The 72,089-nt window shown below is 33.2% G+C and overlaps 2 protein-coding genes and 1 long non-coding RNA gene across 4 annotated transcripts; all 3 read left to right on the top strand.

Moving 5' to 3' along the window:
- Positions 1 to 39,288: 39,288 nt before the first annotated feature.
- Positions 39,289 to 41,371, top strand: LOC105341935 (uncharacterized). The gene is made up of 7 exons (XM_066087824.1): positions 39,289 to 39,335; positions 39,733 to 39,846; positions 40,058 to 40,180; positions 40,286 to 40,333; positions 40,613 to 40,738; positions 40,886 to 41,011; positions 41,223 to 41,371. Exons 3-7 carry the CDS (start codon positions 40,141 to 40,143, stop codon positions 41,315 to 41,317), a joined length of 435 nt encoding a protein of 144 aa, XP_065943896.1. The 5' UTR covers positions 39,289 to 39,335; positions 39,733 to 39,846; positions 40,058 to 40,140; the 3' UTR covers positions 41,318 to 41,371.
- Positions 41,372 to 43,004: 1,633 nt separating this feature from the next.
- On the top strand, positions 43,005 to 64,395 carry LOC136276266 (uncharacterized). Of its 2 annotated transcripts, none has more exons than XR_010714731.1 (4): positions 43,005 to 43,208; positions 49,939 to 50,056; positions 51,323 to 51,473; positions 63,305 to 64,395. It is a non-coding gene; the product is annotated as an uncharacterized lncRNA (long non-coding RNA). The 2 variants fall into 2 exon arrangements; XR_010714730.1 differs by lacking the exon at positions 43,005 to 43,208 and adding an exon at positions 43,630 to 43,814.
- Positions 54,340 to 57,063, top strand: LOC136276084 (piggyBac transposable element-derived protein 4-like). Its single transcript, XM_066086977.1, has one exon. The coding sequence runs from the start codon at positions 55,690 to 55,692 to the stop codon at positions 57,061 to 57,063; it is 1,374 nt and encodes a 457-aa protein (XP_065943049.1). The 5' UTR covers positions 54,340 to 55,689.
- Positions 64,396 to 72,089: the final 7,694 nt, after the last annotated feature.

Raw genomic sequence — 72,089 nt, 5'->3', positions numbered from 1 at the left:
TTTTACTACAATGATATGATTATGCATTTAGAAGTCGGTGCAACCTGAATGCCTCGATCGGAAAGCAACCGATTGTAACTTTCTCAACCGGTATATATACCCCAGTGGCAGTAGAGGAGCGATCGAAAGAAATATGCTTTTATGAATTCATGTCAGCTTTAAGAAAGTTTCAGGGGCAATTACTGCTATTAAGGGACATCGGATCTTTTGAATATTAATAAATTGAATGGGATTCTTATAAGTAAACTAAAAAAATTGGTTAAAGTTTCAAGCCTCAAACTCTTATAATTTCAGAGAAGTATCAATGACAAGTATTTCATAATCTGTGGGTTATCAGGTAAAGGGTGTGATAACCTTTAATGGTCAATTACACAAAAAAATGCTTCAATATATATATGGATACCTGCGAAATACTTTCAAAGAATAAATATTTTTTTGTATTTCATTGATTGTTGTTTCCTTAATTCTTTTATTACAAACATTTTACTACAATGATATGATTATGCATTTAGAAGTCGGTGCAACCTGAATGCCTCGATCGGAAAGCAACCGATTGTAACTTTCTCAACCGGTATATATACCCCAGTGGCAGTAGAGGAGCGATCGAAAGAAATATGCTTTTATGAATTCATGTCAGCTTTAAGAAAGTTTCAGGGGCAATTACTGCTATTAAGGGACATCGGATCTTTTGAATATTAATAAATTGAATGGGATTCTTATAAGTAAACTAAAAAAATTGGTTAAAGTTTCAAGCCTCAAACTCTTATAATTTCAGAGAAGTATCAATGACAAGTATTTCATAATCTGTGGGTTATCAGGTAAAGGGTGTGATAACCCTTAATGGTCAATTACACAAAAAAATGCTTCAATATATATATGGATACCTGCGAAATACTTTCAAAGAATAAATATTTTTTTGTATTTCATTGATTGTTGTTTCCTTAATTCTTTTATTACAAACATTTTACTACAATGATATGATTATGCATTTAGAAGTCGGTGCAACCTGAATGCCTCGATCGGAAAGCAACCGATTGTAACTTTCTCAACCGGTATATATACCCCAGTGGCAGTAGAGGAGCGATCGAAAGAAATATGCTTTTATGAATTCATGTCAGCTTTAAGAAAGTTTCAGGGGCAATTACTGCTATTAAGGGACATCGGATCTTTTGAATATTAATAAATTGAATGGGATTCTTATAAGTAAACTAAAAAAATTGGTTAAAGTTTCAAGCCTCAAACTCTTATAATTTCAGAGAAGTATCAATGACAAGTATTTCATAATCTGTGGGTTATCAGGTAAAGGGTGTAATAACCTTTAATGATCAATTACACAAAAAAATGCTTCAATATATTTAATAATAAAAAAGCTGTCCCGAGAAAAAAAGAGAAGAAAAAAATTAAAAAAATGAAGAATACAAAATGTATTTTACCTGCAAGGTGGAAAGACCTAAATAAACAAAACATGAATTGATGAACAAACAAACAAATCACTTAAGACATTGAGAACTTAGCTGCCGAACACAGTCTTTTCATTTGGGCTCTGTTTCGTCTTTAACAAATTTGAGAATTTTTTTTATTTCATCGACACCCATCAGGCATTCTGCAAGCTGTTTCCTCGTATAATCATCAAGTCGTTCCTTTAATTTCTCTTTTAGTAATTTTAAAGCTTGTTTTTTATATTCAGAAGTAACGGGATGACCTGTCGTACTTTGACTTGTTAAGCTAAGAACGTCGTTAATTTCTGAAAAATTGTCAGAACTTAGAATCGCATCTTCCAATGCACCACTTCTCCAAACAAATGTTTTTCGATCGGTTTCCAACCTCTTTAAATAATCTTCAAAATCATTTTTATGATTTTTCCAGAATTCTCCTGGTGCAGTATTTTTAAACTTTTCTTTCAAAGAATCGATATACAATTGAAAACTTTTTTCCTTTTTTCTCTTTTCCCAGAAGCTTGCTATCTTTCTTAAATTTTCTTTTTCTAATTCAGTTGCACTGTCTCCTTTTTTTGATTCGAAAACTCTTGTATATTCTTGTAGAGGTTTATTACGTAAATCAGAAATATTTTCAATCGAGAAGTCTGTTTCCAAGCCCTCAATATAATTTTTTAAGTCTTCATCTTTCTTTTCTTTTTGCCTAAAACTTATAATTTCATTTATTTTGGATTTTTTTCTTGCACTTGTTGACTTCTTCTTTTTTGACTTTAATGTCTCTATATATGTTTCAAAACATATCTCCTTAGTACGAAATTTAGCCGACTCTGTACAACGTATTTCGTCCTCCAACTTCTCTATATCTTCAGTATTCTTGCGTTTTCCCAAGAATGTTGTTTTCCTGTCTTTTTCACTTCCTAAAGCTTTGTCACGATCTAATAAACATAAACATGGTAGATCGATATATTCGCAAAATGCCTGTACTTTTTCTATGTTATCACAGCCCCCGATTGGAATAATTTGAATGGCAGTCATGTTCTCTGTTAAGTTATCTTCTTCGCTTTCCTTACTATTGCTAATTTCTAATTCAGTGCATTTTTCTTGGGTCAAAATAGCTTGCATTACATCTCTGTCAGTTGGCCCTTCCACTAAAAAAACCTTTGTTGCAAACAATAAGATTCTTAGGGTTTCAATATCAGACACTTTTGAGAGATCTGAATTATCTCCAACATTTAATACGGAACAAACATACGGTTTATGCAATTTATTTCGAATAAAGACATGTGTTTTATGAATACTAATGGTGTCAACGAAATATGGACTGTGTGTCACGACAATAATTGTCTTGTCGTGTCGGGCATTCTTGTACAAAACTGTTTTTAATCGTTCTATCATTTGAGGATGCATCCCTCTATCAGGATCCTCTAAACAAAGAGTTTGAATGCCTTTGTGCGCAAGTAACAAAGATACTACTTTGGCCTCAATTATTCCTTCTGATGTTTTCAACAAATCAAATTGAGGTCCATTATGTTGAACCATGATTTTTTCACCATCTTTCTCAAATTTGAATACTTCTGGATAAGTAAGGAAATTAAAAATGTTTGTCTCATCTTCTTTATTAATATTTTTCTCATATGTTTTGTCCGATAATAGTGTCGATATAATTTCGGCTCGTTTGCTGGCCTCTAGGTAGTTTTTTGCTTTGTGTTCTTTCCCAATTTTTTTACTTTTGGTCCACTGCACACTTCCTATCCCTCTCAGAGGAAAAGTAGCGATGAATTTTTCTTCAAGCAATTTCCAGTCTGGCTCATTCGAGGTTGACACATTGTTTGCTCCATTATTTTGCTTTATCTTCTTTAGAATTTCATCTATATTAGTTTGATCATCATTTGTGTTTAGAATTGATTCGATAACTTGCTTACCTTCCTGATTTTCAAAAGAAAATGTTTGCGTTTGGATTGTATCTGTGTCTGTCAATTTTGAGCGCATCAATGTGTAGTCTTTGTAAATTAAAACCTTGTACATTTTTGTATTCATTTCTGGGTCTTTTATGATCCCAGAAATAATCTCTCCGTGTTGAGGCAAATCAAATTGACAAAATGCATATGCAACTGTTTTTTCGTCATAAGACCTTGTGATCGACACATTTATATCATCCGTCATGCATCTTCTTATCAACTCTATTACGGTACTTTTCCCACAAAAATTAGCTCCTACAAAAATATTCAGACCATTACTATGCATATGTTTTGAAGACGTTGCATTTTCAGCAGAATTTGGCAGTTGCTCTTCTCTTTGCTCTTTTTGTGAAGCATTTGAAGCATTACTTTCTATAGGCGTTTCATTTTTAGCAGCATTTGTTGATTGCTTTTCTGTTTGCTCTTCTTGTGAATCATTTAAAGCTTTACTTTCTATAGGCGTTGTATTTTCAGCTGAATTTGGCGATTGCTCTTCTGTTTGCTCTTTTTGTGAATTATTTAGAACAATAACTATTTTCTCTTTGAAATGGACGAAGTTTTTCAACACAATTGATTTAAGCATCTGAAAAATAAATCGCTTTATTTATGAGAAAATTTAACATCATATACCTTTAGGAGAAAAAAATGCGTGATTAATTACACAGTTTGTCTTTGTTTCGTTCTATTTATAGTCGTATATAAGATTAAATGTTGCTCTAAAGAAAAAAATACCCATTTTCTCTTTTACCAAAATATTTTATATTTTATTATTGATTAAAATAAAGAAGCAATCATTATTTAAGGTTTTGTTCACTCACTCTACGGTTATCTCTCTCGATTATGTGTGATATATATTGATATCTTCATAATATGATGATACTTTAACATTACATGATGGTACTTCAACATTACATACTGATATTCCAACATTACATGATGGTACTTTAACATTACGTGATGGTACTTTAATATTACATTATCGTACTTTAACATTACGTGCTGATACTTTAACATTACATGCTGATACTTTAAGATTACATGATGGTACTTTAACATTACGTGCTGATACTTCAACATTACATGCTGATACTTCATTATATGATGGTACTTCACTATGCGGTGGTTCTAAAAATAAGGAAGTTTTAACATTGGACTGTTTCTCTGTTTCAGAGATTGATCATATAGGACTAAGGTCCACTGAGACTAGTTTGGATCATGTAAAAAAGCTGGAACTACAAATAATAAAAAACGGGATTTTGCTTGAAAAATATAATATGTTATTGAAAAACTGTAGATACTCATATTATGAAAAACACTGGCAAACAATTTGTGAGAAATTATAACAAGTTTTATGACATATGTGATTGCTTAAAGTATTCTTTTTTTTATTAATTATATTGACTTGTGAACAAATATTTTGATACATGTACCCCCTTTTCTATTGTATTTTTTTTAAATCTTCTATATTTCCCTTTTCATTTACTGCTATTATTTATTTATTTATTTTTTATTTTATTTTTTTGCAAGAAAACACGTTTTCACTCTACACGGATAATCTATTTCCTTTAGATTAATAAGATATTACAATATGTAGAATCTTGAAATGTATGAAATATGTCTGAAATATGTGTGTATGTGGATTTATGTGTTTAAAAAAAAAAAAAGCTGGAACTGAAGAAGTACACAATACACTACAGCTCATACTGAATAAAAATATTGTCGAAACATACGATTTGTTTTGGTGCAATGTATTTAGGCAAACGACAATCACACATGCAACTTATAAGATCATGCAAAGAGTAAAGCATTGCATTGCTGTTGAATCTGATTTTAGCAGTAACTTTACTGTTGAACAAATCAGTGCTTTCATTGCCCACTCTTTCACGTGGATCTCCAGGGAGAACCCATTAATCCCCATAAGTCCAATCTACATGTAACATGAATGACAGAAGTCTTTGTTTATGTGCTTTTAAAAAAAAATTAGCTGTCCCCTCTGACTAAGCGCCAAAAGATTGGGTTCTTAATGCACATTTTTGTACCAAAATTCCCTGAAGGACTTTTCGTACCCCCTGATTTTCATGCGCTGAGCCCCAATGGACTCACAATGCAGCCATTCTTTAAAATTTAAAATGACCCATTTAAAAGACAACACTTAATCAAATAGTAGCATTTGTTGAGTATCTCGATCTAAACTAGTTTTAGTGGACTTTAGTCCAATCTGATCAATCTCTGAAACAGAGAAACACCCCAGTGTTAAAAACTTTACAGGCATCCACGTGTTCTGAGTTTTAGGGTATTTCGATTCCTAAGCGACGCTTCCCTATTTTTAGAACCACCGCATTGTGAAGTACCATCATATAATGAAGTATCAGCATGTAATGTTAAAGTATCAGCATGTAATGTTGAAGTATCAGCACGTAATGTTAAAGTACCATCATGTAATGTTAAAGTATCAGCATGTAATGTTGAAGTATCAGCACGTAATGTTAAAGTACCATCACGTAATGTTAAAGTATCAGCATGTAATGTTGAAGTATCAGCACGTAATGTTAAAGTACCATCACGTAATGTTAAAGTATCAGCATGTAATGTTGAAGTATAAGCATATTATGAAGATTATCTACATAAGGCAGTTGAGGCGTTCCATATAATTGCATCTTTTTTTTATAATGTATCAATATAATGTTCAAATTTTAACTCTTCCTTATAAATTCTAAAATTAGAGCTTTTGGGGAGGATTGATAGATGGCCAATTTTATTTGAATTGGTCTATCAACGTGAGTTTTATTTTTGCCTTTAGCCATTGTGAGTTATGTATATATGTAGTTTGATTAATCCATATATTAGATAAACCGCAGTTATTTAGAATATGTTTGATGTTTTCATACCAAGGAATTTTCCCCTCAAATTCGTGGTTCATGGAAATTCCTAGATCATATATTAACTTTGCAATTTCTGTATCTTTTCCGGTAAGTATTCTTGACAAATAAGAAATAATGCGTGTTTTGATTTAAATTTTAAGTGGGTATCGACCAAGTTCACCATATATCATGAAATCTGGAGTTGATTGTTTTAAATGGAGCAGAAATTTGAGATGAATTCTTTCTATAACTGCAATATTTGAAAAACCCCAGACTTCACATCCATATCAAAGGCGTCGGAACCGGGGGGTGGGGGTGGGGGGCTAGAGCGACACCCCCCCCCTTTTTTTGCAAAGTTACATGTAGGCCTAACCATTAGGCACATAACATAGAGGGTTCAGCCCCCCCCCCCTTTTTCTTGCAGGAAAAATAATTGTTCCTAAATTTACTTTGTAAAGATGGAAATATGGAGATGTTGGAGTCATAGGTATACTAGGTAATAGGTATCCCCCCCCCCCCGGATTAGGATTCTCATGATTTTGGGAAATAGGTTTTTTTTTTTGCTTGTCAAGATTTCTGAGGATCAGTCTAGCCCCCCCCCCCACTTTCAATTTGCTTCCGACGCCACTGCATATAACAGTCTAAGATGGACAATTTTGTCAAATAAATCTAGTTGACACTGTACGGATAGGTTAATATGAAATCTCCCCTTTTTTAGCACTTCAGCACTTCAGCAAGGTCATATATTCTAAATCGATCTGTATTAAGAATTGTTTACTGAAGTCAAGTACTTTGTGGTAACCAGACGATGATAATCTCATTTCATGCAGCTGCTTATTAAGCAATTAACACCAGACTATCAATCGCGCTGTTTAACATGAAGTGCCCATTCCAGTCACCCCGTCATGTAATACTTTCAAATTGCTAAAAACAAAATCTGCATTGCATCAATTGCAATTGGCTTAAACAATATTAAAATGTTTTAAATACATTTACATTAAAAAAAACAAGTTGTTTGCTGATGTCAAATCTATAAGATAAAGACCTAGTTCATTTCCACTAGTTCACTCATAACATATAATGTTACATGAGGTGAATTATATACAAAAGTATAAGAAAAGCAGGATTTGCAAAAGAAAAACAATAAAGTAAACAATGAATTTATTATAGTTGTTGCGTAGGATGACCGACCAAATCAAATGTTTTTCTAATTAAAGTACACATTTTCGTAAGAATTACATGGTTTGAAGATGACATTAGTGTTCTAAATTCTAAGGTATTTGATTTTTTAAGACAATAATTACTAAACAATTTTTTTCTTACATGTGACAATGCACTACATACTAAAACATAATGAAATTCATCGCCAATTTGATTGACTTTACATAAGCCGCACTTGCGGTCTTCACGTGGAGTATTGTTCCACCTACCAATTTCTATAGGGAGGTGATGGTTTGTAGTTCTATATTAAACAAACAAGTTTCTTAATTTTCGTCGCAGACCTAAACCAAAGATATTAAAGTTTCATCCGTTGGTATTTAAAACAAATTAATTTGGCGGAAATACGTCGAAACACGGTTTTAGAATAACTCATTATAACTGTGACTTAAACAATGTTAGATAATTATAAAACCCAAACTTACATTCTGTTAGAATTCTATATCCAATATACTTTGCTATAACTATTTTATTTTAATTTATACATAGAAGATTAAAAAAACTAATTATCAACAATAGTTCGAAATAACCTATAAAGTTTGTCAATGTCTGTTAGTGACTATGTCTTTTAAACATATAGAGAGTTTATTAAAACTTCATTTTAATTAAATTCCTTCTTTTTTTTCAAAGAAAACAATTACGCTCATTTTGATAAACAATGATTACAAATAGCTTTTGGTTATTGAAATGATTTCGCCTATCTAGGACAAACTTGACAAGAAGAAATGACTCTTGTATACAGCATATTTCCGTCTTTTTTGCTTCAATCGCCTCTCGGCTTTGGCTCGAGTGTTACTTTTGTCATTATGTTATCGAATTTCGTTCTTAATTTCTCTTGTATTCAACTGGAAGGATGATACAGATAATACAAACTACAAGCAGAATGTAGACTGTTTGGAGGACATTTTTCATTTACCTTCTTTCAGCATATTGGAAATATAGTGTATCAGGGCAATTCATCAAGTGCATAAGTGTAAGTATATGTTTTACATTTAACAAATAATCTAATTACTACCTAGGTATTCATGCCTGCATTCATCAGAAAACATTTTTTGTATTTCATTTACTACTTTGAATCTGTACAATAATCTAGATAACTGGTAAAGAACAAATAAAGTGTACGATGCAGAGTGTGATACATTTTCGATTGTTTTTCTAATTGTGTCCATAAAAAGTAGAATTTCTTTTCTTATGTGACGCGACTTTGAACTCTGATTTGCTTTTGTATATATCATATAAACATATTTTCGTTAGTTCATCTCCAATGTTAATCAGTGACCCGTGGGAGATACTTTCTTTCACGCCGAAATATATTCTGTTGACAACGGTAATACAATCTTATAATACATTTAAGTATGCATACACGTATCTCTTGATCCAACTATGTGGTGATTATTTTATTGACAGATTATCTGTGGAATGGTAATTGACTTCTCGGAGAAAAATCTCAGATAAAATGTTTGATATAACAATGTCAAATGATTGATATAATGCAATACGAATGGAGCTAACGGGATATGACTGAGCTGAGGATGTTACAAGAATATTGTAGAGGAAAACAGATCACCAGTCAACAGAAAAAGAAAGTAAAATGGTCGTGATTTAAAAAAAAAATCAAAACATGGTTTCGCGATTGAAGACTTACCAAACCTCATAATCATCCATTAATTTTAGTTTATTCTGTCACATGAAAGTACAGATATGATATTACATGTTGTTATACTTTCATGTTAAATACTGAAATCTGATTGGTTAAGACGAAGTTAATAATATTTTATATTACCCTCAGCGTTAGCAACGCACTTGGCAACGGGTAACATTAAAAAATGTTACATGCGCGAAAATTATGCGCGTACGGTTCGCTGTAGAATTCACGATATTCCTATATAAAAGCAGTAAAATTTTCTTAAAAATTTTAAAAAAGACATTCAGTATAACAAAATAAATAGTGCCTGTTTGGGAGGATAACAGTTGAAATTGACACCCCTCGAAAAACATTGTCAACCTCCGCTTCGCGTCGGTTGACAATGGTTTTCACGGGGTGTCAATTTCAACTGTTACCCTCCCAAACAGGCACTATTTATATAATATTACATGACACGGTGTTAAATGTTACATGTAAATTAATTACAACGCTTTTGTTAATGTCCATTGAAGAAAGCTGCCTTGTCAATACATGTAATTCTCAACAGTAATGCTAATGTAACTAGTTTTCATGTTCCATGTATAAAATATGTTTTATTACAATAAAGTATTTATGAAATATCAAAGGGTATTGTTACGTCTAAATTTCATCGTAACCTGCATACGGACCGCTTGAAAATAAGTTTATATCAAGTGAATCCATAGTAGAACATTGTTGTGAGAAAAATTCTACAATAAAAATACAAACCTTAAAAATGTTGATGAAGCGATCGGGTTGTCCACGAGAGAAACTCAAGTTTTCGACACAGAATCAGAATGTCAGTTCCTTGAGATGTATTTCACAATTTTGTTGATGCTCTCTAGTAGGATATTGAACCTCAGAACTCCATAAATCTAAATCATAACCAAGCTCACAGGGAGCATGCGCAAGTCAAATGATTTTTTCTAACTACGAACAGTTTAGAATCTTCGCTAATTCTTTACGTTGTCTAAGGGACAACGTTGCGTGTAACTATAAACGTTTTGTTAATCAAACATTGTTTAATACAATTATGTAATAGGTTCCAATTATCAATTGCAGATCATCGATTGGAGCGGAATTCAGAGGCATGTAAATGGGTGTACAATGCACACATTAATTCACATTTTTTTTTAATTCAAATGCGTATCGATCGCAAATTATCAATCAGGATTCAATGCAGACAACGGATTTTTGACCGGCTTTATAATACACTTGGATTACCTTTGAATTTTCTTTGTATCATATTCTTCAATATTTGTAAAAAAAAAAAAAGCGCATTGCAAATACATATGTTACATGTAGGAATGTACATCCTTCAAGTATGATCCCCTCTCTTTTTCTTACGGAAATTGATTGCTAATGCAAAGCTGTGTTGAAACTGGCAATGACTTAAATCTACTCGCCCCGTTTATCGATTGGTTGAAACCTAATTAAGCAACCTTGGAAATTTTATGGATTGCATGAAATATTCATGTTGATATCAGATTCCAGTCCCCACAGAGGACGATTTGGCTGGGGTTTTTTATCCGACATACATTAACAATAAATTAGTCAATTTTTTTTACTTTTTACGATCAATTTCTCTCTCTCTCTCGATTGGAGTCGATTGTTGAGGTGGTCACACGAAACGGTTTGACAATCGATTTTGTATTCATAAAAACAATTCTACTGATGATAATGAAAAACTATCTATTGTGTGTTATAGACCATTTATGGTAGTGTTATTTTTCACTTTCACAAAAGTAGGTCTTAGACCTACTTTTTGAGTTAATGGCGAAATGCCATATTTAAAAAAAATAACAATAAGATTGAGATTTTCTTAATTGGGAAAATAATACAAATAAATTTAATGAATGTCAGATCGAGACACCAAATAGGTACAAAGCATTAAATGCCAAATAAAGATATTTATAGTTATTAGATCTTCATGAAACTTCATAACTTTAATCTTCTGACAAATATAAGTATAAATCCATAAAAATCTGGAATTGTGAAAAAAATGCCATAAGAAGGGCCCTTTTCTCATGGGCGCAATCACCCAGATTGTTTAGCTTGTTTTTAAACCCAATTCGTCAGAGATTCAGAGGCTTTAGATAAAAATGGTAGACCAACATGAAGTTAAAGTCGGCGGCGCGAGTAAACAGATGCTGACAGGCGGATCAACAAGTTATAATCGGCACCGAAAATGTAGTCGTGAATTTAATGATTTCTGATTAACCGGTAATTCTAAGATCAGTGGCGTAGCTAGACCAGAAACGAAGTGCATGCTTAAAATTGCAGGGGGTGTGGGGGCCGCCATAAGGCCCCCAGTGGGTCCAGGGTGAATGCTTGTGGGGGCCCAGGGGGCGAAGGCCCCGGAAGCTCATGGATTTTGACGATTTTTAACACTAAAAATCATCGCAGAAATTGAAAGGAATGCTCTATATTTAAGCATATTTTTAGGCAGTTAAAATTGTTTTGTTATAGTTTAGGCATAAAATAAAATCACAAAACTTATTAAGCTAAAATAAGAAAAAACTTTAGACGTTTGTTTTTGACCCACTCAAAGCTTTTATTTCTTTAGTTCATTTTCTTCTAGTTTAATATGGTAATGAATGTCTCAATAAGGTTGTGGTATTCTATGGGGGAAATTTAAAATGATGTGTAAAACTAAGTTCAAATGCAAAATAAATCTTTGTTTTATTAGGTAAATGTAGATGCAATGTGTACTTATGTACTTTATGTGTTTAACATAAATATACAGAAGACACTGTATTGAGTGTATATAAACATACATATATACATGTATACTAATTAAATGTTCATGTCTGTCCTAGCTCTTTCAATCATCCAACTCTTTCCCTGTGTTGTATGTACAATCTTCATGTTGGCCCTTGAGGGCCCTTAATCGGTAAATATAAAAAATTGAAATTGAAATTGAATTTGTACTGTTTCTTTAATATGGTACTGAAGACCACATTGCGTGTCATATTTGGTACTTAAGACGTCTTTGTTTAGCATTGATTCCGGATAAAGTAGGACCGGGTGGCGGAAACGGGTTGCTGGAATAACTAAGTATGGATCTTTTATACTTGAATTTTTTTTTAAATTTTTTTTTTCTTTATTTTTTTTTTTACTGAGTTTCTTCCTTTCCCCCCCTAAATGATGTGCATGCTCAGGCATATGAGCATACATGGTAGCCACGCCACTGAAGATTAATTTATTTTCAAAAGATTCAATATCAGATTCAGTACCGCTAGTTAATCCACGGAATGTAAATTGTTCAATCGTGTTATTCTTTCCAATATGTAGTACAAGTTTTTTTTATGCGGATGATCAAGAGTTGTCTTTTGTTCGTATCAAACAAGCACGGAATATACATTTGATAGTGAGTTATGAGTAAAAAAAAATATGTTCATTTCATTTGTTATAACAGATACTGCAGTGTGGGGACTTGCTATTAAACACGTTTCAGCATTAAGACGAATGTTCATAAACAAAGTAACAAAGGACTATGTGCGGTTTTATGCATTTTTTTGCCCCCCAAAATCAAAGTTTTAGAAAGAGCTTTAAAAAAAGGTGAAAGATAGTTTAAAAACTCATATTGGAAATAAAAGTGTAAAAGGTTATCACCACAGTGACGTCATATTGTAGAAATGACGTCATGAAGATTGCATTATTTTGATAAATTGACATTTTGTGGCAAAATATGGGTGTTTTCCGATGGTTTTTCGACTGGGAAACATCGAGCGCAGGCTTGCTCAAGTACCATTTTTTAGTATAATGTTTATAACTATATGAAGAAAAACATAAAATTATCTTAAAATCGCACTTGAGCAGACCTGCACTCTATACTTCTGAATGCAAAATATAGAGTAAAAATGAGAATTTGTTTGCAAATTTGCAGAAATTAGGTCATTTAGGTGACGTAATAGATAGACAGCGAATGAGCAATGATTTAAGAAATGAAGATAATAATTTTTCTATTGATCGACGTATCAAAGAAAAATTGACCGGAAAACTTCATCAATGCGCGTAGGTGCATTGATGAAAAAGTTTTCCGGTCAATTTTTTCTTTGATACGTCGATCAATAGAACAATTATTATCTTCATTTCTTATCATTTAATAAAACATTTTCAAATAAAAAAATGTGAAGTATCATTGATCAAAAATGTAAATAATGTAAATGAAGCGGCGCGCATGAATACAAAACAACAACAGCAACAATATTCAAAATGGATTCGCCTTCAGCTGATGCAGAGCTACTGGGCTGAATTTATTGGATTAAACACAACTAGTGAGTTAAAATCTGAACCGGCTAAATTGAAAACGAAAGGAAAATACATGCGATAGCTTGTGATATCATTCACTGTGCAGAAAAACTCGTATTAAAACTAGTTTTCATGTGAGATCGCTGGAATATGCAACTGGACATAACCATCCAAGGAAAAGCGATCGTGGACGAAAATAGCTGATATGTCGACAAAGAATAGTATGTATAAGCGACTTTTGTAAACTTTGTGGTAACTAGATAGCCAGTTATGTACTTAAATGGTATATATCTGCCGCTTGGAATTCACCGAAGAAGTTGATGCATTACTCATAGCTTTTGTTTACGACGCTTATTTTGATGAGCGATCATCTACGTGTGTAAATTTAAAAATTATCGTTACCAAATTTGAACAGCAGTGAAAGTTTATATGCCTAGGCTATTTGTTCGTTATAATATTGAAATCCTTAAAAGGAACAGCCAGCCTCGCTGTAATTGTAAATAAATATTCTGTCAGTTCTTAAAATCCTAGTCATTTTTTATTCAATTTTACAATAGATTGAATGATGATAATACTAGAACATTTATTATATTTAACTTAGTTTATTGACCTTTTTTTCTGCTGGCATAAAATTTATATGACTTTAATGATCAACATTTTGATATATGGTGTATTTTTAGCGTTTTTAAGCATTTTATATATATATTTTTTAGCATGTGAATTACAATTATCTATATAAAAAAGTTAGATAAAACCAACAAAAAATATGCAAAATTATGTAAACTAACAAATAAAATCTTAATTTTAAAAAATAAAGAACATGTACTTATAAAAATATTTCAATGAAAAACAAAATCTGAAAAATTTCATCCGAATTTCCTCTGTTGTGCAAAAAGTTGTTTGAGCCTTATTCCATAATATAGTAAATATATCGAATGTTATGTCAATAATAGTTTATATCATAAATACTTTTTGTGCTTTAACAAATTTTACTCATGGCATTGAACTTTAAAAGAATCCAAATTTGAGAACTCAAACCCTGAGTAAACAACGTCCTTAAAGTTAAATTGGGTAAATTTATAAAAATCTTTCTTATCTAAATATTTTCTTCTCTGGCATCATGTTTCAAATTTTGGTTCATATTTCTCTGTGTAGACACCTATTTCCTTATCAAAGTGGGGATGTTCTCTGCAAGTGTTGTGATTTTTTTTAAACTTGATATTGTGGAATCAATAAACATTACTTCACAAATATTTACATTTATTACATTACCTTAAGTTTATAAAATATTATTGTTTTAATATACTTTTAGACATTAAACCAAATTTTGAAAAATTAATTGATACTTTGAAGTCCGTACATAATCATTTAGATGATATTTGAATATATGTAACATGTACTTTAACATACAAATGATAATGAATCTATTCATGCACATCTAGTCGTTGAATCAAACATGTTTAAATTTAAGAAAAACAGATCAATGGTACTACTTAGCCTATTGTACACACTATCACATTACGAGAATTTTTATCCTGAAGCCCCTTTCACATGTTCAATTGGTGTTCAAACTCTTTACGGCACTTTGAGATCGGAATTTTGTGGGCTTTGCACAAGCTATTGCATAGTAGCACGAGGTCTCGCATTCGTTGCATGCGTTTTTTGTGGTCACATCAAGTCTCCTAAAAATAGTGGACATGCACACTATTCAGACGCGACAAAATGCCATCCAAGTTTATTGCAATGCAATTCAAAAACGTTAGTACAAAGGCTTTGCAACGTTTTGTGTACTCGAAATAGCGGTGCACGATTTTCAAAGATCGTAAGATAAATCGCAGCTGTTTATGCAGGTGTTGAGCGACCATGAGACTGTTGCTGAAGGTGTCTCATGTAATCTTGCAACATTGCAAGATTTATTTGTTTCATTTTCCATGCTTTGCCACTAGTATATACTGGATACAGGGTTTTTTTTCGTCCCCTGATATTTTTGCCTCTACGTACGGTTTTGAATTTGCCCCAACAATGTTGTTGTAAAAGAGAAATAATATGAGACATTCAAATTCGCCAAATCTTAATCCGCTGACTGACATTAAATGCGCACAAACACTTTACAACACTTTGCGATAGAAATTTTTTGGCTTTGTACGACCTGTTGCATACGTTGCACGAGCTCTCGCATTCGTTGCTATTTTTTGTGGTCGCATCAAGTGTCCTCAAAATAATGGACATGCACACTTTTCAGACGCGACCGTATGCGATCCAAATTATTGCAATGCAACGCAAGTACATGAGTACGAACGTTTTACAACGTTTTGTGTTCTCGCAAGAGTAAAGCACGGTTTTTATAGATCATAAGATAAATCGCACCTGTTTATGCCAGGGTTGGCCGGGAAATACCAGTGCTGGGAATTACCGGTGGTAAATACCGGTGTTTCCCGTCCCGGTAAATACTACTGATTTTCACTAAACTGGGAAATACTGGGAAATACAAATTTTTAATCTTAATTTCTTTAATTTGTTCAGTGTAATGTAAAAACGTATGTCTAGGATATAAGATATTAACAATAAGCATCAAAACACAATTTAGCATACTTTGCTATTTCACTGTCAGTTTATGAATCTTAAATTCACCAGATCACCTATTCCCAAAGACTTCTATAGCTGCTAGAGTACAAATTTTAGTCCATCTTTTTGAACCCCAAGTTTTGTGTTTTACAGATTTATAATTCAAAGTACAAAATAAACTGTTATAATTAATGTAGGTGTTACAAGTAACAAGTACATAATCACACAATTTTTTTTAATAAATAATTGACACTTGACAGTTTTGTGCTCCTGTTTTGGGGAGATATATTAATACTATTATTGTGATTAATTGGCTCTTCTTCGGTGTGTTGCATACTGAGGTAGTGACACAGTCACACTTTAATTTTCATAATTTTCTTGGCTCATTTTCACATACATCAAATAACTAGAAAACAGAACTTTGGATATCATGTTTATATTATGTATAGATGCACCTATACACGTACCTTACTTAGGTCTTAAAAACAAATAACAATGGTGTGTGAATGAACCATGTTTGGAGTATTTATAAGAAGATAACCAATGCATTACTGACCAGTCAAAACTTGTTAAAATCAAAGACAATTATAAAATGTCATTGCTGATAAGGCGTACTATTGTCTACATCCCTACAGATTTGATTTAGACTGAGTATGAAGTACTTTAATATATAGTTATACTTTATTTCCCAGCATTTCCAGGGAAATACAATGTACCAGTAATTCCTGGGAATTACCAGTATTTCCCACCGTCCTGGGAAATATGAGTATTTCCCGCATTTTTGCCAACCCTTGTTTATGCGTGTGTTGTGCGACCATGAGACTGTTGTTCAACGTGTCTCAGGTAATCTTGCAACGTATTACTTAAGATTAGCTGCAATAATGTAGCCCTCTCCCGATTTTTTTTTTTGGGAGAGGATCTCCGTAATGGTGCAAGTGCGGGAGTGATTCACTCCCGCAACGATTTCGTCTCAAAACGTTTATAAATGAAAATAACATTTGCATTTCTTAACTGAACTCAAACGTTGTAGATGTCTATGGCATAAATTAATCCAAAAATATCAAGTATAGTCCATATATCGGGGTTTTTTTTCGTGTATGTCAACAACGAAAGTTGAATTTGTCCGCCATGTTTACTGACCATGACCGGTTTTATTTTGGAATAGCCAATGAGAATTCAGGAGCGGATCTTGAACTGAATATAGGAATTCCCCTATTTTAAACATATTTAACGCGGTAAATTTGAATTTTTCATTATATACCATTTCCTTAAATGATGTTTTAGTGATATAACGAGGTAAGATCGATTATTTACACTGACATTCACGTTATCAAGCCCATCAAAACTCCAAGCGCACATCCCATAAAATCACGCGAGAACTGTCATGGCTGCTGAAAAAGACGACTGGTAAACATGATGTGTTTTATCTGGTTTTGATTTATATACGGTTAATTTGTTCAACCTGAATTAAAAAATCATTTTATCTAAAGGAAGCCAAATATAAAAGCGATCTTTTCAGACCGAAGTCAGCCGCATCAGCATCGCGTCGGTTGACAATGGTTTTCTCGGGGTGTCAATTTCAACTGTTACCCTCCCAAACAGGCACTATTTATATAATGTTACCCGTTGCCAAATGTGTTGCTAACGCTGATGGTAGTAGAACGGATTATTTACTGCGTCTAAACCGATCAGATTTCAGTTTTTAACATATTTTAACATAAAAGTATAATAAAGTCGCTTATTACATTACCATTGCAAAGAATTTTGAAATAAATCATTAAATAAATTGCATTTATTGCAAAGAATTTATACTCTAGCAATATTTACAGAGTTAAGACGGGTGGCATCTTCCCGCTAATAATATCTCGATTCGTAAAGTTGTTAAATGTAGTATTTATTGTCGAAAACAAAATTATCTTCTATTGGATGTTAATTTGAAATATAATAATTTTTTGGGCCCCTATGTTACATAAAGAAATACCAAAATTATTTTCAAATCAGAAAATATTGATATGAAAGAGGAAAACAGCTTGAATAATGCCTCACACAAGTTTAACTAGAACTAAAAAATGGGATTGAAGTGAAATTGCTTAGGATTTCGCCACCGTTTTATTTTCGCCCTCGTTGTCAGCGGGCGAATTTAAGACTAGGCAAATACCAATGTTTCAAGTTATCTCATTGGTACACAATCGTGTCTGGGCGAATGTAAGACAGGGCGAAACCATTTGCAAGTGAAGAAGGGCGAAAATAACAAGGAGCGAAAATAACCCTGCATACAGTATAAATTTACATTTTTTCCACCCCACCTACTGGGGCACAGACTTTTGCGCTAATAGTGCCTGAAGTCAGCATTAAAACAATAAATTTGCACGATATTATACATTCCTAGTTTTCAATTTTAAATCAAATAATTACTGAATACTAAAACACTGTTAAAATGCATACCATATTTTCATAAATCGGTCAACGCGCACACCGTGGTATTCAATAATCGCTCATTTCTATCCAAAATGAGTACATATCTTCATAAAATCTTTTAAGTCACATAATATAATGAATGTAAATTTACAAATGTAATTTTTCCGATAACAAATTAAAATTGAATTTTATTGCAGGTGTCACTACAGTATTTCCCCGAAGGTTCACTTTGAACTATGGCGAAGGGAAAATAATTCCCGAATTCTCCTTTGAGTTTGGGACGCGTTTCCGCCCGCGAGAGTGGCTGAATATTCTATGAAATGAATAACAATTTCAGATATATAAAATGTCTGTGGAATCCGGATAGGGCCAAGTAGTTCACTATCGCATCATCGCACCATCGACGTTTGAGTCGATAGTGCGATGACAATGATGCGATAGTGCGATGACGATAATGCGATGGTGCGACAATGCAATGACGATGGTGCGATGGCACGATAAAGCGATAGCGCGATGACACGATGATACGATAGCGATAACGCGATAGTGCGATAGCGATGACGCGATGATGTGATAGCAATCATGCAATGCTCTATCGTATGGAATCCGGATAGTATGGAATCCGGATAGGGCCATGTAGTTCACTATCGCATCATCGCACCATCGACGTTTGAGTCGATAGTGAGATTGTGCGATGCCGATGATGCGATAGTGCTATGAAGATGATGCGATGGTGCGATAGCGCAATGACGATGATGCAATGGCGCGACAATGCGATGACGATGGTGCAATGGCACGATAAAGCGATAGCGCAATGATACGATAGCGATAACGCGATGGTGCGATAGCGATGACACGATGGTGCGATAGCGATGATGCGATAGCGATGATGCGATGCTCAATCGCGTTATGATTAGTTCTTTATCGCGTTATCGTCATCGTATTATCGTAGCATCGCTCTATCGACTTTCCATAAAAAGAATTACATTCCAAAAAGCCATCGCACAACATGACGTTTGATGACGAAGAGATGCTAGTAAATATTATCAATGGGTAGGACTTAAGATGAAATAAATTTATTACGGACGAAGTAACATGCAGATGTTTGTATTTGTTGATGTATAAATATAAATCCTGCAAATATATCATCAGAAAAATAACTATTAAGTTATTAACTTGTACATAATTCCCATCAAAATCTAAATGAAAGTATAATGCTTTTGCAATATTATAATTCATATTATGTTCAGAAGTCATTAAATATTTGAAGGGAGGTAACTCTTACAATTACAAGGAATATAGAGTACGCACTTTTCCCTTGATAGTCATACCAAAAAGTACTGGTTAAAAATATTAAAGACACACTCTTGATCAATTTATCAAATCTAACAGCTCATAGTCAACTGAAATTAAATCTTATTTCGCTCAAGATATAAAGCATATGAGTTTGTTAATTAATTTGAATGAGAATTATCATCCCCCGTTTGAATCCATGCCTTGATCATGTGGTTTTTATTAATTGCATTGTTTTCTTTTTTTATTTACCTATGATTTAAATATCTATATCGTTAGCAAAAGGGTAAAGCTAATTTGAAATGCCAAATTATTATTAGAGAGTCAAGTTTATCAACCTATCATATAAAATCCGTTCATATATTCACTGCCTGTTGCGTTTTCTCCTTTCAATGGCGCATGCGCAAAAAGTCGATGGCGCGATGACACGATAACGATGACGCGATTAAAACTAACGATGACGCGATAGAGCATCGCATCATCGCTATCGCACCATCGTGTCATCGCTATCGCACCATAGCGTTATCGCTATCGTATCATCGCATCATCGAGCTATTGCTTTATCGTGCCATCGTCATCACATTTTCGCGCCATCGCATCATCGTCATCGCGCTATCGCACCATCGTCATCGCACTATCGCATCATCCTCATCGCACTATCTCACTATCGACTCAAACGGCGATGGTGCGATGATGCGATAGTGAACTACATGGCCCTATCCGGATTCCATACTATCGCGTCATCGTTAGTTCTTTATCGTGCCATTGTCAACGTGCCATCACACCATCGCACTATCTACTGTTTGGTACATACACCACTGAAAAGAGACAACGCACCAGCCAGTGAATATATGAATGGATTTTATATGAGAAATTGACCTTACAAGGTTGATAAACTTGACTCTCTAATAATAAATGGCGCCATCGCATCATCGTCGTCGCGCTATCGCACCATCGCATTGTCATCGCACTATCAACTCAAACGTCGATGATGCGATGATGCGATGATGCGATAGTGAACTACATGGCCCTATCCGGATTCCATAGATGTCTGACTGTTCCACTTTTGTAAGTGTAATTATACGAGGTCATTTGAATTTTTTATGCGTGTTTTCCGAAAGGGATGAAAAAGCCCATGCTTAATTGTCAAGCCTAATATATGTAACTTTTACGTAAAGAAACACTCTTGTCTTGCTCAATGGCAGATACAAATTTGTTATGTTTATAATATAAATATACACGTAACCAAATGCATAGAGTATTACCAAAGCCATTAAAAGTGATTGCAATCCTAAGAAATATTAAGAGATTTAAAAAAAAAAAATTTAACACAAAACTGGGATGTTGGAGTTAAATTTTTGCATTGGGTGGCTCACCGTTCCATTTTTTCAAAGGAAAAAAACAAAAAAGAATGTGTATTGGTATCTACACCAAGCTATTGTACGATGGCTCACTTTATTAAAAAAAAAGTAATTTTATTCATTAATTTTTCGAAATAATATCAAATATGTTCAAACAAATGAATTATATTCAGATTGGTCCAAATACTAATTAAAAACAGTATTGTTAGTTCATGATTTTGTTGTGTATCGGTTAGCGAACATATGAGCTGAAGCGAGTATTCGAATGCTACGTATAAAAACCATCTTCGCTAGCCAAGGGCTTTCGGTCCACTCTGCTGCCCATAAACCCCCTTCTCATTATCACGAAAACTCGATGACAAGCCCCGTTTTATGATTGGCTGCAGCTGCGAGTAGCTGATCCAATCGCAGCGTTTAAATTAGGCGCAGTAAAGGTCTTTAGAAAAACAATCGGTGCTTTTAATAAGCTGAGGCAAATGTGCTTGTGTACAGTGCCTCCCTAACGATGATCTAACTGAATCGCTTAAAAAAACGATACATTTTAATGCATGGGATTGAACAAAGATTTACAAACTTGTCATGCAAGGCTCGCGTGATAGTATGGGAAGTAAACATAGCGAATGTAGAAGTTGCATGCCTATCCCGTTAGTATAACGTGTGTTACGAGCTGTATTTTATTTAAATATTGTTCGTATTGTCAGTTTTCACCAAGATGACTTGGTTTTATAGCATGAATGCTTTCTTACGTTCGCGACTTTTTCACTCCCGGTACAGGTCTCTACAAACACTATAAATAAAACATTCCTTTCTCTAGGTTATGTCTTCCTTCCTATTCTCGCTGGTCAAGATGCTTGCAAGTTGTATTTATGCCGTAGCGTGTATATGACCCATTGTTTCATTCGATTAAAATGTAAATATGCAAGGGGTGCAAATCAAGTTAATCGCTAGATTATAAGGGCCACCACATCACCGAGTTCTGCCAAGGGTTTATGGGGAGTAGAGTGGACCGAAAACCCTTGGCTAGCGAAGATGATAAAAACGGACACTATGAAATATACACATTGTTCTAAATAATGACTTACATCGAACATGAAATAAAGATTTTGACAATTTAATTTTCCTAGTCCTCGATAAACATTTAAATTTACTTTTTGACAGGGAAGAAGGAAATAATTGATTATTGATAACATATCTAACATTAATCGTTTATAATTATTACATAACTATAATTTTCCTTGTACATGTATACAATACTCAGGGAAGTGAGCAATATTTCCAGACACTTGATCTACATATGAACGACGTTGTGGAAGAATCTAAGCAGTAAATTATTAACCAAATGAGAGAGCATCAATGTGGCAACCCCCCCCCCCCCCCCCCCAAAAAAAATGTTCATTTTTCAATCTTTAAATAAACAAGTGACAAATGCATCTCAGAACATTGTACACATATACTTCTTCATATTGGGGCGCATTTCTCACTGATGAAGGCTGATCATCCTAGCAGGAGGAACAAATCACACGAACACATGTGTTGTAATTGGGGCTATATGGATCGCTGATATCGACTTTGGTAGCTACATGTAAGTAGAAGATAGCATTCAAAAGTTGGAGTTCTAGCTATTCGCTTTTCAATATTCTGTGGCCGTTCGCTATTCAAATTACTGTAAACATGCTAATAAACGTTAATTCAAAATCCATATAAACTTGAAGTTCCCTTTTTAATTGAAAGAAACAGTTATATAGTAAAAATCAAAGTACTGAAGAACTGGCGGGAGTTGATTTTGTCGATGTTTATTTATTTTAAAATCAATGATATGTTAATTTGCATGACAAGTACATGTATACGTAGTTTCTAATTTGAATAACGCATATTTTTATAATATGAATTTTTGAACTTTTTCGTCTAGAATGTCGAGAAACCTCCATATGAATCATGTTAAATAATATTTATAAATAAAATTAATTTAATCAAACTATGTATCAGTGGTAGAAATATTTCTCGAAAATTGTATGGATCCAAGCAATATTGAACTCTAGTCTCGTTCAACCAAACGCTCGGCTGACAACGTAAATCTCCGACAAGGGTTTACGGAGACAGCCGAGCGTCGAGTTGAACGAGACTATATTGAACTCTGGCGTAGGAGTACATACGACTACAAAAAATATTTAAATTGTTCGTAACATTTAAAATCTGACTATATTTAAGGTATTTGTAAATAAGTTTCCTTGAAAAACAATGCTTTAGCATACATTACATCGAATTCATCAATTATTTTCAAGAACTAAGTCTTGTCAGGAGCAATAATTTGTGCTGAGGTCCAAACACTGTTTCACTTGCGGTTTGTCCGAGTGACTGCATTGGAGAGTTGATTAAAAATCAACTCCCAATTATTATTTGCTGACCTAACCTGAACATTGACATAATGAACACGACCAGTAAGAGGCTTAGCTAGCCTGGCGAAAAGGGGACATTCGTATAATAATAAAAGTTATATAGGGATATCTTTCCAGGGGCTGGCTAACACCCTGTTTCTCATATTTGGGCCTTCATATTTAGAGGGGGTAAGCCCATTTGACAATATAAAGGAATTGGGTTTACACGGTCATTAACAGACTTAGCTAGCCTGGCGAAAATAGGAAATTTCGTATAATACACTTATAATGGGAATAGCTTTCAAGGGGCTGGCTAACACCCTGTATCCTATATGGGGAAGGGGGGCGGGAAACCTGTGTTTTGTTGGTGTAGCGATTAATATTGAATCGAAAATGTATTATATGCACCTTATTTTGCACGTAGTTTTGTTATTTACATGTATGAGTGATTATATCTTCTGTCTTTGCTGAAATACGAGATGGTCATTCATATTTAACCTTAGGCTGAAGAGGAGACTGAGTTTTTTTTTTCATCTGTAGAGAATAAAATCACACTGCTGGGTGTTCTATTGTCTCATATTCGTAATAATACGATGTCTTTTTAATTTTCGATTGATGTTGTTTCCGGGGAATGAAATGGCCCGAGGTTAAATTTTTAAACACACATGTTCAACTTTGATGTAAACAAATTATCTTGCCACACTGGATTGGCTTTGGGTTTTTATTGTTTTTGTATCATTTTATGCCTTTTAATTTACTTTATTTTATCATGTCTTTTATATCATAATACGTTTGCATATCACTTTATACGATGTATGTAGTTTTTCTATTTGTATCAATAAGACTACACTTAGGATAACATTATTTTTATAACTTATGACCCGTATAAACGTATTTCATTTCTATCCAACAAAGACGCATTTATAACTCTTATCCAAGCGAGCTTTACTGCTTCGGAAGTCGCCAATGCTCGTATTGAGCATTAATCATTTTGATATTAATTAAAATATGTCGATAATTAAGTGAAATATAATTTTTCTGTTCGAGTACTCTCAGTACTTTGATGAATTGCCTTATTGGCTGCTAGCTTCTACGGTCTTAGTGGCTGCTGTTAGTGGCTGCTAGCTTCAGCCTGGTTGAAACCCAAGCTGTAAATAATTAGAGTCACATGAACACGTATAATTTTGATTCTTCAAAGTGACGACTTATTAATGTATGCTAGCTCTGAATCTTACGATGTATTTAACAATTAAATTTAGAAATTAAATATTTGACTTCGTGTAAACATTTTTGAAAATCATTGAAAAATTACCACAATATGTCAATAAAATGCATATGAAATATATCTTTTTCACTGGGGGCGAGTTGTCTTGACTGAGGGCGAGTTGTCCTGATTTGGGGGCGATTTGTCTTGAGCTGGTGGCAAGTTGTCTTAGGGGCGAGATGCTTAAAATTAAAAAGCTTGGCGTTATAATCACAAAAATGTCAAGTATATACCCTGATGGTATCGTGAGCAACTTCGGAACTTTTACGTAGTAGGAATTAAAATGAGCTAGGTTCATTCAGAAGTTTGATTTTCCGTGTGTTCTGAAGAAAAGTCATTAATTTGGAGGCTGTACTCTTCTCTCCAGAATAGAAATTCTCTGAATCAGCAGGGATCTCCATCATGGCAACAAACGTCCTAAGAAATCAGAAGTTGTTTTCATGTCCGGCTAAAACATACAGGTTAGACTCGACACTGGGGCTATCCGAGGGCCGACTCTCTAACAAAATAACCCTGCAAAAAAATTATTTTTAATTAGCACATTTTGATTCAATTTTAAGAGGGCGTGGCCATTAATTGACTGTATTGACCTCCTTTAAAGAAGAGCTCTATATAAAAATATAGTGAAATATCCAAATTTAAAATGTACAGTTTATGGACTTTATCTCTTCAAAATACAGTAAAACACGGTTATTGCAAACATGCTTAAATTATATTTGACACTTAGAGCGCAGTGATTTCCATTCCCCGAGACTTTATTACATGTTGTAAACTTGACAGATATAAGAATTACGCTTATAACGAAGTAAAATCGACCGTCCCTGGCACTTTGTTTTAAGCGTGTTTTACTGTAATAGTTCATAGGTAAACAAAGCAAATCTGATAGTTTTTGGTAGCTATATCTGATGGGTAATTTGTTGACCATTGAGCCCCCTGTATGTAATCATTTACTGTACAACAGAATTTTCGGCAATTAAAATTTTTTGCTAAAATTTATGGCATCATCAAAGTGAGGAGGACGGGGAAAGAGAAAGATTACACAATGATTAATTTGCTTTGAAATAAAATGTTGAATATTTGACATCCGTAGCTTATACTAACATAAGGTAATGAGACATGTTATTTGTTTGCCAGCTTGTTGATGCATTTTCCAATAACTTATAAAATAAGTGAATAATTTATAATTATAGATACAATACAGAGTTATTTTTGCCCCGTTTTTTTCACCCTTCCTCACTTTCTAATGGTTTGGCCCCGTTTTGAATTCGTTTAGACGAAGTTGTGTTTACAGAAAAATAATATATGAGACATTAGATTTCACCCAGTCTTATATTTGTCAGCTGACAACAAGCATTAAAGGGACAGAAACAAAACGGAATCATATTTCTGTATTATTGTTTAATTTAACATGCTTTAAATACATGTAAGGTGTTATATTAAAAATTTCATTGATCTTGGATGGTAGATTCCATCTAATTGGTTTTTTAATTATAAAATTTAATTCTCTTGAAAAAAAACCCCCAGAATCCTGGCATATTATAAAGTCATAAAAATTGCATCCAAAAAATCAATATTTTGTACTCATGTCTGAAAAATAACCAATTTTTAAGCCATACGCATGATATACATTTACTATAAATGTTTTTGATAACTTGTATTTACATGAATTTATAAACTATGCAAGAGACCTTGACAATTTATGATAGTTTAATATTCAAAGCTCAATTGAGCTTTTGTGTTTTTTAACGCCCATCCAAAAAATATGAATTTGCAATTCATGTCTAAATTTTTTGTGGGACTTCCTTTCAATTTAGAGAAAAACTGAAATGAAAAGTTTTCTACAGGGAGGAATAGACATTAAAGCCTGTCAGTGATTCTTTTTCTCATGCACCTGTAACCTTTGAAGGAAGAAAAAATGCCAGTCATTGTTGATATGCATTACTTCTTCACATTACTCCAAGCGCAATTAGGTATCAGTTCAAGGATGTAGTCAAAATTAAAAATAAAAGACGATTTCTTGCTGCTTTGACTATAAACCTATGGTATTGTCATGAAATTGCCATGGCAATCCGTAAATACATCAGTCAATTAGAATTGATCAATATCATCAAAATTTAAAAAAATAAAGATGATTTCTTGCTGCTTTGACAATAAACCTATGGTATTGTCATGAAATTGCCATGGCGATCCGTAAATACATCAGTCAATTAGATTTCATCAATATTTGAAGCGGCTGAAAAACAGGAGCTTTAACAAATATTGTTGTCTGCTGCGATATTTGTTTATCTTTTAGGGGTGGAAGTGAGGATCATATTTCCTCATAACAATCAGAAATTTTGATAGCCCAATCCATCACAACCACAGCTGGACCAAAATATTCAGGAATAGGATGCCTATAAATTACACTCTGCCACTACTCTTTCAGAAGGTAAATGACCAAAAGAGAATGCATATGATAACAAGAGGCCCATGGGGCCACATCGCTCATCTGAGCAACAATGGGCGTTCAAAAGATATTGTGCCATATGGTCCCTCGGTAGAATAACAAAAAATAAATATGGTAAAGTATTCGAATTTTACACTTATTTTTGCATACACGTAATCTTTGACATTGTACCTTCATTAAATACTATTTCTTACCAGAATAAGAAAATCCTACGCAAGATATAAAACTAAACATTTGGTAGGGGTACACAGTTAAGCTGTTAACTTACAATTCCCTATATTTCGTTCTGCCCCCCCCCCCCAACTTTGTAAAGCGATCAAAATATATGAGAGCATATAGGTACATTTTTTTCATCAACTACTTACTAGTTATTGTATTTTAAAAACAAATATAATAGTTATTGTTTTTTATTTTAAAAATCCTACATGTATAGATGTGAAGAAGAAAATTGTACCTCAATGTGCTCAATTCCTCAAATTAAAAACATTAAAAAAGATTATTAAGATGGGGGAATAAGATGGCGCAAATGCCCATTCGGTTTAGTAGTGAAATACAATTTTAAATTTATTTTTTCCCAATTAAATCTATTCAAATATATTATAATACAACTTTGCAAAAGCAGAATTTCTAACTATAATAGTCAGTTTTAAAAATATTTAACAAAAAATAAGAAAAAAAAATTTTGTCGGAAATTTTGGTGGTATCGAACCCATAACATAAAAACCCTAGATATCTACGGTTAGCTTATGCCAGGTACTCTAACCACTGAGCCATTTCAGACACAACAATGGCGGCTTTTTAAATATTATGTGTGACTAAGGTCACGAATTACCGGACTTGTATTATTTTTTCAATACGTTCAGTTGTTGGGATACAAAATGATATTTTTAAGGTATAGTGGGTCATCTCTCCACGTTTTTGTTGATTGAAATAGGTTTGTTTTCCATTAGACCTTAATTAGACTATGAGAAAAATATGGAGCACAGACCCACTCTATAAAAAAAATGCCTTGAAGTTCTAACAAATGACAATATTTGCAGGTTTTGATACGTATACGCCTGTTTGAGTCAAAATATTCCAAGTATTGAACATACCTACAGGTTACAAATCAATGATTCGTTAAATATATAATATTGTTTTAAATGATTTAAAAAAACCCCATCAGATTTGTTGATACTTTAATTTTTTAATAGCTTGTGTGACCGCGTAAGGGCATTTTACACGCCTTATCCACCCATCTTCTTTATTTGTCTTCTCCATTATAATTAAATGACTGTTATTTACTTTGCGTACAAGCAAGGATACTTTTCCGCTATGATATTTTCTTAGGAATAGCGGTAATTACTTTATCCCCGCAACAGAAATGTGTCAGAACTATGGCAACTGTTTTAAAGATGTCGTTTTTATTTACTCGTGTCTAAAAAACAATCAAAATTGATGTAGATTTCACATTATTTATTGTATAAAGAGGGGGCCACAGAGAGTAGGTATATACAGAATATCATTCTTTTATTTTGTTTGTACAAGAATTTAACATACTCTAATTCATATAGAATTTCTAATGTTCAACCAAAATTTCAGCGTCAATCGTAGAATTATAAGCAAGATACAGAGCTCACAGTTCGCCTAAGTTTGAGTCATATTTGGTTCACATGAGTTTATTACATTCAGCTTAAAATTTTTAACTTGGTAATTCCTATTTAGCATTTAAAATGGAAAAAAAGAATGGCCTAAGATTTTCAATTCTTTTATTCACTCAAGACCAGTTCACCGGTATTTGAGGTTCAAAATCAGTTTATACAAATGTACACAAACACAGTGACTGTCAAGGATCGCACGTACAGAAGGAGTAATAATGGCGAAAAAAAAGTTAAGTTTACAATTCAATAAGTTGTTAAAGTTGGTTTCTGGAAGAACAGACTTTGAAAATTTTCTTAATAAATATTGACATTTTTTTTCCCTATTTTAATCTTTAGTTTTTAAGATCTGTGTACAAACGTTGAATTGTGAGCAAATTTCTGTATCTTGCTTATAATTCGAAGCTTAACACTCAAATATGGTTAGTAAATAGAAATTGTAAACTATTAAACACAAGAAACATGCACTATAACAAATAAAAAACACAATTTATTTTTTTGAAATGGATCATAATTATATATACATGTATATACCTACATATTTCCGTCAGCGATATCAAACTCTATTTAAACTGAATAAACTCGAGAAAATGCCGAGCATCTCAACAAAACCTGTTGCATTAATCTACCATTACGCAAAAGAAAATGCCAAATTACCGATAGAATGAATTGTATTTCAGTACTTTTTTGATACATCAGATTTTGCTTAATTTGCGCAGGTAAACAGTTAACTGTTTGATTTACCGAAGTCTCTGATACGTAAAAATCACGAAATACAGACGATAGTTCCCAGGTTACAAAGCATAAATAATAAAAACGAAACGAAAATCAGAACAAGCTAAAACCAACGTCATGTGTGAAAACTGTCAACGCATTGAAATATTTAGCCTCAACTTACTTCACAAAATCGGCATCAATATATTTTGCATGTTTCAAAAATTTCCCTTCATACGCGAACTGTTGCACAACAAGCAAATTCATCATAGTCAGATTGACCCTTTTTCGTATAATGTCATGGCTGCTTTAAACAAAGAACCTCGTTTTAGACGTATGGAATACGAGTCTAGGTAAAATGGGTATGCAAACCCGGGCCGTGGCAAAATAAAAGCCGGGGCAGATCGGCAATCATCAATTCCAAATACGCATTATTTTGCAGCAATATTTACAGCAATTACAAATATACTGGTCCATCAAATATCCTGAAATTTTAATGAGATTGGCAAATTAATAACTGCCAATCTTTTGTTTTGCCCAGGCCAAGTTTTGCCTACCCATTTTACCGGATGCCGAACTCGAAGCTATTAAACTGATTGAAACACGCCTTTCCTTTATTATTATTTTCGTAATAACTCAGATTTGAAACAGAATTAGCACTTAATTTTTGCAATTTATATTTTCCTTCTCATAAGGATAATTTATGCTAAACTACGTTGAATTGGAATCAGTAGTTCTTGAGAAGAAGATTTTTAAAAATGCATCCCCTTTTTCTACAGTTTCAAGGTTTTCTCCGCTTTGAATACAGATCGGACTTTTATTTCTGCAATTTATATTCACCTTCCCATAAGGATGCTTTGTGCCAAATTTAATTGAAATTGGATAAGCGGTTTTAGAGAAGAAGTTCCAAATGTAAAAAGTTTACAGACGGACAGACAGACGGACGGACAGACGGACGGACAGACGGACGACGGACAAAATGTGATCAGAATAGCTCACTTGAGCTAAAAATTTGATGAGGCCACCTGAGAAAGCAAACACTCAGGTGACCTTGATGAACAGCTGTTTTCATCACATTGCCATGGCAACATTGTCAACGCATCTTCAGGAATGGGGCACCTCGGCTGACATCAAACCGAGAAGAAGAATATGGTCTCTGGGGAAATTTCCTGATAAGCTGCACATGTTATGCCAGTATCAAGAGGATTTTCTACTGGGATCTGTGATGCAGTAATCAGGAGTTGAAGAAGTGTGGGGGCCCCAAGTAATGAGAATCTAGCATAAGATTACCTAATCTAACACCACCAGAATATCTGGCATGCACAGCTAATACCCACTCAATCAGAAACACACACACACACAAAAATGACAAAGCTTCATTATCAAAAGTGGCCTGCATCAGGGCTTGCGGTTGCCATGGGTTACAATAATCACAATGACAAAGCTATATTTTGTTCCAGACCAGGCCTGTATGTTTTCCGTTTTAATATTGCAGTATTCACAAAGGTAATGATGCAAATGGAAAAAAAAAGATTTGTAACTGTTAATTATTGTCTGTATTGATTGTGTGTGGAGAGAGATGGATGCCTGATTCAGGATGCTTTAGGATCTGTTATGGTGACTTGCTCTCCATTAAAGCACTTTTCTCCCATACATAATTATGAAAATAAAATCAATGTCGCCAACAGTTATTCTAAATTGCATCATGCCTTGTTAATAGGTTTGACAATGATTAAGCAGAAATAACAGAATCAACGTCTCCTAGGGGTTTCTGAACTTATTGAAATTAATTTTTTTTTTCAGTATTCATGACTTTAACAAGGCAATTCCACACAATATTAAAAATTAGCTCCGCATAAAAAAAGTTAAAACAGAAATTTCGTACAGAAATTAGAATTTGAAATCTTTAGCATTATGAAAGGGTTTTACATTTTTATTTTCATATTGGTTCAGCTATACAATTAATGCAAAAACTTCCTTTCTCAGATGATAATTCTAGTATTCCTGTGAAAACTGCATGTCTAAAAGTTAATGTGCATGAAGAAAATTGATCTGACAACATTTTCCTTTCCTCAAAGCAATGAATGTCTGCTTGGGGGGTAACTATAGAGCATAAAACGATTAAACGAATAAAACGATATTTGCCTCTTTTTTTCTTTATCAAAATAAAGTTCAATTAGCACCGAGATACTTCAATCATTAAAGGCTTAAAATTTTGGACAGTAGAAGTTGGTTACGTAACTTCAAAAACTTCAAATGCATGATCATAAATGATCAAAAGTCATTAAAACTAACACCTCAATAGCCATTTAAAGTCTGTTGATGGTGATTTGGTTTATTGAAGTTTAACCTTTCTAGGACCCCCAAGTTCGACATCTTGGAAAATTATTAAAGCAATTGGCACCTTAAATCTCATGTAATGCACATCCTATCATTAACAATTATATTTCATGTAATTAGGAGTTCTGAACTTCATAACCATGGCTTCTTTTTCTCTTGACAAGTTGAGACTACATTGGAACTCCATTAATGTCCGATTCCTCAATAGCTGCACAAACTTTATGTCTTCATTTTTTCGAAATTGCAGGGATGGTGCAGCACCAAAGAAAATGATCGTCTGATGGCCATTGTATTTTTTTTTTAATTGCCTGTGATCTTCTCTCTCATTGTTGGGAATATGAATACTCAATACCCTTGTACTAAATTTATCTCTGTTGTGAATGATCCTGTAAACGGAGACTGCAGTGTGCAAATTAAAGGTTCTTTTCATCAACAGATAACAGACTGTCACTCCTAAATATTCATTAACTGTATGCTTAGATCTACAGTATCTCCAATACGTCTTTTGTCTGCATTTTCAGAGGAACAAGATCAACAGAGTTATCTTTCTTTAGGGACAGGATCCAAAACAGCTCTTTTTCAAAAATTTAAATCATTTCTGATTTCTTTTGTGATCGATACATATCTACGAGTCAAACTGTTTGTTTCTTTGTTTCCTGGAGAATCTTTGACTTCTCTAAGAGACAGACCTTCACCATAAAATACCACAATGAAGCTTAATTGACATGCATGGTCACTGAACTATGAAAATACATATCCTTAGCATACAGTTCAAAATGCAAGTGCACCATGGGACATAAGTCTTAAAACCCCCTCCTCAGGATGATCGATTTTCCATCATCCCATGATGGGATTCAGACATGCGACACAGAGATTAGCTATTTTCTGCCATTGCTGGGGAACGGAGGTCTGACAAACTCGCACCCATCCCAAACAATTCTATCAATTATTAATATTGCTGATGATGCAAGACTGATTATGTGAACATCAGGCTTGGGGTAATGCTAAATGTAATGGTAATGTATTGCAATGCATTACATGTTTTCAAAGTAATGCTAGTAATGTGTAATGCCACAAAATTAGCATTACAAGTAATGGTAACGTAATTAATTACTTTCCAAAATCTAATGTAATGCTGGCATTACATGGCATTACTTTGCATTATTATGCTTATTTATGCATGTTCACTTATTAAAGTGTGATGAAAAAATGAATATTTGAAATTGAATTTGATTAAATTTATTTATAAAGAAGAAAGAAATAATTCTTGAGATGAAAATGTTTTAATGGAATTATTAAAAAAGATTTTCAAAAAATTCATATTTGAATTGTTAATATTACTAAATATAACGACACAATTTCATAACATTTTTAAGAGTGTTGTTATTAAGAGTTTTTAATCATTTAAACAATTTACTCCAATTAGTTTGCACTTCAATAAGAAATGTGTCAACAACACACTATGCCCCCAGGATAATCTAAGTATCAAAACAATCTATTGTTATAAGAAGAGCTAAACACCCCAATCCCCTTCCCTTCGCTATGTCCCAATAGCATAGGAGACACATGCACCTTTAAAAGCAAAATGAATGCAATGTCCATCCATGATGAAAATAAATATCACTTCCAATATTATAACCCATTTGAAAATAATTTTACTTACTTATTCTCTCTCTCTCTCTCTCTCTCTCTCTCTCCTCTCTCTCTCTCTCTCTCTCTCTCTCTCTCTCTCTCTCTCTCTCTGTACATTAGTTTGGACTGATAGAAAATACAAGATTCATGTATTTTTTCTATTATTGCACTTAATTTATCCTTAGATAAAGATCGTCAACTAGTACTTTTTAGTCCAAGCTTCGACTGCTCCTGTAAAACATTTATTTAGTATAGCTCGGAAGATTTTCAAACTAACAGGATGCAGTTAAAAGATGAACCCTTTGAAACTTCGATCATAAAGTGCAATAGCAATCTTTTGTCTTAAAGTGTCCTCAGTAGAAAGAAATACGATTTAAACACTGTATCTTAAGAAATATGACTTGGAAAAACCATCTGTATATGAATTAATACAATTAAGTGTTCAAAATTATAGATATTTGTGTAATCTGGGGAAATGTCTCTATTTAGCTTTTAATAACCGCAACATTATTCCATAAATTGTTTTATTCTATTCGCTATTCGAATAGTGAATAGCGAAAAGCGAATAGAACTCTGAATGCCTTAAAAAACCTGTGGTTTAGGGATAATTATACCAGAGTCACACGCACACTTAATCACCAATGCATTTTGAATAAGTAGCAGGAACATGCATATTTTTTTTTTTACCTTTGACATTCCCGATTAACAGAAAGTATTTTTTAGAAACTTGTAATCAACATTCTTAAACAAGAAAGAAGGAAATAAAGATAACTGTTTTCCGTGTTCAAATTATTCCGGGAAGTTATTATTATTAGATATTGTTCTGATACCTTCCTGATATCTTCTTTTACTGATACAATTACATGGTTAATATGTTTCCCTCTTTTTTATCCTACTAAATGTTGACTAAATAGGTTAACCTTGTATTTTTATTTACTTTAAAGTATTGGTTTAAAAAGAAAATTTATATATTTGTTTATTCAGTAAAATATTCTCGCTTTATCAGCTGTTTGTACAGAACTATGAAGACGAAAAGAAAATAATGTTAAATGTCAATGTTAAAAAATATTAATATACTTTTTAACATTGACTGGCCTGCCGGCCTGGAATAATATAGTAAATACATGTAGAAATACTCCAGTGTCCATATTGTCATAAAGAAACTGTAATCGATTTAACTTTTAAATTTGCATTTTCGCTCGAAACATAAAAATAAATGGGTTGTACCTACATGCATCTTCCGACATTAATAGATCCATGTTATACATTCAGTAGTACACATAAACTTCTGGTGATTATTAGTCCCCTACCGGTTTTCACCGGAGGGGACTATCCCTTTCTTCTGCGTCCGTCAGTCCGTCCGTCTGTCTATCCGTCGGTCCGCCCGTCCGCCCGTCCGTCTGTCTGTATGTCTGTCCGTCTGTCTGTCTGTCTGTCCCACTTCAGTTTTCCACTGGGTTTTTTTCTTATGCGTTTGACGAATGATATGCGTCCGTCAGTCTCTCCCTCTTCAGTTTTCCACACTTTTTTTCTTTATGCGTTTGAGGAATAATATGAAATTTGCTGAACAGCTTCAAAATATCAAACTACAGATCAAGATTACACTTTTGTAGCGTCTGGTTGACATATTTTTGAGAAAAATAATTTCTTATATTCCAATTTTTTTATGTTCGGGTTCGTTATCGGGCTCGGTGTGTATCAAATAAAAGAGGAAAGTATGTTGTCAGTAATAATATCGTGCATTACTTGGACCATTCCTTTTATTGTTTCTAACAAACAAATAAGTTCTGTAAAATAGTGTCAAGCATAATGTTGTAAATTTAATCGACAGGGTTTTATGTATTATTACAATCGGGTTCGTTATCGGCTTGGTCTGTTGAGACTGATATTATGCATATCGCATAGCCCCCTAACTCCGTCACTACCCTAACTCCGTCACTTTCGGGAAACTCCTCGCCGTTTGAAATCAAGTGCCATTATGGCGTCATTTATTACATGTCAAAAATCTTTAAACAAATGTCAACAATTTGCAACGGTTAAATTTAAGAATGTGTCAAAAAATAACAGAATTAAACCTTGTTCATTTTATGCACCATTAATTGTGTGAAATCAGCTAAAACTTTTTCACGGGTGCATTAAAATATCGATATTTCTGACATGCGGGTCCATTCGATCATTTACGGTGGTCAGCCATTCTTAGAGAGTTCAAGATGAAACATTTTACATGCAATACATTTTTGATTAAGATAATTAATACATTTTTTTCAGTCTGCAATAGCCTTTATGCACTACTCTTGATGATAACGTCAAATCGCTCATGCCGATACTTTTGACTTATACAGGGTATAGATATATCCGGTATATCGCAATTTAGAATATGCTACATTTCTAAAGATGTAATAAAAAAATAATATATGTAATATATTAATTAATGATATAAAATATTTGAAATATGTAAGGACATAAATCAAACGGCATCCATATATTCTGAAAACGCCATTGTGATTGTTGTTACATGGACCTATTTTTTTTTCTGGCGATCATTTCATTTCGATGAAATTAAATACAATTTAAATTGAATGCACCTTTTTTACTTATTATAACTTGGCCTAGATACAAATGGAGTTTTAACTAAATTGTTCATCTGTCTTCATTCCCTGCCATATCATAGAGCATGTGGGTGACGGAGTTAGGTTCATAAGATAAAATAAGCACGCGTGATAAACGTCGTATTCAGAGGGCTTATTTGAATAAAAATAAAATATTTTTGTTAATAATTTTATAAATTATATTGTTTCAGATTATATTTAGTGATTGCAAATGATAAAAACCACAAAAAATAATTTACAGAGAAACGCGGGAGGTTTTCTGCTTATGGTGACGGAGTTTGGGTACTCGGGGATAACAGTGCATTGTTTTCACAAATTTCTACAAACCGGTAGGGGACGTGTATTGCTTATGCAATACTCTCAGAATGTTTGTTTATTATGCAATATGTACAAGCCCATAAATTTATTCAACGATCTTCTTGTATTCGTTTTTCCATTTTGTAAATATATCGATTAGATTGCTCTGATAAGTAAAAGATATACCATACATTTTAACTGTTGTGGTGTTAGAGGTAAATTATACAATGGTTTGGTCCGACTTCGTCTCGTGAGGTTAAACCCGGGATCGTGAATCCCAAACGGTGGTATAATTTACACAACACCACAAAACAGTTACACTTTCTTTGAAATATCTGTTTTTAGGTATAATTAAGCTAATAAATTGTTTCTTTGATGTCTTAGTTTTTAACTTAATGCACAATAAAAAAAATATCCCATTGAGGGCCCCAATGTCAACGTCACCAACCTTGCAAGTGTAAGAAAGTGTGCGGTCAGCTTGGTCAAAGTGACAGGATTGAACTGAAAACCCCGATAAAAATTACTTTTAATGGACATTGTGCATTGATTCCTTGTATATGTACATCAGACGAACCTGTGTTTAATTTTAAAACGATCAATGCACATTTGAAATCCTGACGACGGAGATTGAACTTTATTCGCGCAACTCCACCGAACACGAAGAAAAGTACGACATAGGCTGTCAAAGGATCCCCAGATGCACTGATGGTGAAGTTATCCACGCAGTTGCGATATAGAAACAGACAGTGATGTAATCAATGCAATTCCCCTATCATTTTATGCGAGAAAGCTATGTCCTAGTATTGTGAAATTTTCTCAAAACCCTTCTGTTTCCGGATCGGTGAGATTTATTTTGTCATATTGCTTTGGGTTATAAATAGTGCCTTTTTAAATGGATTATTAAATGATAGCTAAAATACTCCCATTTTTTTTAGATCATGTAATATACTGGTACCCTGGGTTTTTCATTAAGAAAAGAAGGTTTTTTTCCTTAAAATTTGTTGACATAAAGTGTTGATGTAATATTTTTATTTTTACAATGTGCAGTTATTCCATCTGGGATAACTGAATTATCCCATATGAGATAACTGCAGTGCGAAGAGGGTTTACTGATTTATCCACCAGACTGGTGCATTCAACGTAGGGGCAATGGAAGCATTATAGGTTAAATTACCAAAGATCCTATTCCGCTGCTTGCTCTGAAGTTATCGTTTGCAATTGCAATACGCATTTATATTGCATGATTGAAAATTGCACTAAGACTGGAAACACATGTAGTGTGGGTGGGTTACTAAAAGATCTAATACATCTGGATAATTGAATGATTCAGAGATATATGTAGATATAGACAGTAAATTACTTTCTTAAATGTTTCATACAAGATATAAAATTTCACCTTGGGGCCAGGATTCGCGGTCTGGGACTTGACAAAGCCTCGTCCTAGACAGTAAATCTTGTCTCTGAGGTGGAATTCTATTATACCACACTCGTGATAATGAATTATTCTATTAAGGTGGAAGGCTATGTCGTCACAACATGTCTGACTTCCGTTTGAAATGCCATTTTGTTCCGGATTGATCACTTTAAGTCGTGGTACAAAATAGCTATACACCGTTTAATTGCAATAGCAGCTTCTCGGGCCTTTCCGGCAAGTTCGGAAAAACACCTCGAATGTGCTACCTAGGCGTCCATGACAACCCCCTTTTTATAAAAATTGATATAAATAAAACACATTTTTACGATTTGTTGAGATGTAAGCTAGACTTTATTAAAGTAAATGATATACCCTAAAATATAACACAGAAGCGACTTATAAGGCTGTCTAGCCGATACTTATTTTAATTGGAGGTGACTCCATTTTGTATAAAATTCTAACATCCGGTATGTTAATACATTCGAGGTGTTTTTCCTAGCCTGCTGGAAAGGCCCGAGAAGTTGCGATTGGTGATCCCTACTACCATCTAGTGTCATCTAAAACAACTCTGAATAATGAATATCAAATGAGTAGAAAAAGAAGATTGGGAGGGGGGAGGGGGGTAAGAGAAGGTATAGTCGTAAAAAACAATTTCAATTTCAAATTAATATTTGTCCAATCAAATATATTTGATAATGTTATAATACAAGTTCAATTACAAGAAGTCAATTTCTAACTATGTCCAGTTTTGAATATTTCAACAAACGATAAAAAAATAACTTCTAAAGTTTTTTTTGCATCGAATCCCCACCCTAAAAATTCTGGTTACCTAATGTCTGGTGTCATTTTAGGCACAACGAAGGGCATTATTTTTAGATTTGACTTTAGCCACGAATTTAAGGACTAGACTAAGTATTATTTTTCTTACACGTTTTAAATTATTTTCAAATTATAGTGGGTAATCTCTCCACATTTTAGTTAATTGAAATCGGTTTGATTTCCATTATACCTTATTTAGACTATGACAAGAATCTCAGACCCACTCTATTAAAGAAAGGGCATCGGAGTTCTAAAAATTACACAATTTGGAGGTTTTGACACACGAACGCCAGTTTATATAAACCTGTTCCAAGTATTTAACATATTTAAGGGTTACAAATCGAAGTTATGTTAAATATACAACGTTTTGAATAATTTGAAAAAAAAAGATCATCAGATCTGTTGATGTTTTGATTTCACAGTATCTTATCTGTCCTCCAAAAGCCACTTTACACGCCTTTTTCACCCTTCTTTCTTTATTGTACTCACTGACATTGTGTATTACGTTAAACCGTGGTCACCTTATCAACGATAGTAACTATGTATCTACAGGTGTTCTTTTCAGTTCTTGCGATAGAACTTGCAGGTAGAGATTTTAATGGTTTTATATACAAGTACGTTATAATAAGATTGTTTTTTTAGATACAGTATGAAAAGCTTTATAGAAAATATATAATTATATATATATATTTGAAATGCGTATTGAATAGAGATAAAGGATACAGAAGAAACGTTTGTGACAACTTTACAACAGACACAAGGTTTGTAACCAAATAGCAGTAATATTGCATTTTCCTTTGCATTAAGGTGTTATGGGACATCTGTCAATATTAATGTGGATTAAAATACATTATAATCAAAACACTTTTTACTCGTTTGGAATTTTCAAATTTGTCAATATATAACCAAAATGCACGTTTTAAAAATGTTTGGAAAGGTAACAATTTTAAACTTACATATCCGTAGTGAACCCTTTAACCCACTGCACTACACTGTTAGAGGACAATTTTTAGAAAGAAACTATTTATAAAATTATACTTGACTTTATTGTTTATTTCGATAATTAATACGTTACATCATGGTGGTGTCTCATGCCACCTTAAAGTGAAGATATGCAATGAAATAATGCATTCTTCACCTTTCTGAACCTTTCTGTAGAGTGCCACGATAAGCTTGGACGGGGCTGTTTTAAGTATACAGATGATCAGTGTGTTGGTAAATATGCTCCCTGGGCGAGAGAGCATTGCACTCTCCGGTGTGGATACTGTCCGCGTGAGTACTGTAAATGTTTTGTAATTAAAAAAGTTCTTTCGATGTTTTCTTTGGGAATATGGGTAGACTAGAAATAGTAACTGACTCTAGCATTAGTTTTTAGGATGCGTTTATAATAAATTATCGATATTATTTAACCAATCATTAATTTACAAACGTTGTCTTTCAACAAAAGAACACTAGTACATTCAAATAATTTTCCTATTTTTAGAGAAGTTGCCTTGCGTTGATCGAATCACATATTGTGACGAATTTGATGAGAGGATTTGTACCGAAGAAAGATACGGGGAATACATGAGAGAGAACTGCAGAAGAACTTGCAATCTTTGTCGGGGTAAATTTGAAATAACATTTCCCAATAAATTAAAGTAAATACCAAAAAATAATATTTCAATAATTTAATGCAAGTGGGTATCATGTTACAAAAACTTCCTTGCAGCTCCAACTGAGTATCTAACATCTCCAGAAACTGTTGCAACAACAGTGGGTACGTATAAAATTATCTTATCTTAAAGTAAGTATTGAAAGTTTCTTTTATTATTGACTACAGTTAATCAGGAATTGATTGACTTGGTAACATTTTACTTGAGTAAATGGCAACTACTTAACGGCAGGTGATCTTCGTGGGTAATGTTATTTTCTTTATTCCTGGAAGTGCTTGTTGGAACTGGGTGCGGTAATTGTCCAAACAGAAGTTGCCAAAGAATCTTGTGCATATTCTCCACATGCATACAATACTAACAGTTCGGCATTTTCTATCTGTAAGTTTCCAGTTGGTGTTTTGATAACCTTACTTCCGCTTCCTGTTGGTACTATGGAGACTATCAGTGCATTGGCATCTACGAATCGTGGGCCCGGAAATTCTGCCCTTATCGCTGCGGATATTGTAAAGGTAATACCATCAAATATTTCTTAGATTTACGACAATCATATTAATCTACCATATATGGGACTATTTACAAAAAACTCAATTCGTCCTAATTGACTTTTGAGGAACACTATTTAGTTGAGATCAATTTCAAATGGATTTATTTTACAGGCTTTCTGCCTCCATGTGAGGATGTGTTATTATATTGCAGCAATTTCGATCACTCTCTGTGTACAAACCCATCTTACGCTGCGTACATGAGAGAAAATTGCAGAAAGACTTGTCAGTTTTGTACATGTACGTAAAAACCCATTTTTTTTTATTATGATGATCGTTTATGAATTGGACTCCTTTTTTTTAAAATCAAACAAAATTCAACAATTTGAATGTCTCTATACGTTAACAAATGTTCTGTTATTATAATTCATTTGAATTTATGAATATACACATACCTGTAATTGATAAAATTAAAAAATATATTAAACTGTTTTTATTTACTTTTGTATAGATCCTGGGCAGTCTCTTCCACCAAACAGTTTGCCTGATAACTTGGTGACCCCTGTATCAGTCATCAACAGTCACATTCCGCAAACACTTGGATAGTTCCACTTACCATCGATAGGCGTTGTATAATTTGTAAAATTTGTAATTAAAAATTATTAGAAACCCATTTTATGATAATCATATTCACATTTGAATACTTGAAATCGATAGAATTAAACATTGTACCTTTTTGATAGATAATTTATTAATGACATAATGTGTAAACTATTAAAGCCCATCAATATTCTGTACACATATCAAAAAACGTAAATAAAAGAGTAAACTTGTAATGTTTAAAACAGAAAAAGTAAGTAACCTTAATTATTAATGCAGAGATTTTAAAGTCGGTATGAAAGGTTATCTGTAAGAAATGATAAGCACTTTATTGGAATTAATTATGTTGTAAACATATAAAGAAAAAATTACCTCCGATAGCTAGTCACATCTGTATAGCAAGCCACTTCATATCGTATTTAAGATACTAGTACCTCTTTTGTAGTTTTATTTAGTGTTGATAACAAAATTAAAGAATGTGTAAGCACTGAAATGCAAAAACGTGATATATATCAATTTTTCTAATTGAATCACTGAAAAATAGTGGATGTCTATGCAATCAGAAACAGATATGAAATTGTTTACCACCTTATTGCTCAATGATACGAAAGATGGTTCACTACTGTATGGTATGATGTTTGAAAATATGTGGTATACATACCGTAACTCGTTAGAGCGGTTTACCCAGACGTGCTATCAAATTGTAAATATTAATCATTAAACCGATTCAGTAATCTTATAAAATGAGTTATAAATATCTAATTATAACGCAATGATCGCCTCTTTTCACAATGCGTTATAAGAATGTTATCATTATATGTTGTGCACAATTTAAAGACAATCATATTAGAGGAAATAGTTTTAGGGATAGAAATATAAAGTTATTTTGAAATTTTTTAAAAGATAGTTAAAGTGTTCCTGTTTTTCTCTCAGATTTTAAGTTTAAAAGGTAAATTTCATTTTCATGTATACTTTCAATAATCTATACTGCTCATAATAAAGGCTTGTGCATCCTATAATATGTCCAAAGGAGTGGGGCATTAGTGTATTCACAATCACCTCTTGTTTTATTTAATATGATATCAATTCTTTAAATTGATAACAAATGCTTTTGTCTATTTAGTTCAGATACATGCAAAAACAATCAGAAAGGAGAAATGCTTCAAACGGTGCATGTAGATCTTTTTATTAGCAAACTTTAATCGGCCTTTGTTGATCATCTTTCACTTGAGAAGTTGAACTGGCTACAAAATTACGGGCAGTGAAAGTATGTTTTGCGACTGTTTGCTTGTAATTTTATTTTTCTTTTATATCAAATTTTGATAAGAAAAGCTCACTTAAGTCTTCCGCTCAGGTGTGTTCGAAAGTTATGAAGATTGGATTGCGATAGTAAAATATAACTGTAACTAAAATAAATATGTAGCATATTCTGTAACTTTATCTAGATTACCCACTTTATTCCCTATTTACTTAAACCTGAATAATACTGAAAACACATTCAACTTCCTGCTTATACTTCCTTTCTTTGGTCATTGTTAAAACAAGCATTTCCTCGTTTCGCGGCAGTCACATAATCAAACTTCCTTTGCTCCATGATTTAAACGTAGAGCGTAACCTGAGAGATGTTTTTATTATTATGAACTTACAAGATGTTTTATTTACATGTAAAAGACTGAACTTTTTTTTCGGTCAAGTCTTTGTGGGAATTGACTTGAGAATTTATTTTAAAACAAACAATCGAACAGACATTAATGGTGGATTTTGATAATGTGAAAATTCTGCTACATGTACCGTTATTGTTATGATAAAAAATATACTTTTGTCTAAAAGCACAGTACGGTTGCTTCAAGGACATCCCTAACACATTTGCATTGTGTGTTCCTACCTAAAATGAAAGGTAATATTACTTATTGTATTGTATGATTACAAATATTGAAAAAGAATATGATACCATATATTTTATTAGCAATCAAATGGTACCAAGATATTTTATTAATAATCGATATGCACTATAAACCTTTACAAACTATTTGTCGTCTGCAGTCCATTCCAACTGATAATTTACAATCGATACATATGGGAATTAGAAATAAGAATTTGACACAGATATTTCATTTTAAAAATCAAAATAATTAGATTATCGTACACCCATTTTTATGTCGTCTGAAACCCATACCAGTCGATGGTCTGCAATTGATACTTGGAAACTATTTGTTACTAATAAAACAAAACTATATAGGTTATAAGGAACAGCCGCCGTAGCCTCTATTAAGGAAACAATATGCGGAAATTTTAAACTGTTAGCAAAAGAAAATCATTGGATCTGCGCATGCCTCCTGTGAACTTTGCGAGATATATACAGTCTAGAGGTTCGGGATTCTTCTTGACAGCATCAACAATTTGTGAGGGAAGCGATACCTCTCACTAAGCTCACAGTCTGATAGTGTGTCGAGAACCTGGCATTTGTCGCAGTAAATCCGATCGGTTTATTAACTTTTTAAAGGTTTGTCTTTTAATATATAAAATTTCTCTTATACTGATGTCCGCTTTTAATATTAACTTGTAATAGACAAACAATCTCATTTTTAAGAAGTCCTTATGCTGCTATAAGTTACGGTGAAATTTTAGACCTAACTTAACCCTTTCACATTTTGGACTTTGAACTCATTTTCAGAGGGAAATGCTGTTTTTATACATGAAATATACATGAAATATACAATCTAATTACACAAGTGTTAGATAGATAGCGTGTCTTATAGCATAACCGAGAGACGGATTTGGCTGCGCCAAGCACTAAAACATAGCATGTGCTACACGAAAAAATTGTGGTTTTAAATAATGATGTTCAACTTGGGAATAATGTAAATATAAGGATTACGTTTACTCAGGGTTTGAGATTTTAAAAAATATTTTTACAAAGTTTAATATCTGAAGTCCAAAGTTGGTAAAAAAAACACAAAATAACAACGTTATTAACAAATATCGATATTGATATCCATGATTTATTTTTTTGAGGAAGATATGCTTCGACAAAGGTAGATTAAAATTGAAACAGAGGAAATTCGGACTAATTTGTTCATTTTCTTATTTTCTCTTATAAACTTTCTGTTGCAGTGTAATTGCAAAAGTTAAGTTTCTATGTGTTTTTTCATATCATTTTACATATTTTATGGTTGTATTTACTCGTCTATAAATTTATATCACTGGCTGGCACGCGATTGGAAAAATCTTTAAAATACATAATATCGATTCAAGATAAAATATCTCGAAATTTTGATCATTGACCTTATATAATGTTAATGTCAAAATAATACAGACAATAAAAACAGTTTTAGGCAATCAATGGTTTGGAGCTCCTATTAGTCAGTTTTTTGTAAAACTCGATCAAAAATGCGTACAATTTTGGAAATTGATAGAGGAAATTCAGACTAAATTAAATTTAAAATATGATCTTAAAATGATTCATTCAAATATAAAATTAGTAAAGCTATTCGTATTTTATCATTTCCCAACCTACAAATTGTTTTTTTTATTTTTAATAATTTAAAAATAAAGAAAACCTTGAAAATTGTGGAAAATTTTGACAAATTTTGACTAATTTTTCAAAAAACATTTAGAGGTCAATAGCAGAAAAAGTAGGTCATTGACCTAGTTATTTCAAAGTGAAAATAGCACCACAATAGTGGGGCTACAATGAACAATAAGTAGTTTTTCGTTTCTATTAGTGGAATTTTTTTCACCCCTAAGTAAACGTAATCCATAAGTAATAAGGAATCATTTTTTGAATATTATGAGGTGATAATTTCGGTCGAAGCGTGGTCAATTCTATCATAAATCCCTTCGGGCTTTATTGGATTTTACTACGCCCCGACCGAAATTATCACCTCATAATACTAAAAGAATGATACCTTATTCCTTAAATACTAGTATATAATTATATGATGCACAATTTTCAGACAAGAAGTGGCCCAAAATGATCTCTTTAAAAACCGAACAGTAAATATATGTATCCAAAATCTGAACTGATTTATTTCCTGATTTAATTTTATTGTCGCATTATATTTAACTTTGGATTCTCTTATTATAGTCTACAGGGAATGCTTTAAGCTTTCATATTTCATTCATCATTAAAATTCAATTTCCTTCTTAAACCATATGATTATAAATATTTTCGAATAGTGTTTGTTAATAGATAGAAATGTCGATTCTGTTGTTCGTCAATGTTTACAAGCATAATGTATATTGTAATATACATTTTTTAAATTGTGGGAAGGAGCATTACATCTTTCATGAAATTTTTTTTCAAAAAATGTCCAGGGTATATCAGGACTCTGTTTTATAGTTTGTTCCAGATTAGGGTTTCAATTACTTTGAAAAATACATACAAGTATACAAGTAGAAATTACACAGAAACGAAAATACATTTCGTACGGAAGTTTATAATAGGAAAATCGAAAGTTTTGGCAATTCGAAAATTCTGGGGACCAATTGTACAATCTATGAACATTATCATCCGGGTTTTTTTTTTATGTCGTTTTCAATTAAAAAAAACTAAATCAAAAAGTATGCAGGAGTTTTGCATTGCAAGCGACATGAAAAACCGGGATGATTAGTTACGTTTTAGTTAACAACAGTGCGAGGTGTTTCAGGTGACCTCCGATTGGTAAAAAATGAATTTCCAAATACAAATCTCCATAAAAAAACCTGTGTCCGTTCTAGTGGATGTCTTTGAAAAAAAAAGAGAACATGTTGATAAAGAAACCTTGGATTTTATTCCTTTCATTGTTTTCCATTGAGCTTCCTTGACAGGAATCATAAGTGACAGAATCGGTCACTTTGGACTTTGGACTGACTATAATTATTCCACTGTTTACATTAATATCAACATTGGCTAGATTTGACAATAAAATGTTACTCGTTCAACTGTCGAACTTTGAAGAAATAAAAAAATATTGGTAAACATTATAACAGACTGGTTAAATACCAGCAAATGCAATTTCATATTTATATAAGCATCCTTTCAAAAGTTAAAAGTGCGCAAAATGAAAAGTTTGAACTTGACTTGTGTATTCCAATGAACAAAGATTTAATTTAATATGTGCAACTGTTGCAAAGATAATATTTGGAAAGATAATGAAGACGGTAGGACGGAATGACGGAAAACGGTAACACTATATAAACCCGGCCATATTATGGAGGGGGCATAAAAGTTATGAAGATTCGATTACGTACATGTATAACATTACTGATTAAACGCATACATGTAGCATATTCTGTAAACTTCATGTTTTACAATATTAACCTCAACTCGTATATTACCCAGAGCGCATTAATTGAATTTCCTGCTCATGCTTCTCTTTTGTTTGGTCATTGTCAAAACAATCATTTCTCTTTTCGTAGAGGTCACAAATACAAACTTCTTTTGCTACATGCAGCGTAACCTGACAGATGATGTTACTTTTTTCCATAACTATGAACGTACACTCTGTTTTAGTTAAAAGACCGTAAGTGTAAAGTTCATGCATTTGCAAATCAGTGCATTATGAATTTTAAAAAGCTTTTCTTAATTTTTTCCGTAGTGTCGAAAAAAAAAGAATCTGTTCTATTGGTCGGTCAAGTATTTGTATTGACTTCTTATACAATAAAAAATCTGATGAACATCAGTTTATAACTTTGATAATGTGAAATTCCGCTACAGTTGTTGCTATGATAAAAAAATATTGAGGTTACATCACTTTCTTTTTATCACAACCTCTCTCTTTACTCCTTTCTAAAATTCTTACAGTAGGGAAGGAGAAACTTCAAGAGTTCTGCACAACGATATACTCAAGAAGTGGTGTGAATCAGATGTGGCTATTAAAAATTCTAAAGAATTACTAGAAACTTTGAGGTCACAAAATCTTACCAAACTCAAAAGCACTAAAACGTACAATTTTTCAACGCTTTTTAAAACCATTTCTCCATGACAAATTAAAACCTAGGCTTTTTTATTTCATCGACAGATGTTTCTTCAATAAAAATGGAAGTTGTAAAAATGCTTACCTTGTTATTGGAAATCTAAAGAATTATTTTGTTAAAAACCATTCTGATAGCACACACAAGTACTCTGAAGTTGACATTAAAAAGATGCTTGAGTTTCTGATAGACAACATCTCTGTAGTTTTTGGAAATCAAGTCTTCTAACAACCTGTTGCAATTCCCATCGGTACCAATTGTGCCCCATTGTTAGCAGATCTATTTTTGTATTCTTTTGAAGCAGAATTTATTCAAAAACTTGTATGTGAAAAAATAAATCCCTCGCTGTGGCCTTCAACTCAACATTCAGGTATATCGACGTCGTATTATCAATTAACAATTGTTATTTCCATACATACGTCGACTCGATATATCCAAGTGAACTTGAAATAAAAGATACCACAGAGTCTGCGTCATCTGTTTCATATTTGGATATTTTGCTGGACATGGACATTGATTGTAACTTTATGATAACCGCGATGACTTCATTTTTTGGAGTTGATTTTAATCAACTCTCCTATGCAGTTACTCTGGCAAACCGAAAGTGAAACAGTGTTTGGACCTAAGAACAAATCATCACCACTGACAAGACTTAGTTCTTGAAAACAATAGAAAAATTCGATGTAATGTATGCTGAAGCATTGTTTTTCAAACAAACATATCTATAAACACTTTGAAAATAGTCAGATTTTATATAATACGAAAATTTTAGATATTATTGTAGTCTCATGTGTTCCTACGCTAGAGTTTAATAAAGTCTCGTTCAACCAAAACTCGTTCTCCGTAAATCTCCGACAAGCAGAGAGACTCTCTTGCTTGTCGGAGATTAACGGAGACAGCCGAGGGTCTGGTTGAACGAGACTAGAGTTTGATATCAATAGTGCTTGGATCCATACGATTTTTAGAATTGTTTCCATTACTAATACATAGTTTGAAATCTATCTTTAAATATTGCACAACATGATTCATATGGGGTTTCTCGAAATTCTTGTCGGAAAAGTCTAACAACTCATATAAAAAAAAGTGCGTAATTCAAATACAGACTAGAAACTAATTGCCATGCAAGATAAGTTGATCTTAAAATAAGTGATAATCGATAAAATCAACTCCCGTCAGTACTTCAGTACTTTGATTTCTAAAGTCAACTTTCTTTACTTATGTTGCATTATACCTTCATCGCCTGCATGTGGTGGTTTTGTCTCTCAGTTGATTTGATACGGAAGAACATGCTCTTCGTATGAACAGTTTCTAAGACGAAGCAAGCAACTGACAAACAAGTTCATAAAACTGAACTATCAACAGTCTCACTTGAAGTCACCTTTTCGTAAGTTCTATGGTCGATACTACGACCTTGTCAGCAAATACAATCTTCCATTGGATTGCACGCTGACTGACTTTATTTTATACTAATTGTGAGATCATAATTAATCACCTAATTGTCTACGGACTTTTCTTCCGATTTTCCCCCCGATTTCGACAAAGAGCACACGGCGGGTGTGACCGGTCAGCAGAGGATGCTCACTCCTCCAAAGCACCTGATCCTACCTCTATCTATTTGGAGTTCCGTGTTGCTCTGCTTTGAATTTGTATTTCGTTTAATGGATTTTTTTGATGGTTCACGGTTTGTTATTGTCATTTTTTTTTTCATTTCCACGAACAAGCTACTAACGTTATCAGTTATTTAATGCATTTGTCATGAGATTATTACCTGAAATCTTTGAAAATTGTTCATTTTTTTCAGTCTTTCGCCTCAATTGTTCATGTTTTAAGCTCAGTTCGGCTGTTTCAAGGACATCCCTAACACACAAGACCAGCTCATTCCGACATAAATTTAGTGTATTATATTTTATGCCCAACTAAAGAAAAAGATACAAAAACAATTTAAAGGTATTCTGTATTTTGTAAACCCTAGCAAACAAGCGTTCTGAGAGTATTGCATAAGCAATACACGTCCCCTACCAGTTTGTGGAAATTGTGAAAACAATGCACTGTTGTGTAGAATATCGAACCCAAACATTAAAAATTTGAAATATAAATAATTAATTTTCTCGAAAATATGTCAACCAGACACTACAAAAGTGTAAACTTGATCTGTAGTTTGACATTTTGAAGCTGTTCAGCAAATTTATTATTCCTCAAACGCATAAAGAAAAAAGTGTGGAAAACTGAAGTGGGACAGACAGACAGACGGACTGACGGACGCAGAGGAAAGCTATAGTCCCCTCCGGTGAAAACTAGTAGGGGACTAAAAAGCTGTCGTCTTCATTCTATTAAGATTGATAATTTGCGATCGATACACATGGGAATTTAAAAAATAGAATATACAACACAGGTACTAATTATTAATCAGTGTATCATACACCCATTTAAATGGCGACTGAATTCTGTTCCGATCTTCGGTCTGCAATCAATACAAAAGCTTTGGGGCTACACGGACCAACCGCCATCATGACATTAATATTCTTCGTTTTTTTCTATAGAGGAAAGAATTAGCCGACATTCTAAACTGTAAGTGGAGAATAAATTGATTCTGCACCAGCTACCCGTAAACTTTGCTAGATTTTTGTACGTGATAAACAGTTAGTTTTGAGGTTCTATTTTCTTTTTGACAGCATCATCTATTTGTAAAATAATACCGGAAGGGAAGCAAAACCTCTCAACGAGCTCATAGTGTCGAGAACTTGGCTTCTGTGGCGTAAAACCCGATTGCTTCATAAAAACTATTTAAAGGTTAGTCTTTTTCAAGTAGAACTTCCCTTTTACTGATGGACGTCATTGTACTAGGCTAGTATACCTATGACTATAAATCAAATCATACCGGCCAAAAAAATTATGTCATTCCTTATCTGTTGGGAGGGGGGTGTATACCGATGACTCCAATTTTCAATATCACTTTTAATATTTTCACTATTAATATTTCAATTTTTTTAAGGTACTTTAGGAACATTTTCTTCTGCAGCGAGAAAAAGTGTGGGGCTGAGTACATGGGGCATTTGACTTTTTTCCACAGAGAACAGCCATGCTTCCCAAATTAAATGTCAAAAGCTTTTATCATAACGTGGTTTTAATTTTTATGGGCAAGTGTTATATATATATATATATATATATATATATATATATATATATATATATATATATATATATATATATATATATATATATATATATATATATATATATAAACGTGTAAACAATAGTCGGGGTATGGTGTGGCCGTCCCAGAGTCCGAAGATTAATATCATAGAAAACTGTAGGCATAGAATTAAAGGAAACTTCCAAAATCATGCCGGAGATATTACTCGTCGACCAGCTCTTCGATATCATACTTTATATATAGCAAAACTTCACTATGGAATGCATTCAAAATGTAAAAAGACAGACGAACAGACTGACGGATGGACGATGGACCACAGCTAACTTAACCTTACATTAAAAGCCGAACCAATGATTTGTTAACATAATACGAGTGGTAGATTGAATACTGATCACGTGACTTTCGGAGATCACATGACAGTTATAATAAAATATACCCATAGGAAATACTCATTTTTTGGGTCAATTGTTTTAATCGTGTATATAATCCGTGGATATACATGTCCCTTAGCATTAAATCATCCACTTTGATATTCAAAGCATAATGGGTAAGGCTAGGGTTTATGAGGAGCGAAGTGGACCGAAAACCCTTGGCTAGCGAAGATGCCCTCCCCCTGTTCGCTCTCATAAATCTCACTTTTAAACTTCTGTGTTAAATGAGGTTATTAAGTGTTTAATAAATCAGTTTCACTTATTAAGTAGAAAAAAATATCACCAACGGTCACTCGTTTTGAATCCATAACTGCACATTTCGGATGCAACCCTGTATCAATTAAAGTAGTTGTGCTCTATAGCCTCACCTCTAACGTCCAAAATTTGTTCTCTTTTTATGATCAGGTTTGTATAGTCTCTCTTTGAATTGATAGTGCTATAATATGTAATTTCAATTTTCTTTTTTTTCAGCATTTCTATATAAAGTCTCTTCTTAAATAATCTTGCATTTGCTCGAGAAATGGTTTCAAGGAAAGAGTAAATCCATCCTTCCTTTAAAAGCCCAATGATCCTAATTAAAGATTAGTTGTTGGCTGGCAGTGCTAATGATTCCAGTATAAATGTAAGTCAAAGCGTATTATATTGATTAACAATTAGTTTAATCAAGAGGTACATTAAACTTATCTATTAATGTATTTATTACTAATGTAGGGAAACTACCTTATAACCTTTTCTACGTAAATCTGTTTGCAAAGACAAATACCTTCAGTCTTTTGAATGATGAATCGTGTAGTATTATTTCTAATACCGTATATCCGATGATTATCGCAATGATCTAAATTATTTGATACGCAGAAATTATATTCTGTATTATTTTCTATAAAAAACTTTTTAAATCGCAAAAAATGACTGACGCAAATTAAAGATGCTACACATTTTTCAAACTTTTGCAAATTTTGGAATACGCGGAAAAAAACCCCGATATACGGTATGTTCACATTTAATCAGCACTGCTAAGTTTATTAATGTGTTAACTAAGTCATACACTAGTATATACTATTTTTTTTATAAACTATGACACAATGCATTGAATTAATTAGTTTAACAACTACTATAGATGTGAAGTTGCAGTGTGTTTTACCCTTCTGTCAGTCAATAAGCCAGTCTGTCAGTCTTTTTTTTTGTCAGTGCAACTCCTCTCCGCTATACAGATTTTTATAACATTATGTAGTGATTAAAACACGATGTTTGATATGCATCTTACCAGGAATTATTTATCCGATGATTTCGTCCTTTTTAAACTTAGATTATTTGCCATGTACTGAAAATAGTAATTTAATTATCATTTCTCTCATCGGCGCAACTTCTCTGAAACCACTTTTTTACGTAATGATGCAGGAAAAGTAACAAAGGGGGGAAAGTAGGCTCTCATTCCTGAATTTAATTTTATTTGTATTTTTTCCTGAACATTTATAACACTCTGATTGTACAATTAAAAGATATATTTTACATAAAGCTTCAAAATAAAACGACGAGTGCACTTATGGGCCCCGGTTAAAAGTGAAAAAATGAAGATTCAAATTAAGCATACTTTTTCCCCAAACATTATCTATTGATATCTATTCCATAAGAATTAACAAGTTTTAGCGCTGAATTTATTGTATATAAAAAGCACGAAGCTTTAAAACATAGTAGGGGTCAGCAGACAATCGTGATTTTGTATAGTAAATAGAGGACGGGCATTCATTTCAAAGCCTTTGTTTACCGTCAGCCTAACCGAGTACAAACTTGTGGAAAAGACAAAATACGCATTATACATTTAGAAAACTCCTGTGAAAGTAAGAAGTTTGTACTACATTAGGCTGGTACCTAAAAAATGAAAAACGTATGAAAATTTCAAGGTTTTTCCTATAGCAAGCGAAAGGTATTACCTGCGTGACCCATGTTTGAACCCACGCATGGAATAAATTATTTCAAACAATCACGTGGGTTCTATCCAGGTAAACGTTCGTCAAATGTGCTCACTGTAAAACTGATACGTTTTAAATCACTTTCCATCATCTTTGTATGGTCAGGAATGTTTGTTTGGTCACTATGATAATATGCTACTTCAAAGCTTTTAGTCTAGTCCTAATTTCTAAAAAGAGCTCTAGAAATACGTTTTAACGGCAAATAATTATTATTTGGTCCAGCATGGTTTTTCATAACAATTAAAGTATGCTGAGTCTGAAAAAATATGCTGGCCTTCATGAAAATGGCGTTTAGTAGCTCAAAATGGCGATTCAAAATGGCGGATAGTCAATCTTCATTTTTTTCTCTTAAAGTCTTTTCAATGGGAAAAGAATATGACAAACACCAATGAATTGATCCAAAATAGTATTTCATCATATCCAATGTGTGCTGAGTCTTACAAATTATGCTGGCTTTCCACAAATGTGGTTTATTAGGTCAAAGTGGCGATTTAAAATGGCGGATAACAAAGTTAATTGTTAATTCGTCTTATATTTCTGAAATGGACATAAAGCGTGAGACAAACAATGAATAAACCGTCCAGCTAAGTTTTTAATCAAAACTTAGGTGTGGATAGTCAGGAATAATATGCCATTTTCAAGAAAATGTCGTAAATTATTTTTAAAAAATGGCTATTCATAACGTTGGACATCCAGATTTTATATTTTTTCCCTTTAGTTTCTTAAATGGTGAAAATGGCGAGAAACAAAAAAATTAGAATTTTTTAAATAAATTTTCAAATCATAAACAAGACGTGCTAAGTCTGAGGAATCGTGCTGGTTTCCACTAAAGTGATGCTTCTTATGTCAAAATGGCGGACCGCCAGACTTCATATTTTTTTCTTTAAAGTTTCTTAAAACGGAATTAAGCATGAGACCACAAGTTTAATTTGGTCCAGCAAAGTTTATCAATATAACTTTAACATACTGAGTCTTAAGAAATATGCTAACTATGACGAAAATTCCGTAAAATAGGTCAAAATGGCGATTTCAAATGGCCTACAGGCTGATTTCATCACTTTCTATTCAAGTTTTTTAATAAGAAACAAAGCAATAAAACAATTATAGTCCGGTTCAACAAAAAGTTTTTATTCATAATAAGGGTATACTGAGTTTGACGATATATGCTTACTTTTACAAAAAATGGCTTTATTTGGGTCAAAATGGGGTTTCAAAATGGCCGACAGCCTGAATTCATAATTCTCTTTTAAAGCCGTTTACAGTGATGAAACGTGTAAGTATTACATTATACAATTAATTACATAAGAACACTTTAACGGAACAGTTCCATATTTTACTAAAAATTGTTATTATTTTCGTTTTGTCTTATTAACCCTTGCTCTGCTGCGCGCACATATATGTGCGCATTACAGAGTGTGCGCTACCATGCGGGGCGCACATATATGTGCGTTTCAATGAAAAACAGACGATCACATTTTGTCTGGATGATTTTTTTTTATATTGCTCTTATTTTCCGTTAAAGTCTCTGAAATATATAATACTGGTCCATAATTTTAAGATTTATTAAAATAAAATGATTACATACAGGTTTGGTTACATTTTTTGTGCATTTTTCTCCAGTAAGTAATGTGTTGTATCGGCGCCATTTTTAAAAGTGAAAGCGATAGTAGACGCCGACATTCGGTACCCTGATATGAATCAACCGATAAATTTTATCGCATGTTTATATCCCTCTTGTATTTATTAATGTTCATATCAAGTACACTTATATTTCTTTTTCTTCATTATGTAATTTTTACGCATTTATTGATAGTATTTTTCTAATGTTATATGGAACATTTTGTATACAGTTAAAAATAGATGTAGGTGGATTCCACCTCGTATTATTCTTATAATTTTCAATACTAAAAGAAGAAAGAATCGATAAACACTAGCTTAATTGCCTTTCAAGTTTAAAATTTGTATTACCATAACAAAACAATGGTGTAACACCTATGCTTTATTATTTGGAAATTTGGAGGGAAATTTAGTTAATGATATAGGCGTTTAAACAACGCGACAGAAATGGCTGCTGCACACGTGTTTTCGTTGTTGGTGTCTGGTGATCTAATTACGTAAATAGGAGATAATACTATAGCAAGGATAGTAAATCTAACATTTGAAAGGTATATATAAACACACCATTCTTTGTATAAACTAGTTTAAAGGAAATAACGCCGCAATCTTAGGAAGCACTTGATCTAACGGCACCGGAAGTTGAGATATGATGCGGCGATCAGCTGTTTTGTATCGTTTGGACTACCGATGATATATTGGCAAAAATATCCATTTTTATAAATTAAACAATGAAATCTATTGCTTGTTTTCGTTTTTTCAGTGTTAATACAAACTGAATTGAGTGGAATATTTGTTTGTTTCATGAGAGATATACAATTAAACCCTGTTGAAAATATGTAAACAATATGCCCTATAGACGTTATGGCCGACAGAGATAACATAATAGAAGAAATCTTTGCAGATAGCGATAGTGACGGTGAGGACAATTTTGAAGGCTTTGATTTAGAGGATTTAAATACTACAGAATAAGATGATGAATCAATTCATGCCAATTACAATGTTTTGAATAGTGAACTTTGGAATGAAGGTGATAGGACTCCCTTACCGTTAAGTTTTGAGCAGGAACCAGGTTTACAAAAAGAAGTTTCTGATTCTGATTCTCCGATCGAATATTTTGAACTTTTTTTAGATGACTTTGATTACCAAAATATCTCTGATGAAACAAACAAATATGCTGATCAATTTCTTGCAAACAAACAATTAAAGGAAAAATCTCGCTTTAAAAAATGGAGGGATACAACAGCTTTAGAGATGAAGAAGTTCTTTGCCATTGTTATAGCAATGGCCATCATAACACAAATGGATATTTCCGAATACTGGACCGTTAATCCAGTGACATCAACTCCCTTTTTCCCCAGTGTTATGTCCAGGGATAGGTTTTTACTCCTTCTTGCCTTTCTTCATTTAAACGACAATGATAAATATATTCCACGTGAAGTCGAGGACCATGAACCTCTATTTAAACTGGGCCCCCTATACCATAGAATCCTTACAAAGTTTCGTTCTGTTTACAAACCCAACCAAGCATTGGCCATTGACGAAAGTATGGTTGCCTGGCGAGGGAACTTATCATTTCGTGTTTATAGTCCAGACAAACCAGTCAAATATGGGTTAAAAGCATATGTTTTGTGTGACTCAGAAAATGCATATTGTTTGAGATTTAAATTATATACTGGTAAAAAATCTGTACAGCCATCAGAAAACGGGGCAACATATGATCTTATAATGGATTTAATGAGAAACTATTTTGAAAAAGGGCATATTCTTTATTGCGACAATTACTACAGTTCACCGCGTCTTTTTATGGATCTGTGGGTCCTCTGGACAGGAGCAACTGGAACTGTACGCAGTTACAGGAAAGGTATCCCAGACAAATTAAAGAAAGCTCAGCTTAGCAACAGAGTGGACACAGCAACAATGTCATATGGACCTTTGAGCTGCTTAAAATATCTAGATGCAAAGGCTGTGTACCTAATAAGCACCACTGACACCTCTGTCAATGTGGAAACTAGAAGACCTGACTTTATGAGAAATCATGAAGCAAAAGTTAGGCCTTCCATGGTTCATGTCTATGATCAAAAAATGGGTGCTGTTGATAGGAGCAACCAAATGGTGGAAAATTATAAACTTGGCATCAAAACTATGAAATGGTGGAAAAAACTTTTTTTCCATATTATCAATATTGCAATTGTAAATTCTTATATTTTGTACAAAGAAAATTGCAGTTTCAACAATGCCATGGTTCAGCGCCATTTCCGAAGAAAGCTCGTTGAGCAGCTCATCCAGAGCTCTGGAGGGAGCATTTCAACACCACTTGGACGACCTGCCCCCAGAGTTCTGGAGAGACTTACAGGGAGACATTTTTTGGACAAGTTGATGGAAGGAGAAAAACCTCTTCATCGCCAGTGCATTGTTTGTGGACCAGCAGAGAGGGAGATGCTACCCCCATTAAGACCAGGAGAGAAGCGGAAAAGGCGATGTGGCCACATGACCAGCTACAAATGCAGACAGTGTAATGTGTTGCTATGCATTTCTCCTTGCTTTGAGATTTATCATACAAAGCAGGAATTCCTTTTGGCCTACAAGAGAAGTCGATTGAGTTCAAATTCCTCAACAGAAGAGTAATTTCAATTGTATAAATTATACATGTAAGAGGAAAGCCAGAGTTCTTTTTATTCAAGGTTAATTGAGCTTTTGTTATTGTGGTACATGTCTTTTCCGCTTTTCTCTCTGTGTGAAATAAGTATGATACAAGTTGCTGTCCTTTAAAAAAGGACTACAATACGTGGACCCTTTGCATGTGTTTCCAACGAAAACGTAAAAGCCTTAAGATTTTCAGAGATTCCACCGACTCGAGCCCTCTGCTTTTAACCACTAGATTTGTACGTTGTATTACGTATACATGTATGTATAGCCCTGACTTTTTATCTCAGAACTAAAAGGATTCATGCTTCTAAAATAATTTTGATCTATCTATGAATGAAGTTTTTATGTATAGTATCAGGCATTCGGTGAATTCTACTATTTGCGCACACATTACGATTCGCAATACTTTGTTAACTATGCAGTGACACCTTTGTGTAAATTAAAAATTTCATATGTTGATGCATTTTTCTTGAGATTTTAACTTTTATACAGTGACATAATTATTCAATCATACCTTAATGCTTAAAAAAAATTAATCGTGAAGTTCTCTAGTCTCGCCTACTATGAAAGTAAAGTTAAGTTACACATGTGTATTCGGAAAACAATAAAACATTGCAAATTATGCTAGTTGATGCATGTTGTAGTTTCGGCATAACATAAACTTATTTCATAATACTGGCAGTTCATATCACATACCGATCATTTCTTTTAAAGGAATATTTTGTTTCTGTACTGTTTACCGACAACTTTACAATTACAGCGCCTTTGAACTTTATGTGTGCATATGGCACGGAATCCCAATCCCGATTCAGATAAACGTGTGCTAGCCTGGTTCCCTGAGCTACCCATTACGTACAGGAACCAGGCTAGCTCATGCGCAGGCTGAATTTTCCCCATAGCATCCGGTTTAACCTCGCTTATATATTTTCTGCGTGGACCTCAGGGTCCACGCAATAAAATAGAAATGCTTTCATGATTATAATGATTATATAAATACATCAGAGTATTATTTGAATTCAGAATTATTTTGCTTCTTGGAATTTAGAGTTTTTAAGAAAATTGCCCTTAGTTAGACTATCCATAAGAAAAATTCATGTTACCTGTCTAAGTTAGTCTAACCAAGGGCAATTTTCTTAAAAGCCCTGAATTCCAAGAACCAAAATAATTCCAAATTCAAATAATACTCTGTTTTACCGTTATACACAATTGCCTTAAATGGTTATTTTAAAAAACAACTGGTATTAAATAACTTTGCTTTTTAAATAGCAATTTCATGTACATGCAGAAATATGTTAGATATATTTTTGTTGGTTTTAAAGGCTCTCAACTTGTCCAAAAAAATGTCAACCACTTTTCAAATTTCTGAAAAGTTTAGTGACATGTATGTTCATATAAATGCATATTAGCTGAAGAATGCAGTGCTATGCAATGTTATGCCCGATTTATATTTTGTTGTATGAAGTTTTGTTTGAAGCTCAAGCTAACTTAGAGTACAGTGCCTCTTTAAAGTTTTGATGCTATTATTAAAGTAACTATCTTCTCTTTTTCTATCAAATGTACTGATGCATCAACAGATAAGTTGGATGGAAAACTGTGTCAGCGCTCAAGGTTTTCTGACATTATTTTTTGCTCTATGCACAGAATAAAAACCTGACCCGATCATTTTATAACATATTTTTCCTACTATGCAAGTAATTCAAATCATTTCTGAAATTGTATGCCAATAATATTAACATAAATTTCAACAAACTGGAAGCACTGTGCATGAAAAAATGTAATTGATGAAGTAGTCAGCATAAATAACGCATTATAAATGTTTAAAATGTGGTATTGAGTTTTAACTTGCTTTGGTGACCTTGACCTCTTTGTATGTGACCTTGGGAAATATCTTCTTAAGAAACCTAGAAAAAATGCCACCTGTAAAATGATTGTTCTTAACTTTTTACAGTGATATGATAAAAATTCAATTAATGATAAGTGTGAAAATGTTCTTGAAATTGTGTCAAATCAAAAGGGGATATAAGTTCGTTGAAATGAAAATTTTATGACTATGAATTAATTTTGTATTATTTTGTTATTTTTGTATCATATCTAAATCAATTGTCCTTTGGTTCACTGCCATGAATAAAATTGATGCAATTTAATTGCAAAAGTTAAGTTTGTATATGTTTTTTCATATCATTTTACATATTTTATGGTTGTATTTACTCGTCTATAAATTTTTATCACTGGCTGGCACGCGATTGGAAAAATCTTTAAAATACATAAAATCGATTCAAGATAAAATATCCCGACATTTTGATCATTGACCTTATATAATGTTAATGTCAACATAATACAGACAACAAAAACAGTTTTAGGCAATCAATGGTTTGGAGCTCCTATTAGGCAGATTTTTGTAAAACTCGATCAAAAATTGGTGCAATTTTGGAAATTGATAGAGGAAATTCGGACTAAATTAAACTTAAAATATGAGCTTAAAACGATTCAGTCAAATATAAAATTAGTAAAGCTATTCGTATTTTATCATTTCCCAACCTACTAATTGTTTTATTATTTCTAATAATTACAAAATAAAGAAAACTTTGAAAATGGCGGACAATTTTGAAAAATTTTGATCAAAAACATTCAGAGGTCACAAGCAAAAAAAGTAGGTCATTGACCTAGTTATTTGAAAGTGAAAAATAGCACCACAATAGTGGGGCTACAATGTGCAATAAGTAGTTTTTCGTTCTTATTAGTGGATTTTGTTTTCGCCCCTGAGTAAACGTAATCCTTAAGGCGTATACCGGTATCTTATTTAAACATTCTGTGTTCATGCTTTTCAATACCCGTCTTGTTCCTAAACCTTTCTGGATTTTTTAAAATTATACTTTATGTACCGGTTTCTTCGACCTGCAAGTTCGTGAAATACAACAAAAGTTTGAGAGAGGAGAAATATTTCTGCACTATAAAACTGGTGTTTATAGGCTTTAACGACATCGATGTCATAAGCCTAAATGATAACAGAGATACAATCAGGTACTTAGGAACAGTGTACGACATGAAGAACTATTCTTGTATATAACTTCCTTTAATACCTTTTTAGCAAATAAATCTAACTATTATATCATCATATACACTGGAAAAGCTCGTGATTCAAAATGAGCCGAGATCAACATATCGTCCAGCTTTATATATAGTAATATGTATGCGTAATATATTTTGGGCAACCCAAAAAGTTTTACTCTTTTTAACATTACTAGGGACAATTTAGATATTGCACAAGGAATCAAGCTGTCTATGTCTTCGTTAAAGATAAAGAACCTCTTGCAAAATTGTTAACATGTGTTTGACCAAATGTGCTGAGGAAAGTATAGTAATGCGTGTCCATATTCAGAGGAAAAGTTGAGGCTTTTTTTTTGCTAGACCATGACAGTGTTAAAATGCAACATATCCTCACAACTAAGTTTGCTGATGGATGTATGAACCTCTTTAAAACCGATAAACATCCCTGTCAATGTTGTTGAAGAGAAAATGTTCCCCTTTTATAGAACTTTGAATTAGCACTTGGTTCATTTCATTTACTGATATGGTGTGACACACCTTCTTATTTCTACTGCATATCGAGAAAATTGACATCATAAGTGAAAGGAAACAAGTATAAAAAGGGGGAATTAACTGACCAGCAAATCAAAGAATTCGAGAAGTTCTTTAGTTATATGGATAACCAAGACACATTGACCACTGACACGGTTTAATTTGCTTTCTTCCTAATATCAAAGCCCGGGAATAAAGATTTACCTTACGTTGCTTATGAAACAAACACACACCAAGGTAATGATAGGGAGACAGGCATATATATAAGCATGCCCATATTACCATGCCCAGCCGAGATGGGATAAAGAAAATTAAGTGATGGTTGTTGGTTGCTTGAACTAATGACCTTAAAATCTTATACCTAAAGCTTTCTTAGATTTGATAGCTTGCAACTGCCCCACAGGTTGCAGAACCTTTATGTGTGAATGTAAACGTGCCGACTTCCTGGGTAAACATTTGCAAATTTCAAATCACAATCTTATCATTCAAAAAAAGATTGTATAATAACATAAATATATACTATAGTTTAATAAGGGAAAACAGATTTTTTCTCCTAAATAAAAAGCTTGTGGAGTTTTTTCTATTAATACAAGTGTTCAAAATTGATTGTCAGTTACATCATTAGTGGTGAAATTATGATATTCAAACATTTTCCCCATTTAAGAGACCTATAGTAGTCTATATAGAGATTAAAGAAATTTGGCTACTAGTATACACCAATTTGAATTGCCATTTTGACAAAATTAACGTCATTTTCATGAAAACCAACACATTTCATCAAACTTGGCACAACCTAATTATGAAAAAATGTTTGCTAGACCAATTTATGATTTTGTATTGTTATTTGTTTCTATTAAAGAGACTGTGAGACGAAAAATGATGAAATTTGGATGTCCACCATTTTTAACTATCGCAATCAACATATTTAGTTGGACTCAGCACACCTTAGTTATGATAAGATGCTATGCTGAACCAATTTATAATCGTTTGTTACCTTACCTCAATTTTTAAGACCTATATTCAAGAATTAAAATCTTTTGCCAGTCCACCATTTTGACCGGCATTTTTACCTTTAAGCGCAATTTTTGTCAAAACAAACATATTTTTCAGACTAAGCACGCCTTAATTAATATGCACAAATAACTTTGCTGGACTAAATAATTATTGTTTTTATGCGTTTTCCCTAGTTTAATTTTTTTAGGAAAAAATTATAAAATCTAGGTATCTGCCATTTTGAATCCCCATGTTGACCTAATGAACGCTTTTTGGGGAAGGCCAGCAAATTTTTTCAAACTTTATATATGATAAAATACTAAGCTGGATCATTTCATTATTGTTTGTCAATAATGAATGACTTTAAGAAAAAAATATAAGATTTGGTTGTCCGCCATTTTGATTCGCCATTTTGAGCTACTAAACGCCATTTTCATGAAGGCCAGCATATTTTTTTGGAATCAGCACACTTCAATTATGTTTAAAAACCATGCTGGACAAAATAATAATTATTTGCCGTTAAAACTTTTTTTCGACTGAATCGGACTAGACTATTATTCTATTTTTAAAACTGTATGCTAATTTTGGTAAATTTAAGCGTGCATATAAATCAGAAGTATCCATCAGAGCTTAACTATTACGAGAAAAAAGCAATTTGTTGATATTTTCTACATAAAAACGGCACTGAAAAAGGGCCCATTCTCTATAGCTTAAGTGCACTTGTTCTTTAACCACTGACTCCTGATGTTCAAATTTCTCTCTCTCTCTCTCTCTCTCTCTCTCTCTCTCTCTCTCTCTCTCTCTCTCTCTCTCTCTCTCTCTCTATCAATGGTTTGTTTTAAAGCAAGTGTACATAATGGTCTTGTAATCACTTTATAGTAATTTGATTTGCATTTGATTGTTGGATTTCATCTGAACAAATTGTATTCCGACCTAAATTTTGGCTTATATTAAATAGCCTTATAAATAAACTTTTTTCCTCTAGCAAGAAATTTTGGCTTTGACAAAAGGTGCTCCTCCTCGACACAAGGTTTCAGAGCTAATCAATACCTGTGTGGAACGCATTCTCTTCACATTGACTATCCGTAATTTTTGTTGTTGATATTTTGCACAACTTTCCAGAAAACACACCAATTAGATAATATAACTTTTGTTACTATGAAATAAGTCTTCTGTCATAAGAAAGACGTTAACAATGGGACGTTAATTGATGACTCCTAAAAGCTCTCTTGTTCTATCAATCATTCAAATAATATTTAAAATTGCATTGAAATCAACAAGGATGCTTATCTTACTCAATGAAATAAACTTTTATTCAAAAGACAGATTTAACAATGACATGATATTGGCATAATATTCATACAACCACGGTGGTTCAATTTCATGTACAGGTATCAAAAGCAACTCTTCCTATTTTTTCACACAGTTGTCTCACTTAATTTAGTTTCTGCTTTTTGCGTAATACCTCAGGTTAAGTGATAGTTTTCTTTCTCTTTTTTGCATTCTCGATTATATAACGTCCTTGGTTATATAAAGAAACAGGAATAATTGCAATTTTTAAGCTAATATCTAACACGAGATTTACGGCATAATAAATAAGATGTGGTGCTTATATAAGAATTAATTATCTTATTTTAATTACTTTCAGATGCTTAAAGCAATTGCATTCAAAAATTTCGTTCATTTCAAAAATAAAACTGTCATCATATTTGATGATTCAATAAGAAGACAATCTGGAAACTCAAATGTTGATGGAAGACCAAATTTTCTAAATATTTTTGTTGGAGCTAACTTTAGTGGGAAAAGTACTGTCCTAGAATTGATTAGAAGATGCATGGAAGAGAACATCAATACATCAGTAACAAGCTCTGCGGATGAAAAGCAGGTTGCATATGCATTCTGCAAATTTCAAAAGGGTCCTGACCCGGTGATCATTTCTGGAATTATCAAAGATCCAAATACCAAAATAATTTATAAAGTGATTTTTTCATCCGATAAGCTTGATATCATAGTCTACTCGCCACCAAGCTTACGCGATGTCTATAAATGTCGAAATTCATTAGATGCTGGTATTCCGATAATTTTTTCGAATAAAGATGACGATGGTGAAATATACGGAATTCTCCAAAAAATAAAAGACGCATGCCAAGACGAAACCAATGAAACTGTTACTGTACCAGAAAAAGTTACTGAATCAACGTGGGGTTTGTGGGATTCTATTAAAGACAAATATGTCGCTACTTTTCCTCTCAGGGGCATTGGAAGCATACAGTGGTCAAAAAGCAAGAAGATTGGAGGTCAAAGGGATAACTATACAGAAGCGTATGATCGAGCAGAAATTTTGTCAGCGTCACTTTCAGAGGAAGACGAAGACAAGAATTTTTTCGCCCAAGTCGATGTGGTCGAAGAGAAGAGAATATTTAAATATCTCACAGACCTAGATGATTTTGAAGTAGATAAAAATACTGGCAGTGTTACTGTAACGCGTAATGAAAAAAGAACATCGTTCCCTTTGTTGAAGATATCTGAAGGAATATTTGAGGCAAAATCTACGTCATTGCTCCTTGCAAATGAAAAATTGGAAACTCTCTGTCTGGAGGAACCTGAAAGAGGGATGCACCCTCAAATGATTGAACGATTGAAATCAGTTTTATATGGCATCGGCTTTGAAAAAACAATCATTATTGTTACACACAGTCCATACTTTATTGACAGCATGACCATTGACAAAACGCATGTTTTTTTTCGAACCAAAAATGAGCCTTTTGCGTGTTCTGTAAAGATTGGACAAAGCGACGAACTCTCAAAAGTAGCCGATATAGAAATAAACCGAACGCTGTTGTTTGCAACCAGAGTTTTGTTAGTAGAAGGAGTAACAGACAAAGAAGTAGTTCAAGGCATTCTAACCGAAAATAAATGCCAAAAATTAGAAGAAAATAAAAGCAGTCTTGAAGAATTTACTGATATATCCATCCATCAAATTATCCCTGTTGGTGGCTGTAGCAACGCCGCAAAAGTGCAAAAGTTTTGCAATGATATCAATTTGCCGTGCTTGTGTTTATTGGATCTTGACGCAGCTGTTAAATTTGATTTCGAAGAAATAAAAAAATTTGAAGACTTTGACATGGAATGGCGAGAAATGTTTAAACAAACCCTCAAAAGCTACGAAGAAGAGTCTACGCAATTTTTTGAGAAATTAAAGTCACAGCTGAAAGTATTCATTTGGAAACACGGTGAGTTGGAACATGCCATTTTGAGTTCTGAAAAATGTAAAGAAGGAATTGCCAAAGCACTCGGTGTATCTGTAAGTGAATTAAATCCAAATCGCCTCAAAAAAAATTGAGAGAACGAATTGATGACGAAAAAAGAAAAACATTTTACACTGAACTCATGAAAGTCGATGAAATAAAAAGATTTATCGAATTTATGGAAGATAATACATGTACAATTAAACCAACTGGGGCGGGCGTAAACACTCAATGAAATTGATATACAGATGTCCCTTGAATTCTCAAAAGTTGTGTTTTACAAAAGAACATACAGAAGCGGGAAGCGAAATATTGCGACCAAAACACTTCCTTCTGATTTGATCATGTTCCTTTCCCTTTTTATTTGAAATCAATTCGATATTTATGTACATCATTATTATACGTCACACAAGCAATTGGATATATCATATCAAAAAATTATAATAACATGTAATAGTTTAGCCTTCTGTATCTTAGTATTTTAAATAACTGCCAATATTGTAGTAAATTACATCTCTAATATGATCAGACCTAATTAGAACGGTGTTTTGAAAAATGAGACATTCATCTTATCGTGTGTAATTAGTAGTTCTTTCTCTGAAGTTTTCTGATCTTGGAATCTATATTTCATACTTTTTAATTTGTACGTATAAAACTGATATTAAAAGCAAATAAGATTGATAAAAAATCTAAACAATTAAATTGAAAATTGGAATTAATTATTCTATAAAGTTTAAATAGAATCCAGGGAAACTTATTTTAAAAGTATATATCATATAATAATTAAACTTTAAAAGGAGCTAATTTCGAAAAGGACAAAAAAAATTATCACTTGCCTCCAAATATAAAATCGTGTAATGTTAAATATTCTTTTTTATTTGGTCTTTTGGATCGTTTTTAAGATTTCTTATTAAAAAAAGGTTCTAAAATTGAGATTGAAGTTTTTGAGATTTCTTATTAATAAAAATGAAGTTGTTTAATAGTTTTCTTTTTTTTATTTTTAATTAAACTTTGTTTTGTAATTAAAAAAAAATTGATATTTTTACCAAAGCTTGCTATGCCTAATCATTATATACTCCATATAAAATGTAATGTCCACCATAATGTATAAATATGCACTTCTAGACTCCTGTCACTTACCAGTTTTCTGCTTACCGTTTATCAAACACAGGAACATTATAATTTCATTATGCGACTCTCCTTGCTTATGTATGGAACTAGAGGGGGAGAGAGGGTCCGCCCCCCCCCCCCGAAAAATTCAATATTAATAACTTCACACATGCAGTAAAGGGGGAGAGAGGGTCCGGATCCCAACCCCCCGGAAAATTTAATTTTATTAATTATTTTATATAAAAAAATCTCCAAAATATGTCTCGGAAGTCGGAATCCCTCCCCCCCCCCCCCGACAAATATAATTATCCATCGACCCCCCCCCCCCTCCAGAAAAAGTTATGGATCTGCGCAGGCTGTTGAAAATAAACTCTAAAAGGTTCATCGTCTGCCTCAGATGTCCTTTTATACTATGGAGGGTAATCGTATTCAAAAATCCAGACATGTAAACTTGTAAATTCAAATATGCAATCGTGTTGATGTGTGAGCCTGAGCATGAATATGTGTAATTCTGATCGTGTAACCTATAAAACTCGGGCGCAAACACGTGTAAGATTTGACTCAGTTCCTTCGCATGATGCACATTTTGCAACTTTATTGTTTACATTAGTTAATTAAACCTTCAACTTTGCACACTTTCAATCCGTAGTTTCAGCGTTTGTAACTTCAGGCTCGGCAATAGCACATCTGACATGATACAAATTGACAAATGTAAAGTCTACAAGTTTGTCGAATTTTGACATGACCTTATATGGCAACTGCCTTGCTGCGGGAAAAGGCATGCCGTAACCGCCGGACCGGAATGAACGAAAAATAAACATAATATTCAGCTAAACTGTTGCAATAAGCTTTTAATGAACGACACCTTTTCTATCGAAAACACCGGTATTATTTTTAGAAAAAAAATTGAGGTATGATTGAAACTGGACCAAACAGGAAGAGGTTCATGTAGAAAAAAAATCGTTGCCGATGTGAAGATTGCGCTAATTTCCGTATTATAATTCTCATGGTATTATAAAAGGAAATGCCTAATATCTTATATCTCTAAAAACAATTTGACATGTAATTTAAACTGGAATATAAGTAAATGCGTACTCTTTTCTAGAAATGAGACGGATAAAGAAATTTCCTAAGGGGGTAAATATATTTTGAGCGGCATGGGGTTCGAAGACCGCCGTGAGGTCCCATGTAACTCCATTTCTTCTGAATTCTAAGAATTTTGAGAGTGAATTTTTAACCGGGTTTCCGATTATTGAAATAGTAAAAATTGCAGACGGGCGAGTGGCTGTCAAAAAGGTACCCTTATTGAACCGATAACTCCTCGAACAGTTTTCAAGATAGGAAGTTGTTCTTTTGCAGATCATTTATACCTATATATCAGAAGTATGCAAATTACTAGGATTTTGATTTCTGATAATTTATAAAAATATCAGCTGTTGAACTGAGTCATTTTTGGGCAAAAACATTGCATATAGAGTACCCCATTTTTACTCTTGTTATTTTTCTGAATTAGTTAGAATAAACGACCTGCAAGGATTTGGTAATTTTTCGCGGAAAAATTTATGTTACTTTACATCTATTTTCCTTTTTGTTGTTGTGTAAGTGAAAGATAAATAATAACACAATCTTCAATAATAATAAAAAAAACTAGCGCATATTTTTTGTGCGCCGTAAATTGAAGTTTTACTATGGGAGGCACTGTAGCTCAAAGATCGTCCATCTGTATTTTTAGACAGGGAGCTACAGACCTGCAGCTAGTTCACAAGTGGCTGTAAAGCTGTATTATACTTGCTCTCCAGAAAATTTTTATCAGCCAACTTCACAAAGTGAGTCTTTATTGAACCGTTATTCAGGACGTCATGCTAAATCCCGTAATAATTGCTTAAAATAATTTTTAAAAAATGTCAATTTTTACCTGCATGATAGGCTTTTTTCCCTATATATTGCCGACAATGCAAAGAAACATTTCTTAAAATAATTTATACACATTTTAATTTCACGACAGTTAACCTTATCTTTGGAATTTTTATTCATTTTTAAAGAGGGTGTCGCTGCTTATGTCTCATATCACCGGGTAATCACAATCTCAAAACCAATGTCTTTAAATAGTTTGTTTTTCTTATCGATAACTGTGCAACTCAGCTGACGGACCCCGTGTAATTTTACGCGTGGGGGGGGGGGGGGGCTTGTCACAACTTTGTGGTAGCGATAAGGATGCATTTGGAGATATTTTCTTAATTCAGCCGATGCCTATACTTTAACAATTTATTGCATGTACTCTAATAACAGTGGCGTCGGAAGCAAATTGAAAGGGGGGGGCAAACTAATCATGAAAAATATTGACAAGAATTCCCATAATCATGAAAATTCTAATCCGTGGGGGAGGTTATACCAATAACTCCAATCTTACCTGCCCAATCCTCCCCCCAAATCATGAAATTCCTAATCCGTGGTGGTGGTGGTGGTGGTGGGGGGGTGCTAGTATACCTACTATGACTCTAATTTTCAATATCACTATTAATATTTCATTCTCTTTAAGGTCTTTTAAGGAACAATTTCGTTTGTTGCGAGGAAAAAGTATGGGGGGGGGGGGGTGAATCCTCCCTGTGGCTATGTTACTAATGTTTAGGTCTAACTTGGCAACAAAGTGGGGGGGGGAGGGGTCCCCGTCCCCAGCCCCCCCCCCCCCCCCGGTTCAGACGCCTATGAATAAAAATGCGTATATATCTTTATACACGTGTATTCAAACAAAGTCATTAAATGTAATTTTTTTTCAGTTCTAAGAGGATATCTGAAGCCGATCGAATTCTTTACTCGCATCTTTTATACATTCTCTTGATAAAATGTACACCAATCTCATAATTTAATTTTCCGAAAAATAATACTCTATGAAATGTTGTTATCCAGAGATAATATGATTATAGGCTTACCAAATATTTTTTTTTTACTTATTCCGTCCCTATTCCGGCGATTACGGCATGCCTTTACCTGCAGCTAGCCTTTTTCTATCAGTGACGTCACTGTTTCCATATAAGGTCATGTCAAAATTCGACAAACTTGTAGACTTTACATTTGTCAATTTGTATCAAGTCAGAGGTGCTATTGCCGAACCTGAAGTTACAAATGCAGAAACTACGGATTGAAAGTGTGCAAAGTTGAAGGTTTAATTAACTAATGTAAACAATAAAGTTGCAAAATGTGCATCATGCGAAGGAACTGAGTCAAATCTTACACGTGTTTGCGCCCGAGTTTTATAGGTTACACGATCAGAATTACACATATTCATGCTCAGGCTCACACATCAACACGATTGCATATTCGGATTTACAAGTTTGCATGTCTGGATTTTTGAACACGATTACCCTCCATATTATACAGCTAAAATTGTCTGTAAACGATTTAAGTTGACAGCCCGACAATATTTCGCATGTCCACTTATAAAGTGTGAATATTTACGAGGCAGATTAACTTTATTTTTTATTCATGTTATAGAAAATGTTTTTTTTAAACATCCAAGAAAATGTTAGAAATTCAATTACACTAATTAAGATAAAATATGTAGAAAAGGAGAAAATATTCCATGTTTAAGGGTCAGATCACAGGATGTAGCTCTCTGCCATTCAATCAACTGAATGATAACTGAATGGTCTGGAAAGGTGACTGAATGGCACAGCTATGCCATTCAGTCACTTTTCAAATACCTTTCAGTTGACTGAATGGCAGAGATTCATCCTGTGGATGTACCTTATGATAATAACATGACATAACAAACAACATCCCATTAACTGATATTTGTAATCTTTATTCAGGTCTTAATTAAGGCCTTTCGTTTCCGACAGAAGATCTTATAGTGATTGTAGTTGGGTTTTCTTTCTTTGTTTCTATCTTTCTTATTATTTTACCCCTTTTTTGTCGGCAGAATTTCTCAGAGATGGCTTAATAGATTGACTGATGAACTGATAGAGAATGATAATATCACGAGGCGTTTTTCTTATTTTTTAAAAATTCGTTTCCGGTAGTCCGTTTCCCGTCCCGCGTCAAAAAAATCTTCTACCCTCGAGATCTCAGAATCGGCAAACACTTGAACATCCAAACTTTGTGGGATGATAGACCTATAGTTTTAAATGTGTTTAAACTATTTTGTTTTGTTCGTCGTAACTTCCCGTCGTCGCCGTAAGCACTTCAAAAATAGTTATTTTTACGCATTAAATTCCTTTTCCATAGAATAAATATATTAGTATAAATCTATACATAAGTTATTTATGCAATGTTATATCAACAACAAAAAATTCTACTTCCGATGAGATATCTCAATTATCTCAGGTAGCTCTTTTTAAAACATTTTTTACCCACGAGATCTCAGAAACTATAAGTGATCAAAGCACAAACCTTTCAAGGATGATAGACATTTAAATGAGGATGTGTTTAATCGGTTTCAATTTGTGTTACGTCACTTCCGGTCCACACAGGAAGAGTTCAAACAAATCGAGTTCTTTATTAGTTTAACTTTTTTCTTTTGGTATTTGTAGTTAGCTCGATGAACAATAATGTACAAAAGGCAAGTATACACGAAATATTAAATACAATTTACATTGAGCACTTCTGTTTGTCCTCTTCCTGTCCCGAGTCAAAAAACCTTATTTCGACGAGATCTCAAAAACGGTTACGACATGAACAACCAAACTTTGTGGCATGATAGATCTATGTATGCATATGTGTTAACACTATTTTGTTTTATCCGGCATAACTTTCGGTTGTCACAGGAAGTACACCAATTTGTGATTTTTTAAAAATATTTTGGTTTTTTAGCATAGAAGTAACATTTTAGCTATAGAAATACAAAAGGTCATATACACATAGTATAAAAAACATTCTACTTCCGGTGAGACATCTCAAATATCTCGGGTAGCCTTCTTTTTTAAAACTGTGAGAGATCAAGACACAAACTGATATGGATAATAGGCACTTGTTTGAACATGTGTTTAATGGGTTTCATTTGGTTGTAGGTCACTTCCGGTTCTCACTCGAAGCGTTCGAGCAATAGAAGTTTTTTTAAACTTAAGTTTTTTTAAACATTTTACTCAATTTGATGAACAGTAACGTACCGTAGGTAAATGTATTAAATTATTTACTTTTAATTTCTTAAGCACTTCCGTTTGTTCGTTTCTGGGCCCGAGACAAAAACCTTTTCTCAACGGGATATTATTACTAACAAAAACTTGAACATCCAAACTTTGAGGAAAGACAAAACAATGTATAAAGATATGTTTACTATGTTCTGTATGATCTGGCATAACTTCCGGTTATCACAGAAAGTATTTAAAAATTGACATTTTGTCTTTCTTTTTTTTTTAATTTCTTGGGAATTCCTTTACAATATATATTATATCCATTTTCTGTTTACAAGAGAAATGGATTTTTTGTACATATTAATACATGCGGAACGGAGGACTTTTTTGTTGCTATAGCAACAAGAGTTTTTTTTTTAGATGTGAAAAGAACATATGAGTACATTTTATGTAAAACAAAACACGGATTTTAAATGCAGTGCCCTACGGTTAAGTACTCATGAGAGCTAAATGTATCTTCAACTTTATTATAAGATTCAAACCATCTTTCTACTAAATACAGCAAAACTCGAATATAACGAACACGGATATAGCGAATTTACGGCTATAACGAATTATTATTCATGTCCCGGCAAATTTCTTATATAAACCTATAGAAAATTGATGTATATAACGAACACGGCTATAACGAATTTACGGCTATAGCGAAGTAATTTTAAGACCTCCGCTGGCAAAATTTTAACGTATTTTATCATTTTTATAACGAATTTTTTCCATTTCAAATTTCATTGAAGAAACATACAATTTTCAGATACATATATAGAATACTCAAATTCAAAAAGTATACGAAATTTTTTTTAAAAATTAAAATGAAATGGTTATATTGACATTTTTTGTAAATGACAGTAATACTAATTTTATAAATTACGATAGTTTAGAAAACTGTTAGCCGGAAAACCCTTAATCATTTTATAACGAATTCGCAATAATATTTTTTTACGAATTC

This window comes from Magallana gigas, chromosome 6, assembly GCF_963853765.1.
Source record: "Magallana gigas chromosome 6, xbMagGiga1.1, whole genome shotgun sequence".
Taxonomy (NCBI): domain Eukaryota; kingdom Metazoa; phylum Mollusca; class Bivalvia; order Ostreida; family Ostreidae; genus Magallana; species Magallana gigas.
This window is presented reverse-complemented; position numbering and strand designations above follow the sequence as displayed.

What these genes read in the sequence shown, in the direction of transcription:
- LOC105341935 (XM_066087824.1), top strand. Translation starts at nt 40,141, where the DNA reads ATGAGAGAGAACTGCAGAAGAACTTGCAATCTTTGTCGGG. An exon ending in AACTGTTGCAACAACAGTGG is followed by an intron (nt 40,334 to 40,612) that starts GTACGTATAAAA and finishes TCTATCTGTAAG; the next exon opens with TTTCCAGTTGGTGTTTTGAT. An exon ending in TCGCTGCGGATATTGTAAAG is followed by an intron (nt 40,739 to 40,885) that starts GTAATACCATCA and finishes TTTATTTTACAG; the next exon opens with GCTTTCTGCCTCCATGTGAG.
- LOC136276084 (XM_066086977.1), top strand. Translation starts at nt 55,690, where the DNA reads ATGAAGAAGTTCTTTGCCATTGTTATAGCAATGGCCATCATAACACAA.